Below are 72,089 nucleotides of genomic sequence, written 5' to 3' on the forward strand. Positions count from 1 at the left end.
GTGAAAATGTTCATGCCTGTCTGAGAAAAGCGTATAAAGTGTGTAGTGAGGGGTTTTACAGCCTTAAAACATTATAATTATTCAAAGTAATTGTAAAAAATAACGACTTTTAATGGCTTCTTCGTGGATTCATTGTTCACTCCAAAGATGTGGGAAGAAAACTGCAGATTTCAGTCCATCTTCTTGTAGTGTCCTTCCATGTAATGTCAAAGCCAGAAGAAGTCAAGTCAGTCAGTTAAACAAGTTAAAATCCTCCTCCATCAAGAATTAATAGTTTATTGTCACATACACTGGAAAACAGTGGTTACGCTCAGCAATGAAATTCTTACATGCTAGTTCACTTCAAATGGGAAAATATATATAACTAAATATAAATAACTGAACTAAATGAAAATAAAAATAATTCTACACATAGAAAAAGAAAAAAAAATAAGGAAGTACATGCAAGATGAGTGAGCTGGGTCTAGCCCACACTGCTGAGGCATTTGGCTGCATTTGGTTGTAGTTCTCATCTTTTCCCCCTCCAGTGTTCAGTTGCTGTCCCCACCTTCAGTCCAAATCTGTTCTGATTTGAGCCAAGACCCAGTTGGGTCCAAGTCTGCAAAAAATAGGCTTATTCAAACTAAAAGCATATTTTGGGGTGTCTGTGGAAGTAGGTCATCTCCTAATTGGAAGACTTATGGTTCGATCCCAGGCTGCTACATTTCATTACATGAACTATTTGCTTAACACAGAAAATAAGGACACATTAAACAGTAGGTTTACAATGCCTTCACACAGTAAAAAAATAAATAAATTGGCTAAACAGAATAAAACAAAACTGAATGAAGCAAAACAAAATAACACTTAAAACCTCTTTATTTACACAGGCCTACAATGATGAAGTCTTATTTTGAATTTACACACAGATGTAACTGATCAGGTGAGCAGGTAGCTTGTTCCAAAGAAGAGGACCCCAGTACCTAAAAGCACCTTAAGCATACTCAGATCTGATTCTGGAAACAGTTAAATGATCTGAACCTGGTGACCTAAGAGGTCTGACTGGGTTAGAGATATACTGGATGCCCAAACCACTGAGAGCTTGTGAAGTAATAGAATAATTAAGTAATCGCATTAACCTTATTCATGGCATTATCAAAATTGAGATCCCTATCCAAAATTATGCCAAGGTTCCACAACAAATTTGGATCCAGAAAAACCTGAATTTTCTGTTGTTTTTATGCAGCACATTCAGTGTAAAATAGCCTTCAGACTGTGGATGTGGTTCTTAGAGTATTTAAAAGTAGAATGAAAGGCAGAGCCTTCAGTTTTCAGGCCCCTCTTCTATGGAACCAGCTTCCAGTTTGGATTCAGGAGACAGATGCTATCTCTACTTTTAAGATTAGGCTTCAAACTTTCCTTTTTGTAAAGCATATAGTTAGGGCTGGATCTGAGGCCTCAGACTGCAATAGGTCTAGGTTGCTGGGGAATTCCCATTATGCACATAGTGTTTCCTCTTCAGTCACCTTTTTTATTTACTGTGTGTTAATACACAACTCTGCATTGAATTTTTAGTTATTAGTAATTTCTGACTCTCTTCATAGCATTTATCGCCTCCCTTCACCCCCAACCAGTTCAGGCAGATGGTCGCCCCTCCCTGAGCCTGGTTCGGCTGGAGGTTTCTGAATGTTAAAAGGTAGTTTTTCCTTCCCACTGTCACCAGAATGATTGCTTACCAGAGTGGAGAGAGCCGTTTATCATATTTAGAAAATGATTTAATTTCATCACACTCATTTACTGAAGGAAATTCAGTTAGCATGGTTTTGGAGGGATAAAATACTTCATCAGTGGATGAAAAAAAAAGCAGAATTTGACTGGTTATTGTTGATCACTTGGGAGACATAGGATTTTCTGGTTAATTTAATTATTCTAGCAGTATAGCGCATTTTTCATAGATTTCTAAATTAATTAATTTGTAGTTTATTTTCTCTCAACTCTCCTGCAGTGTTTTTTGCCATCTTTCACTATTTTTCCAGGGTGCTTTTGGTGGACCATATATATCAATAGTTTTTACAGGAGCAATAATCTCAATAACATGAGCAATTGTATTAGAGAAGTTGTCCATCATTTCATCACAGGATAACAGGAATGGTAATGTACACTTTGAAAATTCCCTGATGAATGTATCAGCTGTGCTGACATGCCGCTTATTGATGAATTAATTTGTGTTTTTGTTTTGACAGATGAACAATTGCAGGGAGTGACAGAAGTATTGGTGGGTTGACACAGGGTGGGTTTTTCCAGGGAGTCCAGCAGCAGTTCATTCTCCCATCTTTGGTGAAAGATGGAAATCCAACTTTCCAGCGTGGCTATTTTCTGGCTGAGCTGAAAAAGATCCAGAGCTAGTCGATTGTAGCGGGTCTCTTTAGTGTAATCCTTCTGAAACCATTTATGGGTAGGTAGCAACCAAAGGAGAAATCCATAGAGCAGAAGGACACCAACAGGTGTTCTGTTGGTGTTGGGCTGGTTGTCAGAATTCAATTGTTCAAACAAAAGTAGGTAGAAACAAATAGTTTTATAGTATAAACAAAGTTTCAAGCTCACAGCAGATGACCAGTTGGTAGTGTCGTGCAGCAATAACCTAAAGTAATGGGAGAAACGTGTCAAGCCAGCCAAAACTGAAATATGATGAACATGTATTTTAGTAATGATGACTGCAAATGATGTAGAGGTACATCAAAATTTATATTTGTCTGCACAGATCCACAAAAAAAAAGTAGAAGCTTACACACAGAAGCTTAGTTGACAGAAGAATATCCAACCGATTTACACAGACAACAGTAAGACATCATTTCTTTCCTGCAGCTTTCCTGTCACTCTTTCTCACTTAGGCACAGGAGGATGCTAATGCTACCAACACTTTTTCCAAACTCACAGTCTTAGAGAGCACAACAGTGAACGGATTTGATTTAAATCCCTATCGTGGACAATGATTCACAGACGTAGAGCTATCTAAACCAGAAGTTCCAATATGAGACACAACCAATCATGGCAGTCCGCCCCTCCATGAGCCTGGTTCTGCCGGAGATGCCTTCTTGTTAAAAGGGAGTTTTTCCTTCCCACTTTTGCAAAAGTGCTTACTCATGTGAATGTAATATTTTTACATGGAATATTAAATATCTATTTAATATTATATCAATTTATTTTAGTTAGTACTTAAACTGAATTGAATTTAATATATCACAAGGATGGACTGAGGTCTGATTCAGCAAATCCAGATTTATATAACTATTTTGTTTTGCTGAATCAGATCTAACCTCTGAAAGCAAACAAATATTCAAACGCTTCTGATCAGTTCAGTCTCTTTTTTTTGTAACTACTCAGCAGTCAGAAAATCATTTAAAACCAAGATCTAAACTACAAACATACCAACATAGCAATTCTAAAAATAATAGTTTCTTGAGAAAAGAATGTATTTCTATTGGCACACAACAGCAGCAGCATTATTTTAGAAAAAAAATTACTAAGGTCAGTATGATTAATCCTTCCAGATTAAAAAAAATGTTATTGAGCCATAGCACAAGCCACTGCTGTGATATATAAGATAAGATAAGATAGAACGTTATTAATCCCTCGGGTGGGTTCCTCTGGGAAATTTGATTTCCAAAAAAGCACAGCACCGACAGAAGTTACAGAGTTACAGAATATTATATATATATATACACACACACACACACACACACACACACATATATATAATACAGAGACAATAAAAATAAAATATACGAAGGGGATAAATAGAATAAATAGGAATAAAAAATAAAAATACAAGTGAATTGCACATTTCAAGTATTGAGGTCTATTGCACTGTTGACTATTTACAAAAGTATTGCACAAAAGGTATTGCACAGTGAGGTGAAGAGGCACTACAACTTAGTGTAGTGTATTGTTGTGCACTGTGTATTGTTGTGTGACCACGTTTTCTGCATCTAGAAGACCTAGATTAGTTATTTTTCAGTATGTATTGTAAATAATGTAACTTTATTTATTTATTTATTTTAAATGAGCCCCCAGTGCAACACGAAGAGGGCACCGCAGGCCACAACCCTAAAGGAAGCAGGCCAGCAACCATGCCCAGGTTGGACCCAGTAAGCACCATGTCCAGCAATAAAAACCTGCAACATTTGTCTCTCCAGACTCCCTTAAGGCAGTGTCAGAGAGGAGCATGTTCAGTGAGAGACTGAGATTACCCAAATCTACTGAGCGGCAACTCCATCTAATTCACAGTACACAGTGCAATAGTTACATGCGTTTTATTTACAGTGAAAATAAGAAAATAAAATGTCAATCTATATTAATTGACATATATATATCTTTGTAATTTTCTGGATATTTATAATTGAGCTATTTGTATACATTAGAGCTATTTCTCATAACTTTGTAATATATTGTATTATTTAATTTAATGCAGTCTAATTTTCTTGAAGACACTGTAACCACATAATGTCCTTAGGGATTAATTGTTTTTGAGGAAGCAGATATTTTCTCCAATGTGTTTCTCCAATCAGAACAGGCAATCAGCTTAATTTATTAATCCCTAAGGAAAGACAATAAGAACAGTAACAGACTGAATATTTGACTCTAAACTGTACTATTAAAGTAGTCTGTAAGTTCATTTGTAAAGTTTGTCTTTTTTTCCCAGTTCACAAGGACAGTTTTCTTAGCGATGCAAAAGACAGTAAGGACTATATATATGATGTATTTTATTCCATATCTAATTCACTTATGTTACCTATGACACACACCTTGGGAGGGTGGGATACAGCAACTAACCCGTGTGAATAGGTCTTCACATATAAACCTCTGAACATGTATACAAGACCACATAGCAAGCACATAGTTCTCAATAGAGTTGGCTGTGCAGTGGATCTGTAATCCTTTGTCCTTGATAATGTAAACAAAACTGCTAATCTTATTAAGGTGGAAGGAATCATTGGGAATTTTTATTTTATTAGTCCTTTATTTATCTAAGTAAAAAAATCTCATTGAGATTGAAAATCTCATTTTTCAAGAGAGAGGGATATGTTAAAATTTTGAAAGAAACCTAAAGCAGTCAGTAGCAAAACTGGGTCCTGGTCATTGGTTTTTTTCTAACACAACAACGACTGAAAACGTACGTCGCTCCTACTGAAGAACTACATCCAGAAGACCAAAGCGAATGTTTCTGTCTGCCTGCACAAAGCTGCTACTTGAATCCCATTAAAAGTCTGAACCAAGGTCCGCTATGTAAGAACATCAAATGTGGAGGAGCTTGAGAAATTCAAAGCAGAACAGCCTGGGATTGCTCAGGAGACATGTGTGAGACTTGGTGAAAACTGCAAATGACTGCACGGTGTTAGCAGTCAGAAAGGACGTAGCTATGAACATAAGGGAGGCTAATAATTTTGACCCTGGTAGTTTCTCGCTTTCATGAAAAGTAAAATATGCAAGCATCCAAAATAAAACTAGGGTGTTTGCAAAAGCATGTTTAAAATTTCTTGCTCAGTTTAGCTTGGGAAATTTTCAAAAGCTATTTGTCCATCATCCACCTCCTAAGATAAAATGATAGGGCAGATGGCCAAACTTAGAGAAACCTAAAGAAATGAGACATGGAATGGAATTGTACTAGGTTTTAATTTAACCATTTACCTTTAAAACTGACTGCACATGTGCTTTCCACAACCAAATGCTTACCTCTTCAGCTAGTGCCTTTTAAACACAGTCAATGGGCGTTAGTTTCTCGTTTTCATGAGATCTATTTATTTCCTCCTTGGTTTTCCAGGTTCCTTGTCTGTGGTGAAAATAGGAATATAAAATTATGATGCACCTACAGAATGACTTTGACCCTGCCCTGTGAGTCACTGCACTGTGGGCAATACCTTGATTTCTTACTGCAGAGCCAGCAGATGAGTCCCACTGTAATACCAACTAGGACGAGCCCTGCCACAACACCCCCTATGAGCTTTGCTTGGTCCCGATCTTCTCGAGATCCTGTAAACACAGCACCAAACAGCTTCAGCTTAAAATTATCATATGCCAACACATACGCTCACATGCACACACAAACAAGTTGAGCTGTGATAAAACTACATAATGTGTCTTCTTTAGCATATTCACAATGATTCTTGAACTACAGAGATCCTCTTTGCTCAAGCAATGCAATTTTATCAGATAGGTCTACTGTTTTATGCAATGCTTATAATTCTGAGATTTGTTCACATTTACTTTAGTGACATGAAACAATCTGTTTAGATTGCAAGACGGCAATAATGGCAGTCCACAGTGGAATGTTGCATTTCATAACACCAAAGCACTAAAGCCTAAAGATGCATTATATATTAAGGGAATAATGAATAGAAAAGAATAGGCATCTTATAATATAACCAGCAACACAGTGCAGTAGTTAGCACTGCAGCAGTTAGCACCGTTGCCTCATAGCATGTAGGCCCTGAATTCAAATCCTTCTGCCATAGCCAAAAGTGATGGGATAGTTAATTTGCTATTATAAACTGGCCATAGGCATGAATGGTTGTCTCTCTTTCTGTGATTGACTGGACACCTGTTTACCATTTGCCCTATAATACATGTGACAAGGACCCCCTTGACCCTAAATTGGATGATTAAGCCTGGGCATGGGAACCATGCCCAGGCTTAATCACAGAACCCACATTGAGCAGTTAAACTTGCAATTATGTATAATTTCTTATGTATTTCAAGAAAGTCAAATTAGGTAATAGCACAGAAAATCAAAATCACTTACCTCTTCCTTTATTTTCCTCCTTAAAAACTGAAATGAAAAATGAATATATCAGAACTAAATAAAGAAAAGAAATTAAATAAAACAGACCAACACCATTTGTCTAAACACTCTTCTTAAAGCCAAACAAAATTCTGCACTGATGTAAACGGAGACGGGGCTGGCCAAATGTAGTCTCAGAATAGGAAATCAAAGATTTTTCCACTAATTGTAAGTGCAAGTTTTATATAAACACATTCTGTAGTAGTTTAAATCAGCAAATAACTACTACGGTTGATAACAGATCTAAATAACTTGTAGAAATTTACATTTAAATAAAGGAATTGACCATACTCTCAAAGAAAGGAAAACATTAAAGTTTCACATTGAAGGACATGGGTGGTGCAAATAAAAATACAACTTTAAATATTTAATGCATAAGATAGATAACAAAACTGTAGAATGTTTTGCAGCTGTATTAATATTTTCCAATCAATCATATTTGCTTTTGATTGTTAATCGAATATTTTCTTGAATATATCTATTGACTTTTCAGGTCTTTTATTTCTTGTATATAGATATAGCTTCATAACAAACAATAAGAACATTAAATCTGATGTCTTGTATTCATTACAAAGGTATAGATTGAAATACACTACTTTTGATTAAGAAACACATCACACATCAGTAAGAGATCAGGACCAGCTTGAATTTTAGCTGGTATTGGATTATAAATGCTGCCTAATTAGGCTAGTACAGACTGATAGATTCTCTTCAAGCAGCATTACAGTACTGGAATTTAAAAGATATTGAGAAGATGTCTGTTCAAACCTGTTTGACTTTAGTTATCCACTGCACAGAATTATCACACCTCTCTCACTCCTCACGTCTGTATAAAATAAAGCCAACCAACTAAGTAGTTCACAGCATTAACTTACCAGAGGAAACACTGATTGTCTCGGCATGTTGTCCCAGGCGGTTACTGACGTTGCAAGTGATAGTCAAGTTCTCCTTGGGGACTATGGTGATTTTATGAATCACTTTGCCATTGATGTAGGAGCTCTCCTCCTGAAGGCACACACACAACACATTGTATTGGCTTAACTATTCTACAGGATATTTTCTATGTTCTTTGTCAGTTACATAATGGTGTCATGATGTTAGTTCTCTTCCTTTCAATATATAATATCTCAAAATGTCCTAGGATCCTCATGTCCTTATGCTACACACTGGAAGAAGCACCCAAGGAAACGGGAAAAGCTGGCTAGTACACTCGCCAGAATCAGGGCTCATCTCTGTGCTTCTTATGGAACTAGACCAGATGAGTACACTATTAGATGGATTCTGCCTGTTGCCCCTAGAGATCCCACGCCATTGGATCAGCTGGTCCACACTACGATTTAATAGTGTGTCACTTTTGTGTCGCGTTTTCCTAAGCAGCTTCGGTCCTCTGGACATAGCATGTATCCCACAAATCTTCGCACCCTTGCTCATACTTTAACGTCTGCACCCTTCCCGGCTCTATTAAATGCTAGCTCACCAGCAAACAAGATGTTTGTATTAAATGACTTAAAGTCACAGCAGCTGGATTTTCCATTTTTGACAGAAACGTGGCTTCTACGTGACAAGTCTGTTGCTTTTTCTTCCTCCAGCTCATTCTTCAGCCTCCCTCAGACCTAGTGGTGCTGGTTTAGCTATAGTGTTCAACACCCATTTCCGTTGCCATAAAGCAGTGCAGGATTATTCATTCTCAAGTTTCGAAATCCAGCTTTTTGAGCTACACCTGAATAGTCCTGCGCCTTTGCACAATTATAAGCACTTTATCCAAGAGTTTTCAGATTTTATGACCAGAACTTTTCTTAAGTTTGATCAGCACCTAAAAGACGAGCACCTAATGGTTTAATAGTGTGTCAATTTTGTGTCGCATTTCTTGATCCTGGGATAATTAACTTAAGCTGTGAAAGCATCAAGGATTTTCTGATATTTTAAATTAATTTTTAAGTGTACTAAAAATATTTTTGATATTACTGGTCTTTATATCCAGAGATTAATTAACACTGGCCTTGTTACAGGTTGTTCCCTATCATGTTTTAAAGACGCTATAGGTGAGCCCCTTTTTAAAAAAAACACAGTCTGGGCCCAACTGTTCTGGCTAACTACAGGCCAATTTCAAAGCACCCCTTTCTTTCAAATGTTTTAGAGAAATTGGTCTACTCACAGTTGCAGGCTTAATGGGATCTCTGAAATTTTTCAATCTGGTTTTAGATTACTACACGGCACTGAGACAGCACTTTTAGGGGTTTTTAATGATATTCTATTAACTGTGGGTTCTGGCAGACCTGCTGCCCTCTTGTGGTTGGACCTGGCAGCAGCCTTTGACACAGTTGACCATGATATCCTCCTTAAAGGATCTGTTCTTCAGTTGTTTCAGTCATACTTATTTGGAAGGACCTTTTATATGAACATGGCTCAAAAATAGCCCCTCTTAATTATGGGTGAATTAAGGGTCAATTTTGGGTCCAGCCTTGTTTGACCCGGTATGTTGTCACTGGGGTCTATTTTTTCATAGTATAACCTTTTATTTTACTGTTTTGCAGATGACTTGAAGAGACTAATTGCCTTAAAGACGCTAAACAGTGGATGTCCTTAAATCTTTTAAAACTAAATGAAAACCAAACAGAAATGGTTATTTTTGGCATCTCTGTTAGTAAATATCGACAGTACTCTGGGCCCTTTATCTGCTCATTGTAAGACAAATGTTAAAAACCTTGATGTGTACTTTCATGGTTCCTTTAAACTGTGTAGGCAGTTGAGTTCAGTAGTCACTAGTCAAGTAGCTTTACCCATCTCAGACAGCTAGCCAAGGTAAAGCCATACCTTCCAACTAATGTCTCTGAACGTGTTTCGACTACATGTTATCCACTTCAAGGTCTAAACTTAAATCTTGTAGCAACAGAGACTTCTCTGTGGCAGGTCCCAGACTCACAAACACTGGAAAATTTTAAATCTCTACTGAAGACACATTTTTTTGGACTGGCTTCTAGAACATGTTACTTGAACAATTTTTTGTTTGCTTTAATAGCCTCGAGTCATTGTTGTTCTTAGTTGTTTTTATTATCTTATTGTATTTTTCTTTCGATCTTATATTTTTATTGTATCATTGTCATGCATGTGCCTTATTTAGTTCCTTTTTAGTTTGTAAAGCACTTTGTGCAGCACAAGCTGTTGTAAATAAATCTGACAGTAAACCCATCGAGCAAAATCATTCTGGTAGGAGTTCATACAAGCTACTTTTCTATTCCTTTTATCTTACAGCTGCATAAACTGGAGCAGCCAGGGATCGACCCACCCTTTGATACTCTCTCCATTGTCTAACTGGACATGTGCTTAAGGTACTAAAACACGATGACAACACTTACCTTTATTGGGTTATTGACGCTCCACTGGAACTGGGGTTTTGGTACTCCTTCAGCTTCACAGGTTAGGACTGTGTCTTTGCCATCAGCAGCACGATATTTAGTAAGGTTGGTGATCCGAGGCTTTCCTGATACAAACACATTATTTTTCTTTTTTACATTATTATCTTTGGCATCAGACCATGCAACATAATTGAATTTACAAAATATTACAACATATAGTTTTTTTTTTTCAGACAACCAAACTAAACATTGTTGAGTTGTTATGCCCTTGTAAATCTTACAGTGAAGGTGCATCGGGTATAAAGTTCAAGAGAATTTATGAAAGAAGCCTCAAAGCTATAAGTTCAGTGACAATAACATCAACAGTAGACTGGGATCGAACCACCAACCCTCCATTTAGTAGGTGACCTGCTCTAATACCTGAGCTACAGCGACCCCAGTATTGTGTATTAAAATATGAAGCCAAGTGGTCCTGCCAAGTATCAATGTGTGTGAAGACTGCATTCTTCCTCACCTTCTATGACTAGTTGAAAGCTCTGACGTCGTGTCAGACCAGTCAGTGAAACTTCACAGATGTAGTCTCCAGCATCGGCAAAGGTCAAATTACTAAACTCTGGTCTCTTCACCATCTTTCCATTCTGCAAAGCAGCATCACATACAGTCAATGTTTTAATAATCTGGACCTTTAACTCTAATGTAAGTGAAACAGCAAAATATACATTTGCTTATCACCAAATTTGGTTAAGTTTTACTTATTCAGCTGCCTTTGCATGTGGCCCTACCAAGGACAGGTAATAGATATGTAAATCAGATGATATCAAATAGTTCTCTACTCTTTAGTCACTGCTCTTGTTCAAGGTCACAGGAATGTTAGCTTAAGTGGAAATTCAATATCATGAAGCTAACATGGAGTTTATACAGCCATATTACACAAAGACGCAGTTAGAAAATGTCTTCTTTTCTTGCAAACAATTTCATTTACTTTAATATTTTAAATGCCTCTTTTCTGAAAAACAATGTATTCACACAGTCCTTACCTTTTTCCATAACTCTTTAGCATCACCTGAGGTACTCTTCTCTATCTTCACAGACAGGGTTTCCCCAACGTTCTTCACAACCTCTCCAGTGGGACTCAGACTTAGGTCCAGGTCTGGCAACACATACAACAGAAAAAAAAGAGTCAAGTAAGTTCAATTCTGTTAATTTTTAAAAATGTATTTCTTTACTGTTTATTTATTATTTTATCACGGTATAGCACTTGTTGTTCTTTAGTGTGATAGCACAGTGTTTCATTCATTTTGGCCGTTTTAGGCCAAAGGAAAAAACTGCCATTGATTCAGTCTGTTGGCTCTCACTGCGGTAAAGTGTCATTTTCTGTTCCTGTTACCTGTTTTCTGAAAACTTATAGATGACGTCTATTTCACAGTGTAATCATCCTGTGCTATCCAAAGCACACTCTCTATTGATTCACCTTCTAATTATATTCATAGTATTCATTCACCGTGTCGCCATTTGCCAACTTTCTCTTAAGCATTCACATGATTGTTATCCTGCTGCACATTTTTGGCACTTAACTACTTCCACATACTTTGTGCTACAAAAAAAGTTCTGATACCAAAATGTTCAGCTTCCTCTGGTGAGGTGTGCTATTACTTTTTTTTGTAACTTTTAAACTTCTTATGATTTTTTTTAAAAAAATAAATCCTCTTCAAACCCACCCTACATTGAAACTTAACTACTTCAGCATACTTTGAGCTAGAGAAAAACGCAAAACTTTTAATGGGCCCCAAGACCTTTAACTTTTCAGGTATTACTCTGTGTTTTGATATCTTTTACGGTTTTCAAAAAGTAACAGTTTAAGTTTATGAAGAATTAGATTTTTCATTGAATGTTCCCACTACTGCATGTTGACATTACCAACTGTAAAGACTGAGGCTGGAGAGTAGTCTGAAAAATTGTTGTCCTCTTTCATCCAGTGTCATCCTCACTGAGATAAGATTTATGGTTCTCTCTAAGAAATGTCACCGAAGCGCAGCCTCCCCCATCCACCTTGCCCATAGAGGACAATGTTAAAACAGCACCTAAACTTCAGCTGTGGCTGTTTTTACACCTTGTCCAGCAGACAAGCTACTATAGCCCAAACTGCTGAAAAACTTAATTCTGGTTCTAAACCAGTTAGGGTTATGTCCACCGCCTAAAGCACCAACAACGGGCACGTGAGCATCAGAAATGGACAATGGAGCAAAGGAAGAAGGTGGCCAGATCTGATGATTCATATTTTCTTTTGCATCACATGGATGGCTGGGTGTGTGGGGTAATAATAGGATAATAATAATGATACAATAATAACACTAGAATAACATATTCATACTCATTCAGTGTAATTAATCAGTGATGATTAAGTATGTCTGTAGATTAAGCTAATTTGTACCTCTGAATATTTTAAATTTATGGATATTATTTTAGCTGGAAACATATTTAAAAAAAACACAACCCAAAAGCATCAGTAAACAAAGTGCCTTGTTATAAACAGGAATTAAAAAATGTTCACTCCAGGTGGGAAACATTATATTTTGTTTGTTCTGCCACAGTCATTTGTCCTTGGTCCTTTGTTATGTTATAGTATGCTTTAGCTCTGGTTATGTCATAAGTACTCACAACTAACAACAATGTTCTGGGAGGCCTCCACTTTCTCGTTGTCAACCAGTGAGCATTTGTATTCACCCGTATCCTTTCTGTTGATGGCAGTTACAGTGTAGTTGTCCGAATTTTCAACCAGCACTTTCGTGCCCTGGTGAAGAGCAGGAGTTAAGAGAAATACCATTAAAAAAAAACAGACAAAAAGACAATAATAACTAGAAGTACCACATTCACTCACGGGGCACTTCATTAGTTGGACCTTGACAGTATCAGGTTGGACCACAGAAAAGCCTTAATCATCATAAAGGAATGGCCATAGTGTGCAAAAATACTCAACTAGGCTGTGGCATTTGAAAGATGCTCAATTTGCTATTAAGGGGCCAAAAGTGTACCAAGACAATATCCCCCTATTATGCCAACACAACTAGCCTGAACAGTTGATACTGTTCTGTTTCAAGGTTTGTAGTGTTGCACTTTCAGAAATGCTCTTTTGCATTGCACATTGGTTACAATAAGTGGTTATTTGAGTTTCTGTTGCCTTCAATCAGCTTGAAGCATTCTGGCCATCCTCTAACCTGTGGTATCAACATAGAATCTTCACACAGACATTTGCTGCTATTTGTTGCTCACTGTATACTTTCTCTTTTTTAGACCATCCTCTGTAAATTCTAGAGATGGCTTTGTGGGAAAATTACAGTGCTGCTGAACTACTTAGACCAGCCTTTTTGGCACCATCAAACGGCACATTCAAGGACACTTTTTAACCATCTTTCTTCCCCATGTTGACGCTCAGTTTAAACATGAGCAAGTCGTCTTGATCATAACTACATGCTTAAATACATTAGGTTGCTGCTGTAAAATTAGCTGATTAGTTATTAGTCTTAATAAGTAGCTGAACAGATGTGATAAAGTGGTCAGTGACTGCATATTAAGCATGCATTAAGTACAATATATGTCAACCAGTCAAGCTGGAGTTTACATTTATGTCTGTCAAGATTTTTATAACACCAGTAAAAACTCAACTAAATTTGAATTTATCAGGTGGGTAAATAATGTGGCATCATCAGTTATTACATGTGGTCAAAAAATGATCTAACCAAAACTCCACCTGAGATCATCACATTTTGGGAGGTCCTCTGACCACCAAAACCTGAAAATCTTGTGTTCTACGTGAACATAAGTGCCAAGTCTCTTTTGACCGTTTGGTGGATCAAGAAACATTTTTACTCATCTGCAAGATAAACAATGGGATCTGGCTCACCTTAATGTGAAAAAAGAAGGATCTAGGTGGAGGGTTGCCATCAGCAGTACACTTTAGTGTCACATTATCTCCTTCTATAATGGACGGCTGTGACATAATCTGGAGAGTAACCTGCTCCGATGGATCTGTAAATATGAAATATTATTCAAAGACACCTCCAACTGACGAATAGATAACTCTCAAACTGGCTCAACTCATTTAATTGGTATAAAATAAAATTATCATTATTATTATTATTATTATTATTATTATTATATGACTGATCAGTACTTTATCTACTGAGCGATAGGTATGAACTGAAAGCAATTCACAAATATAAAATTCTCCCATGATGTAGTCCCAGCAAGGACTTAATTATCCAACAACCCCCTTCCATCTAATCTAACATTCCAGTAACAGAAAAGACAGGAGAGGTGAGAAATGCAGTAATTAGGATTAATCTGTGGCTAAACTGAAAGTAAATTGAACATGGCAGCTATACACTGGTCAAAAGTTTTAGAAAACCCCATTTTTTCAATTTTTTTTAATTTTTATTATGCAGTTTAATGTCTCATTGCACGCTGAAATGAAAGCATAGTAAAACTAAACAAATTCAGTGGAAAAAGAAATCATGGAATCAATTTATAGACCAAAATATATTCTAACTTTGGAGTCATAAAAGTAGCCACCTTTGGCACATATAACAGCTGAACAGACCAGTGGCATTCTTTCTACAATAGAATCAAATATTCTTCAGAAAGTTCTTTCCATATCTGTTGCAGACATTCCCATAAATGTGTGGCACTTGTAGGTTGCTGTGCTTTCACCCTTCTGTCCAGTTCATCCCAAACTAGCTTGATGGGGTTTAAGTCTGTAGACTGTGCTGGTCACTCCATGTTTTCAAGCTTACCATCTGGTTTGTTTTCCTGAGGTAGTTCTGGCATAGCTTGGACTTACGTTTTGGGTCATTATCTTGCTGTAGGATGAACCGCTGACCAACTAGGTGCATACCAGAGGGTATTTCATGGCACTGCATAATGCTGTGGTAGCTGTTTTAGTTCAGGGTGCCTCTCACTCTGTACAAGTCACTGAACCTGGATCCAGGAAAACAGCCCCAGACCATCACACTTCCTTCTCCATGTTTGACAGTTTGACAGTCCTTTCACCTATTCGAAGGCGTACAAAGATCCTGCATGATGAACCGAAGATTTTAAATTTTGATTCATCGGTCCATAATACCTTCTTCCAGTCTTCAGTAGTCCAATGGTGGTGTTTCATGGCCCAGGCAAGTCTCTTTGTCTTATTCTGATGTCTTAGCAATGGCTTTCTTGCTGTAACTCGTCCAGTCAAACCCACAGGTCGAAGTCTTCTCTTCACAGTTGAAACTGAGACTTGCTTACTACGACCACTATTACATTATATTATACTATTATATAACTATTATTTTAAATAATAAATAATGTATTTTTTTATCCTCTGGCAGTTCTCTACTTACCTTTTTTACCATTTTAAGCTATTCATTGGACTTAATCGCCTTGCATTGTGATAAATAACTGGAAAGAATTGGTGTTCTAAAACTTTTGTCTGGTAGTGTATATAATAAAAAAAAAATATTAAGACTGAAAACATCCCTGAAATGCAAAGAATTTTACATTTCCTCTTGTCAGATTTTAAAATTCACAGTTTGGTTTGCTGCAGTGAGAGAGCCCCTGTTCCACACCTTTGAAGGGAATCTCTTAAAAAACATGGTGCATGAGTTGAAGCATGCAGTTTTACACACTACGGAATTTCTTCCAAAATTTTCATTGGATCTTATCTAACAGCAATGAAAGCATTTTAGCCATTTATTTCCTAAAAACCTTAAGCATACAAGTATTAAAATTACTTTGTGGCAATGTAGCTCTATATGAGAAGATGGAAAAAACAGATTTCATATAGTTGTAGTACAGTGATACAGACAGATGTCAGCACTGCCTTCCACTCACAGTGAATGGGAAAAGGTTCCAGCTCAGTCTCCTGATTAATCAGTGTGTGTGTGGCTTCACAGGCAAAGATTGCATCAGCATCCTCTTTGGTGGCTGCATATTGGAGGGTGGAGAGCATGGTGGATAGGCCTGTGTCAGGATCCAGCTTCAAGTGGTTAGTGATCACAACAGCTGGAAAGGCAAGATGACAACCACACCAGACACATGTACATACCCACACAGACAGACAGACAGACAGACAGACAAACAGTCAAAGACACACAGATTTCGTCAGCTGTTACTATTCCAACATTGCTTTGATTTAGACAATGAAAGTCAAGGACTTTCCTATTAATCAGAATCAGAATATTTTATTAATCCCTATGGAAATTATGTAACATTTATGTAATAATTATAATGTATTACTGTGTTCCTTCTGACAAGTAAGCAATGAATTTTATCATATATCGTTTTAGCTATTCTCTTGAATAAATATGATGCCCTCTAGAGGGATATCTATGACAGCAACTTCCCCAGTGTAACTGGATAGTTTACAGGTGACCGTAAGGGAAGAAATGCATTACATTTTTGATCATCTTTCAAAAGTTGTCCATTTTTTCTCCACTTGATAGTGGCTGGAGGGTTTGCTTCTGCCACAACACATGTTCCAACCTAAAAATGAAAGAAAACAAAACATAAACAATTATACACCAACTTGCATTTTTGTCACACTTAAAGGTTTTAGATCATTAACATGCCACAGATATGTCATATGTCAAGTACAGCAATTTTAACAACTGCTGACATTTACTTGGACTCTCTGATTGACCTTTCTGACTTCTTAGGAGTGGATGTGATTCATCACACAGCCACTCCTGGGAAGATTCACCAGCGTTCTAGGTTTCCCCATTGTAAATAATAATCTCTGTGGTTTACTGGAGTCGCAAAGCCTTAGAAATGGCTTTGTAACCCTTTCCAAACTGATAAATGTTAATAACTTTGTTATCAGAGGTTTCTTTAGATTGAGATTGATCTTTTAATTTACTTAAATTTGTCAGAAAAGTTGTAAGTTGCTACTTAAGCGATTTCTTGATGCAACTGGTATGAAAAAAAAAAATCAGGCCTGGGTATGACCAGTACAACTGAACTCAGCTTTTAAAAAACAAAACAAAAAAACTGTGGTTAATCGTAGTTTATTCATGATTTAATGAGGGCTGAGTGGCAGTTAGGTTTGGGTAGTGTTTCTCCCTTAGTAAATCACCATTTAAATATTTACTTGGTTCTTTAGAACACTACTTAAAGCATAAAAGACATTATTCCAAAATATATTTCCTTCCTACTGCTGCAATCATGGTGGTCGGAGCTAAAAGTAGAACATGGTTAAGTTCAAGAAAACATCTAACTTTTAACTACATAATTTCTAGAAGTTAAACGTTATCTAGATAAACAAAAATATCTGAGCTGCAGTGCCCCTTCCTCTTCAAGGACAAGTGGACCAAAGCTATACCAGCAAAATGCAGCATACATATACAACAGAAAGTGTGATTGTAGGGGCCAAGTTTTCCATTTTTTATTATTTTTCCATCAGTTTATTTTCCTTTCATTAGTCACATCTTATGTAACATACACATTCAATACTGCTTGGAATTTCTTTTTTCCCCTACTTCAGTTGTTTATACTATCTGCTATGAAAGTTTCCTCATCTCGGCTTAAAAACAATTACTACTTAATGCCTGCAGAATGGGGTGTTCATTGCAGGGTAGGTGCAGATGGTAGCATGAAACTTTGCACACCGATTTTGGTGTCTCATGTGTCGCACAACACAATCTTTGTGGTGTGTTGGCTAATTGTGCACATCTCGATTTTTTTAACCTTGCATGTTGTGCTGCGGCTTCCGCAGCTGGGCTGAAGACAGGAGTATACAATTGTTTCGGTTTTTACTACCATTTTAATGATAATACAGCACAGGAGCTCAGGAATATACAGATATGCAGAGGATTATGTTAAAACAGTTAAAACTGTTAAAACTTGCAAAAAAACCCAACCAAACAAACAAACAAATAAAAAAAACCACTCTACAAAGTCTTCGCTTCTAGTTTTGACTATAGTCCTCTTATACTAGCCCTTATGTAGCTGTATTGTCTAAGTCACGACAGCTATTGTTCAGGAGAATACGGCAGCTGCTTTCTGTGCAGTAACAGCGTGTATAAATACAAGTTTCTGTGAAACATGGTTTTGCAGAGGTGAGCGGAGCAGGCACATTCTGGCCTAGAGATAACCAAAGAAGCAAGTCACTTCAAATTGAAAAAAGAAATCTTATGAAAGGTCTCTGTTGTAAAGACAGACAATGTAATTTTACACATACAATGTTACAATGATGCCACTGGTTACTGTATAATATGCTTTAGATGTTATAAAGCTTCGTTTCAGCCTAGTATAAACCACAAAGACTTGTCTAAGCTGATACTATTTCATGTATAATGCTGAAGCAAGCTCTTAGTACTTTCACAAGTAAAAACCACATTGTGACAAAATTAGACGTGGCCTTCAGAAGGAGCAGTCACTGGACTGTCAACAACAAAACCTGCCTTCATTACAGTCACCTTCATGGCAAAACAGACATTGACTGACTTTTGTGATCTAATGAAAATGCTATAAGAACAAAGTCATGCTTTCTGCATTCTCCACCACTAAATCTCTCTCTCTCTCTCTCTCTCTCTCACCTAATACTGCATAACTAGATTTTGCAAACATTTCTGTATACACAATTCACGCTGCATCATGGAACAACCTGACACATCTGATGGACAAACACTGAGACTTACCGCTGTTAATTTGTCTTTCTGTAATAATTCACTTTTGTCCATAATCCGCACTGGTGATGGCTTCTCTGCAAACACAAAAGGACAAAATCAAGGTTTCGAATTAAATTCAAATTTTAGATTGCATCAAATTACAACAAAAGTTGCCGTAATATTGTAAAGTAAAGACCCTAAAATAATACAAAGAAACCCCAACAATCAGACGACCACTAATGAGCAAACACTTTGGTGACAACGGGAGGTAGTTTTTCCTTTTTCCTCAGCTCTTTTTGAGAGAGTGGCACGGTTGCCCTTCCGTTGGTCTTTCTTGGTCTCTTGTGCTCTGAGGGTCTCTGGATGTCTGGAGCCCGGATCTCCTCCATACCTGCTTCAGGAGGACAGGGCTATGGCTCCCCACACCCTCTAGCAGATCATTACATGAAGGAACCTTTTGAATACAAACGCGCTCATGCTCACAGGTGTACACACGGTTGCTCAAAGACACAAACTACACCCTTTTTGGCTCCTACCTCAAAGCACACTGTGCGCTGTCAATCTTACGTGCTGCACAATAATATTCAATATTTAGTATTTATTTTTATATTCACATAGATTATTGCAATGATGTTGTTTATTATATTGCTCTCTTTTGTTTTTGCTTGTTTTCTTTTTTTTCTTTCTCAACAGGTGATCCAGGTGATTGATATATGTATTTTTTGTCTGTTTGTTTTGCTGTTTTTTGCCCTTTATCACTGTTCCTCTTCCCCACTGTTTTTCTTTCCCTACCTCTCTTTCTTTCTCCCTTTCCTTTCCCCCAGCCATGTCTGTCACATGTGTAGCAGTTGGAAATAAAATAAAATAAACAATAGAAACAAAGGTGAATCAAATAGACCAATACGGCAAGGCTGGGATGGTCCATTTGGTAAAGTAAATCCGTTGGGCATCTTTCTTGGCCTTTAGACAATTCTGATGGCAAAAAAAAAAAACAAATGGGACAGGCGGGAAAAGACAACGGGAGGTAAAAACTCCCTTTTAACAGGCAGAACCAGGCTCAGGGAGGGACGGCTATCTCCCATGATTGGTTGGGAGTGAGGGGAGGAGGACAGGACAAAAGACATGCTGTGGAAGAGGGCAAGAGAATAATGAAAACTCCTTAATTAAATGCAGAGTGGTGCATGATGCGTCCAAAGGGGTGAGAGGACAAAAAAGCCCAGTTTATCATGGTAAGCCCCGAGAAGCCAGGTCTATTGCAGCATTACTAAAGGAGGACCTGTTCCAGCCTAACTATGTGCTTTATCGCTGAATCAGGCCACTTATCCAGGAATTTTAAGCCTGATTTAAAAAGTAGAGAGGGTGTCTGTCTCATAAATCCAAGCTGGGAGCTGATTCCCCAAAGAGGAGCCTGAAAGCTGAAGGCTCTGTCTCCCATTTCAGAACCACAAGTCTGACATTAATGGCCTGTATTTGTATAGCGCTTTTACTAGTCCCTAAGGACCCCAAAGCGCTTTACACAACCAGTCATCCACCCATTCACACACACATTCACACACTGGTGATGGGGAAGCTACATTGTAGCCACAGCCACCATGAATTAAAGTTGCAAAAAGATTAGAAATATTATTATGTCACACTTTTACCAAAAGCTCGCTTTGGTTTTTTGTTTTTGTTGTTTTTACAAAAATAAAGTTTAGACAGCCTTGGTGAATAAATAAGGGGAGGAGCAAAATTCAAGATTGTAGTTAAGCTTACTGTAAACAACAACAGAGACGGGATACTCCATGAGGTTGGCGTCTGACACCACCATGCAGGTGAAAGTCCTCTGGTCTTTGAGTGAGGCCTGGGTAATGAGCAGGCTGAAGTGCCTATTGATGCTGACCCGTTGAGCATAACCATCTGTGGCCTGAACTGTGGCCTGGTCACTGTGAGCCTGTTTGATTAACAGATCACCAGGTGTGCCATCATCTTTTTCCTAAAGTGTAAGGCAACAGAAGAATAAGACAAAGAAGACAGGGTTTGTCAAATCTGTACAAATCTTCATTCTTCAAGCGTATTTAAATAGACATGCACAAAAATAGAACAATTTTAAACAATGCATTTAAGCTTTCATTCAAGCATTCTCCAAGTAGAACGTACAAATGTATCACATATGTGCTAATTAGAATAGGTGTACACTGCTAACTCATAATGCAAAATTCAACAGGTCATCTTTGCCAGGTAATCTCTTTAATTACAGTGTGGATTAAGTGGAGCCATATTTATCTGACTTCTTTAAATAAGTCTTGAAGACACTAGCTGTAGATTTATGATGGACATAAGCCTAAAGTTTTGCCCTAGACATGACACTCTCTCATAGTTTTATTTTATTCATTCCCTTAAGCTGGGCATACACTGTGCAATTTGTCACACAACAACCGTGAAAAGAGTTGGATGGACATTGCTGCTCCATTGCAGCTGGCTGGTCAATGTTTTTCATTAGCAATTTAGCAAAGTTGATGGTGGTGGTGTGTGTCTGTGTGAGTGAAAGACAGAGAGGGAGAGAGAGAGAGACAGATTTTGTGTTATAAGCTTCATGTTATGGACGCACAGTGTGAGCACTCAGGTCGTGTTATGAAGGAAGGAAGGCTCAGAGTTTAGTGAGTGGGTGTGCTGGGATGTGCTAAAAGGTGGGCCTTCACAACAGGTCGCATCAGAGCACCGGGCTGTATAGTGTGAGACCATGCATTGTGACCTACGAACTTCTAATCCCTGTGATTCAATCCTACTGTTTGAGCAGAAGCTGCATAATGCGACTGAAAAAAAATTGCACAGTGTATGCCCAGCTTTAGACTGGATGGTGATATTCACACAGCTGATTGCTTACTTCACAAGTAACTCAATGTCAGTGTGTACTTACATATTTCCACTTGATGAACATCAGATCTTTCGGTGGTGGAGCTCCACCATTGCATGGCATAACAATGGTTTCTCCATACAAAGTAGTCAAGTTTGCTGTTCCCTTTACTGCATAACAAAAGACCACAAATTGTTAGAATAAATAAACATATAAAGTGCTACCATCTATCATTTAACTGGAAAAAAAAACGTACACAGGTATTTTTGAAAACGGAGATTTTCCGTTTCCGTTTTAAAAAATAATCCCGTCCACACGTAAACGCAGAAATGGTGGCAATATATTTCTAATCATGTAGAAATGTTGGCCAATCAGAAGTCTAGAAGCCTCAGTGGGAAATAGTAAACAAGGATGGGGCATAGAAGCAGAACCGAGTCGTATGTGTGGAGGGACAGTAACTGTGTGTGTATATGTAAGCATTTAAACGCTGCAGAGAGTACAATTAACAGTAACAGTATTGTAGAAATTCATTTCACCGAAACAATAACGTGGCGCACAGTATTACGTCAAAAAAGGCGCACACCCTTGACGCTGCATTTTCTGCGTTTTCTCCGTTTTTCTTGTCCACACGGAAATGCAAAAACTGAGTTTTCAAAAATATCCACCCTGGCCGGAGGTTTTAAAAATCTCAGTTTTCAGTGACCGAAAACGCCGTTTACATGTGGACGAAAGGTGAAAACGCATAGAAAAATCTACGTTTTCAAAAATACCCGGGTACGTGTGGACGTAGCCTCAGTAACATGTGTACAGCAACAGCTGGCATTTTGAGTACTGCTTGTTTGCACCCTGATTAGCCAAACCTGGGTACATGAACATATCCATGTAGCTCTTCTCCCCTGACTCAATCAATCCTTGTGTACATCAAACCCACTTCCAACTGCTGAGATCTTAAGAAACCCAGCAACGAAAATAATCATTAATGTACCAGTGGGTCAGTGAGCAGCTCCTCCCAACTATAACTGTCTTAAAATGCCTGGGTGTTAATAAGTGAGTCAAACTATAGCACAATATCCTGTCACTCCAAATGTGATGTGTGATACCATACATCACAACGATCATGTGTAATGTCAAAGAAGTAAGAAAATTGGTGGAAAAAGATGGATGGACAGTTAAAACAATATTGCTTGTTTCCCTGTCCAGTTTCTTGTCACTGAATTCTGCATTTCTACAAAAAATATATATTAACTGTTAAAAACAAAGCATGTTGAAAAACTGTGAGTACAAACACTCGAATATTACTGAGTGAAATTAGCCAAAAATATAGAAAGTGAGAATGGTAAGAGACAGGCTAACAACATACAATGAAATTTTTTATTTTTTATTATGATGAAAATGTTAATGTAGCCTTGGCTATTTGTTAAGGTTTGAAGTGACTTTGTGGAGTTATTGTTCAGAATTTCACCCTGCTCAGTAGCGAGTAAAAAAAAAAAAAACCCCAACAACTTTGTTTAGTATAGTTTTTGTGTAACTGTATAAGTTTGTTCTATAGATGTTGAATGTAGCTTTGTTTAAAGTTATACTATATGTGTAAAATTTATTTTGGCTCTAAGCAAGTTGCTGTTTGAGTTCTTTATAAAGTGCAGATGTTGCCGATCCGTGGAACCAGCACCTCAATACAGAGATGTGAGATATAACGAAATATATCAGATGATGATATCAAAACATCTATTGTTTATTTTGTGCTGTCGCAAAAGACACGGTTTACTGTAATATGTTTTCATTGACTTAGATGACAGTTTGCAATAATCACCACGGTACAGCAGAAGAACCAGGCAAAACAAATTGAGGAGCTCGTTCCTAAACGAGGGCCTACCTCTGTGGCGTGGACGTGATTCAGTTATGAAAAGTGTGACATGGAGGAGAAAACTGCACAAATTATACAAGAAAATGGTCCCCACCACAGACACAAACACAACAAACCTTCTTTGCAAGAATCACATTAAAGAGTACAGAGAGAGTTTATGAATCAGAGGCAAATATGAGCCAGGTCCTCATAATAAACCTCAGACTCAAACATTAGAACAGGCTTTTCCCTGTGGTACGCCATGTAATAAAGACTCAGAAAAATAATAATGTCTATTACAAGTTACATCTATAAATATATGGTTTCATGCAATGGCAAAAAAAATTGCCATTGCATTTTTTGCCATTGTATCCAATCACTGGATGATTGTGTGAGTCATCCAGTGTGTGTCACTACTGGATAACACCATGTAAGGTCCATATTAGTTAATCTAATCTAAATGTAAAAAAAAGAAACTTTTGATGTGGTAATGATATAAACTATTCACTAAATTTGTAGGAATTGCACTATATAATTTTGGTCATATCGTGTAGTCCTACAAAACAGGAAGTGTAGATGGTCTCTCTGTTTAAAACACCCAGTCCAATCCAGTCCAGGGGACTTGCCTTGTTTGTTGCCTCGATCCTCTGGTTGTCTACATTGATTTAAAAAAAATAGGAGCCCCAAGTAGTCTTGCACTTCAGGTATTTACAGCTCCAGTCACTACTGACACGCTCCAGAGAATGTGTGCAATACACTGAATACCAGATAAAGTTGTCACTGACAATGGGCCCAAGTTCTCAAATTAGGTTTTCCGATTAGACTCCGGCACATCTGCAATAAACAAAGCATTTGCTAGAAACTCTGACTACATCTTACACAACCACAGCAGAGTTGGTGATAGGAAGACATTGAAGGCAATGAAAATTTCTCTGATGCAAACTTGATATATAAGTGACTATGTTCAATCTAACTCTTGCAACTTCCAAATCTCAATACTCTTTAAGGTCTTGGACTTAGGGGTGAGCGATATATCGAATATACTGTATCACAAGTTTTTCCATATATGATGGCTAAAATGGCTTTACCGTAACCATCTGCATGCAATTCACTGTGAGTGTCTTTTCTCCCAAACTCTGCGAATGCATCATTAATTTCCCCCTCCCAAATAGAACATTTTCTACCTGGTACACCGTGGTGAATTTTTGCTTCATGTCCTTTTATGTTGCTGTGATCGTTTGCTGGTAAAGGTCTAGTGTTGATAACAGGAAGAAACATACTGTTGACAGTACAGTCGTTTGTAAAAAACAAAACAAAACACTGAGGGATCGATTTGAATGACTGATTGGCTAAAAATAACATTTGTTTTTGGAGGTTATTTAAACATATTGTGATATATGTCATGTATCGTGATGTAGGCAAAAAATATTGTGATATTAGATTTTCCTCAACTTGGAATGTGAATACCACAGACTGCAGTGTTCAGAGCAGCGCGAATCCAAGCCCAAGCCTTTGATTTCAAAATTAAAAACAAACAAAACACATTTCTATTTATCTGGAAGAAAAAAAAATACCATCCGTTTTATAAAAGCACTAATTTCCTTGCTTTTAAAAACCTAAAATGTGACATATCCCTCTGTCTTTCGGAAGACCATATATAAAATCAAAGTTAAAATTATATAGATTTCTCGATCAACTTCATGCTGGCCCATGGTTAATCCTAGATGTGATGCCCTAGAAAAGCACAGAGGGATGGAAAGGCAAGTGCCCTTGGGAATTAAGGCTAATTTATTTGTTCTTGTTTCTAATGTCTCTGTAAAGCACTTTGAATCACCTTGTTGTTGAATTGTGCTATACAAATAAACTTGCCTTGCCTTGCCTAATTAATTCTATATGGGAAAATGGCCTTGTGTAGACTCAGCAGACTGTTGAGGCACCAGCATGTCTGGAGAGAAACAGAATATCCTCTTGTTCAAAATGCCTTTCATTATTTACAATTCATGTAATTAGACAAAAAATAATGCCCAGTACAAGAACTTGTTTTCTGAGGTCCGAAACATGTCCAACAGGCAAGTAAACCAATTAAAAACTAAGACAATGTGACCTGCAGATGTCCTTCCTCCTTATACATGTTAGTGTGCTTATCACAAGGCACCAGTGGTGGACCTGGCAATTCTAGTTTTCTAAGCAATGCTGAGCAATGCTGGGCAGTGAACACAGGGCCCACTAGAGGACTTTGGGTCTTCGTGCCACCATGATGAAGTCTGTGACTATTTGGTCATTGACATTCACAACTGCTGCCTTGTTCTTCCCATGTCGATACTGAACTTTTACTTTTGTGGTTCCTAAATTATGGAGGAGTTCCAGCACATAATCTGGTCCCTTTAAACCCCCCACCCCACCCACCGACCGACCAACATTAGTACCAGAGTTAGCTTCTAGTCAATGTTAATCGGTTTTCGGTGGGGTTTTTTTGAAATTGTCTTTTCTCCATGTTTTATTATTACATGGTCTGAAAGGTGCAGCCTGAGATGTGGTCTAAAGTCTTCCCTCCAATGTTTTACCAATCGTGTTAACATTCTGTTTTTACCACATGCAATAAAAGTGTTTCCTGCCTGGGCCCAGCAGCCTTTGCCTCTGAGCCAGAGGTCCACATAAAACAAGTGGAAATTCTAACAGTCTGATAATAAATTGTGAAAACTTATAATTTGAGCATATTTGCCTTTTCTTGTGAGAACAAAACAAAACAACAACAATAGCAACTTTTAAGGTAAACATCACATAGTACTTCACAACAAAATACACCAAAGTTAACCAAACACAAGGCCAAAAAGATTCATTTTTAGCCGTATTTTAAAAGAGACCACTGAGACCACATATTTCAGAGGTAGACCCTTCCAGAGTTGCACAAGCACTGTCTACTTTAGTTTTCAGCTTTGTATGATGCACAGCCAGCAGGCCTCAACTACATGGCCTCAGGGGCATGTTAGGGACATAAAGATTTCAAAGTTTATTGATATAAGTTTGTGCTTGTCCATGAAGAACTCTAAAAGCCAGAATGTTGAAATGGACTCTAAATTTAATGGGGATCCAATGCAGGTGGGTCAGTAACAGCGTGACCTCAGTACTTGGAAGACTTTGTCAGCACCCTTGCAGCATCATTCTAAACAACTTACAGATGTTCCAAGGAGTTTTTACTTAGACAAGCGACCAGTGATTTAAGGTAATCTAAACATAATGAAATAAATGCATGCAGGGGTAGGCAACCTTTCTGATGATGAGTGGCATCTAAAATTTCCTCAGAAGTGAATGTGCCATATAATTGCATTAGCAATAAATTGAATAATGCTCTATATTAACAGTTACACACTACATAGAACAACTTTACAGAATTATATTTGTTCACAGATGTTGGCAGCTACAGTGGGGCAAAAAAGTATTTAGTCAGCCACCGATTGTGCAAGTTCCCCCACTTAAAATGATGACAGAGGTCAGTAATTTCCACCAGAGGTACACTTCAACTGTGAGAGACAGAATGTGAAAAAAAAAAAGTATTTGGTCACCTCAAACAAGGAAAATCTCTGGCTCTCACAGACCTGTAACGTCTTCTGTAAGAAGCTTTTCTGTCCCCCACTCGTTACCTGTATGAATGGCACCTGTTTGAACTCATCATCTGTATAAAAGACACCTGTCCACAGCCTCAAACAGTCAGACTCCAAACTCCGCCATGGCCAAGACCAAAGAGCTTTCGAAGGACACCAGGAAAAGTATTGTAGACCTGCACCAGACTGGGAAGAGTGAATCTACAATAGGCAAGCAGCTTGGTGTGAAAAAATCAACTGTGGGAGCAATCATCAGAAAATGGAAGACATACAAGACCACTGGTAATCTCTCTCGATCTGGGGCTCCACGCAAGATCTCATCCCGTGGGGTCAAAATGATCATGAGAACGGTGAGCAAAGATCTCAGAACCACACGGGGGGACCTGGTGAATGACCTGCAGAGAGCTGGGACCAAAGTAACAAAGGTCACCATCAGAGAAGCCATGCAGAGAAGTACACACCCCCATCACCATCAGCGGCGCTGCTGTGGAGAGAGTGAGCAGCTTCCGGTTCCTTGGTGTACATCTGGCTGAGGATCTTACGTGGTCAGTACACACAAACAAAACAGTGAAGAAGGCGCAGCAGCGCCTCTTCTTTCTCAGGAGACTGAAAAGATTCGGCATAAGCCCCCGCATCCTCAGGACCTTCTATCACTGTGCCATTGAGAGCATCCTCACTGGATGCATCACCACCTGGTATGGCAACAGCACCGCCTACAACTGCAAAGTTCTCCAGCGAGTAGTGCGGTGCTCTGAACGGATAATTGGAGGTGAGCTTCCGTCCCTCCAAGACATCTACAGGAAGCGGTGCCTGAGGAAAGCGGGGAGGATCATCAAGGACTCCAGTCACCCCAGCCATAAACTGTTTAGACTACTTCCATCAGGAAGGAGGTTCTGCAGCATCCGGTCCCGTACCAGCAGACTGAGAGACAGCTTTTTCCATCAGGCCATCAGGCTGCTGAACACATCATAGACACCTCAGCTTCACTACTGGAACTTTAACATTATGCACTCCATACTGTACAGTAATGCCACTGTTTTGCACATGTCTCACTCTGTATATTTTATTTTATTTATTTTATATATTCTATTCATTGTTTACTCTATTTAATTTGTAAAATATGTGTACACACACACACACACACACACGTAGAAAAATATTTAGTATACACATCCAGAAATGCATATACTATTATATATTGTACATATATTTATTAGTTTCAGATGTAGCCATTCTTGTATTTTGCTTGTTTACATTATTGTATTTTGCACAACTCTGTTGCTTGTGAAGCTCGCACACAAGAATTTCACTCACATGTGCTGTACCAATGTACCTGCACATGTGATGTGACAATAAAAAGTGATTTGATTTGATTTGATCAGTAACACACTACAACGGCAGGGAATCAAATCCCGCAGTGCCACACGTGTTCCGCTGCTGAAGCCAGTGCATGTCCAGGCCCGTCTGAAGTTTGCCAGAGAGCACATGGATGATACAGCAGAGGATTGGGAGAATGTCATGTGGTCAGATGAAACCAAAGTAGACCTTTTTGGTATAAACTCAACTCGTCGTGTTTGGAGGAAGAAGAATACTGAGTTGCATCCCAAGAACACCATACCTACTGTGAAGCATGGGGGTGGAAACATCATGCTATGGGGCTGTTTTTCTGCCAAGGGGACAGGACGACTGATCCGTGTTAAGGACAGAATGAATGGGGCCATGTATCGTGAGATTTTGAGCCAAAACCTCCTTCCATCAGTGAGAACTTTGAAGATGAAACGAGGCTGGGTCTTCCAACATGACAATGATCCAAAACACACCGCCCAGGCAACAAAGGAGTGGCTCCGTAAGAAGCATTTGAAAGTCCTGGAGTGGCCTAGCCAGTCTCCAGATCTCAACCCCATAGAACAGGGGTGCCCAATCCCGGTCCTCAAGAGCTACCGTCCTGCAGCTTTTAGATGCATCCTTGTTCCCACACACCTGAATCAAATGAATGGCTTGTTATCAGGCCTTTGCCAAACATGATGGCATGCTGAAGAGATCAAACCATTTGATTCAGCTGTGTTGGAGTAGGGATGCATCTAAAAGCTGCAGGATAGTAGCTCTCGAGGACCGGGATTGGGCACCCCTGCCATAGAAAATCTGTGGCGGGAGTTGAAAGTCCGTGTTGCTCGGCGACAGCCCCAAAACATCACTGCTCTCGAGAAGATCTGCATGGAGGAATGGGCCACAATACCAGCTACTGTGTGTGCAAACCTGGTAAAGACCTATAGTAAACGTTTGACCTCTGTTATTGCCAACAAAGGTTATGTTACAAAGTATTGAGTTGTATTTTTGTTATTGACCAAATACTTATTTTCCACCCTGATTTACGAATAAATTCTTTACAAATCCTACCATGTGGATTCATGGATTTTTTTTTCACATTCTGTCTCTCACAGTTGAAGTGTACCTCTGGTGCAAATTACTGACCTCCGTCATCATTTTAGGTGGGGGAACTTGCACAATCGGTGGCTGACTAAATACTTTTTTTCGCCTGGTTGGTGGTCATTAGGTGTATAGATTGAAGTTCTCTGGTGACCTGTAATCGTTTTTCTTTGGCTCCAAAGACTATTACTTCAGTTTTGTTTTTGTTTAGCTGGAAAAAATTGTGACACAACCAGTCATTAATTTCCTCAATGTAATAACCAAGAGCCTGTAAAGGCCCTGGTCTCCTGGTGACATTGTGATATATGTCTTAAAGACATAAAGACCTGGATGGCCGCTAACTTTTTGCTTCTTAATTCAGATAAAACTGAGGTTATTGTACTCGGCCCTGAAAAGCTTAGAAATATGGTATCTAACCAGATTCTTACTCTGGATGGCATTACCTTGGCCTCCAGTAACGCTGTGAGGAACCTTGGAGTCATTTTTGACCAGGATATGTCCTTCAACGCACATATCAAACAAATATGTAAGACTGCGTTCTTCCATTTGCGCAACATCTCTAAAATTAGAAATATCCTGTCTCAGAGTGACGCTGAAAAACTATCCATCCATCCATCCATCCATCTTCATCCGCTTTGTCCGGGGCCGGGTCGCGGGGGCAGCAGCCTAAGCAAAGCTGAAAAACTAGTTCATGCATTTATTACTTCCAGGCTGGACTACTGTAATTCATTATTATCAGGATGTCCTAAAAACTCACTGAAAAGCCTTCAGTTAATCCAAAATGCTGCAGCATTTTGGATTAGCTGAAGGGACTAGGGACTAGAAAGAGAGAGCATATTTCTCCTGTTTTGGCTTCCCTTCATTGGCTTCCTGTTAAGTCCAGAATTGAATTCAAAATCCTGCTCCTCACATACAAGGTCTAAATAATCAGGCCCCATCTTATCTTAATGACCTTGTAGTACCATATCACCCTATTAGAGCACTTTGCTCTCGCTCTGCAGGCCTACTTGTTGTTCCTAGAGTATTTAAAAGTAGAATGGGAGGGAGAGCCTTCAGTTTTCAGGCCCCTCTTCTGTGGAACCAGCTTCCAGTTTGGATTCGGGAGACAGACACTATCTCTACTTTTAAGATTAGGCTTAAAACTTTCCTTTTTGCTAATGCATATAGTTAGGGCTGGACCAGGTGACCCTGAATCCTCCCTTAGTTATGCTGCAATAGACGTAGGCTGCCGGGGGATTCCCATGATGCGTTGAGTTTTTCCTTTCCAGTCACCTTTCTCACTCACTATGTGTTAATAGACCTCTCTGCATTGAATCATATCTGTTATTAATCTCTGTCTCTCTTCCACAGCATGTCTTTTATCCTGTCTTCCTTCTCTCACCCCAACCGGTGGCAGCAGATGGCTGCCCCTCCATGAGCCTGGTTCTGCCGGAGGTTTCTTCCTGTCAAAAGGGAGTTTTTCCTTCCCACTGTTGCCAAAGTGCTTGCTCATAGGGGGTCATATGATTGTTGGGTTTTTCTCTGTATCTATGAAGCGCCTTGAGGCGACTTTTGTTGTGATTTCGCGCTATATGAATAAAATTCAATTGAATTTAATTGAATATATTTGTGTGTCATCTGCATAGCTGTGATAGTTTATTTTGTTGTTCTTTATAATCTGTGCCAGTGGGAGCATGTAGATGTTAAACAGAAGAGGTCCCATGATGGAACCTTGGGGAACTCCACATGTGATACTTGTCTGCTCAGATGTGAAGTTACCTATTGATACAAAGTATTTCCTGTTTTCTAAGTATGTTATGAACCAGTTTAGTACAGTTCCTGAAAGACCTGTGTGTAAAGTAAAGTGTAAAGTGTGCGTGTTAGTCCCCATAGGGAAATAGTTCCTCTGCATTTAACCCATTCACCCAGTGAAGCAGTGGGCAGCCACCAGTGCAGCGCCCAGGGAGCAGTGTGTAGGGACGGTACCTTGCTCAGGGGTACCTCAGGTTAGCCGTTCAGTGGAGTCGAACCCCCGACCTTCCGATCATGGGGCCACCACTCTACCTACTGAGCTATCCCTGCCCAGTTCTCCAGTCGTTTGAGTAATATGTTGTGGTCAACTGTATCAAATGCTGCACTGAGATCCAGTAAAACTAAAACTGACATTTTTCCACTGTCTGTATTCAGACATATGTCATTAAACACTTTTGTCAGAGCAGTTTCAGTGCTGTGGTTGAATGAAAACAGACGCTGTTGTGACAGTGATGTACACTGTCTTGTTGGTATATGTATGATTTCTATACATTTTGCGTCAGATGAAAACTTTGGTTGTAAGATTCAGATAATTATTTGTTAAATGCTAGACATTTTAAATGAGAATAAGAAAGAAAGAGTATTTCTGTGTGCTCCCTTTCCCTGTTAACGCCCTACCTGGCCCCCTGGCAAAACTTTGCTAGACCCGCCCCTGCACAGTTACCAGCTGTCAGCTACTTAGAAAAGAATCCTGGTGTTATTTCTCAGAAACAGTTTATAACTTCCCTTCAACTCATTCATGTCACCTAAAAGGTAAACCTGTTTCTCCATCACCTGTTCAGCTCTGATGATTCTGTGAGGACATCTCCTGGTTTCATCTTCATGTTTCCCTCTCACCAGATAACCAAACCGATATAATGACCAGCAGCTTTTACTGCCGTGGCTCCAGCAAACATCAGCTGATACTAGAAATTAATATTAAATAAATTCTAACAAAAGCTGATCAAGCTTACATCCACTGGTTTCCTCTTTCTGGCGCAAAGTGGGAGATAAACAAACAAGAGAGACGGGACTTGCGACAGAAAAGCTGATCAGCTGATCATTGATCAGTTTCACGATTGAAGTAGCAACAGGAGAGGGAGGGGGAGAGAATAAGAGAAGAAAAGGCAGCTGACAGCGTAAAGACGCAGAATAACTCCAGCTTTGTGTCTTTTTCCATTCTAGATGAAGTACGGGACAAACTGCGTTCCTTCTCAGCTCAATACGAAATGCGTAATATTTTCTCTAAATGACGGATGTTTCTATCCCAAAGTTCCAAATGGAAGATTTAGCAAATGAGGCAAAGTAACCAAGTGTTTTGATTGTGTTAGGTGCAAATTTGCCAGAGGCACAAACAAGGGTTCAGTTTTTTTATACTTGTTGGTTTTGGAAAAAGATACCAGCCATCTAACTTTTAGAGTCTAATCACCTATTCAGGATAATTTCCTTTTTCAGCTTAGTAACATCCTAGGACTCAAAACAGATATAAACTGAAAGTCATCTGCATAGCAGTGATAAGAAATGTCCTTAAAGATGTTCAAAATTTGCTGAAGAGGGAACAGATAACAGAAACAGATACCCCAAACAGAACCTTGTGGCACATCATATATAAGAGAACTGGAAGAAGACCTGGACTTAGAAATAGCCTAAGCAGACCCAGATACACTCATCTAATATCTCAGCCTATTGAACAAAACACGATGGTCAACAGTATTAAAAGCAGAGGTAGCTTCTAAGCTCAGCAAAACAGAACATTCTCCATTATCAGTTCACATCAAATGTCACTTAAGAGCTGTTTCAGTGGAATAAGCTCTACAAAGGCCAGATTGAAACTAATCAAGAATACTGTACTTGTCCAAGACAGCTATTAGCTGGTTAGCCACAACTTTTTCGAAGATCTTCACAATAAATGGGAACATTTAACTCTTATTTACTCACCGAAAGGCACAAAGCCATCATTTAACAAAGAAAGAGGCCTTTTCCACACCGCATGCAAAATGTGACACCATGCTGGTTGAAAGCAAAACAAAATCTGCATAGCAGAAATGTAGTCACACATGTTTTTCAGGTTTGTCAGCCTGTGACCTAAGCATCAAATGACAGCCTCTGTAGAATTAGAAACATCCTGTCTCATTCTCAATGGTGGTGAAAAACTAGTTCACACATTTATTACTTGTAGGCTGGACTACTGCAATTCATTATTATCAGGATGTCCTAAAAATTCCATGAAAAGCCTTAAGTTGATCCAAAATGTGGTAGGAAGGCTCTTGGCAGGAGCTAGTTATCCAAAGCTTCCGGTTCAAAAAAAACACAGATGATTTTGGTAGCTCCACTGAGGCATCGGGGATTTGCAAATGGAGCCAGGATTCAGTTACAATTAGTAGACAATAACCCACAGAGCACCCAGTGGTTTCACAATCGCAGGTGGGATACTTTGGGTCCTATCCAATATAAAGTTCATGCTGAGGCCAATTTCTCTCAGTTCCTGCTGACTGAAAGTGATCAGTGTGTTGCACTAAAAAAGCATAAAAAATGCAAAAGCACAAAAGTGTGCATAGCAGCTGGGAGCGCTGTGCTGCAGATGCTGCTTATGTTTGGAGAAAAAAGGGAGAGGTGTGCAACTGAAAGAACACCATCCAGCAGTGAAACTTGGAGATACTTCAGTGCATCCAGAACTGGGAATTTCATCAAAGTGAAGGAATTATGAAGAAAAAAAGATACTTGTGCAAAACTGGGTCTGGGTTGTCACTTTGTCTTCCAACACAACAACGACCCAAAACATATTTTGCTCCTAGTAAATAACTCCAGAAGACCAAAGTGAACAAAGTACTGTGTGTTCTGCGCAAAGCTCTCACTTGAATCTGATTTAAAATCTGTGATCTGACCTGAACACCAAGGTCCGTGCAACAACACCATCAAATCTGGAGGAGATTGAGAGATTTGCCAATAAAAAAAGGGCTGGAACTGCCCAGGAGACGTGTGTGAGACTTGCTGAAAACAATAATCAATGATTACCTAGCAAAAATGAGACACAAATCCTTAATTATGTTAGAATTTGTAATAAACATCCATCCATCTTCATCCGCTTATTCGGGGCTGGGTTGCAGGGGCAGCGGCCTAAACAGCCACTTCTTCTAGCTTGTCCGAGGGAACACCAAGGCCAGCTGAGAGACATAATCCCTCCAGCTGATCCACGCCTTTGTAACGTCAAGGCTTGATTACTGCAATTCACTTTATTGTGGTCTTCACTCTTCCCTTTTACACAGATTACAGACAGTTCAGAATGCTGCAGCACGCATTCTAACTAAAACCAAGAAGTTTGCCCACATTACTCCTGTCCTTGCTGATCTGCACTGGCTGCCTGTCAAATATCGTATTTGTCATGGTCCCCGTGCCTGCTCGGCTGGCCCTGTGTGGCTACATGTTATGTTTTGTCTTTTTTCTCTCTCCTCTCTCTCTGCTCGCTGCCTGGGCGGAGCTCATTGTGAGCTCCCGGCCTCCACCACCTGTAGGCAATCACCTGTGGCTCCTCACCTTGTTTGCTCCCGCTACTTAAGGCAGTGACTGAGAGCACCTCGCCGCTGGACTATTGAGTAACGCTCGTCAGTGCTACTTTAGCCTCAGCCAGTTTTGAGCTCTGTCCGTGAAAGTTCCGTGCTAACTCTTGTTCTCTGTATGCAGATTTCTCGTGCTTGGTTTGGTGACTCTGGACGCTTTTCCCGACCCCTCTCCGCACCCCTGGGAACCCTGGCCCCCCTCTCCTTCACCTGTATATAGTGAACCTGGAGTGTGTAAATAAACCTGTTTTTCTGAGATTTCAGTCTGCGCCGAGTCCTCCCTGCTCCTCCGTGACAATATTCAATTTAAAATTTTGTTGTTTACTTTTAAAATTACCAATAACACTGCACCAAGCTATCTTAAGGAACTTTTAAACCCATATGCTCCTGCTAGGGCTTTAAGGTCATCCTCACAGTTACTGTTGGTTCAGCCCAGATCTCGACTGAAATCTAGAGGTGATCGATCGTTTGCTCTAGTTGCACCGGAGCTGTGGAACAATCTCCCGATTGGCATCCGGGCGTCTGATTCTATTCATTCTTTTAAATCACGGCTAAAAACATATCTTTTTAAACTTGCCTTTTCTACCAGTTAAATGCTGGCTTGCTTGCAGTGACCTATTGACCTATTGTATTGTATTGTATTAAATTCTCTGCTATCTTTCCATTATTGGTGTCTTTTATCATGGTGGTACAGTCTTACCTTGCTATAACCTATGTGCTGCAGTTTACTCTTATTGGTGGCTTTTATCTGTGAACATAATCTGTTACTTTTATGTATTTGATGTTAATGTGTGAACTGTTTTATTTTTTATTGTTTTATGTAAAGCACTTTGGTATGCCCAAGGCTTTTAAATGTGCTCTATAAATAAAGATTGTTGTCGTTGTTGTTGTAGCGTGTCCTGGGTCTGCCCCAGACCCTCCTCCTGGTGGGACATGCCCGGAACACCTCACCAAAAGAGGCACCCAGGAGGCATCCTTATGAGATGCCCAAACCACCTCAACTGGCTCCTGTAATAAACATGATTCTGATAAAGCAAATAAATATTAGCAAGCTCCACATAGAAGAATTATCTACTCTACTCTCTAAGGATCTGTGTGCCATCACAGATAGGACAAAGTCTCTTTCTCCAAATCATGTCTTTAGTTCTAAGGGCTAAAAGATCTTAATATTCTGTGACATGGGACTAAAATTCACTGGTAATATGCCTAAAATATATACATGTGAAACACTAGAAGTTTGTGTAATGCATGGAGCATTTCTGTTTCACAACACTGAAAATCTGAGCAGCTTGACAGCGTTAGAGTCATCATATATCACATGTGAAGCCTCATAGTGTACCACAGATGGTTTTACAAGCACAGAGGTGGCTTTTAGCTTTAAAAAGAAAGAGGTTCATGCTGCATGAGGCTTAGGATTACCGCCAGGAAGTAATGGTATATTACCATCGCTGGTATGGAGTATGGGCCAAGATGTTATAAAAAAACAAAACAACAAAACCCCCCACACACATAAGGGCCCCAAAGGGCAACATTGATCTCTCTGTTCAACTATAGTAAGTGTAGGTTGTCAGTCTGCTGTCAGTACAACTGCATTATCAATATCCTGGATGTCCAAGTCCATTCAGTTTGGATTTCTCCAGTTTCCTCTTTTCAGTGTGGGAGGAACTGTTTTTTTTTTTTTTGTATATTAAAAGCTGCTACTCCTCCACTGGGATTTGGCCAAAAACAGTGTTTTACTTCTTGTTTAGTCACACTCACTTGTAATTGTCAAATGACTTTAAGCTAACGTCATTTCAAGATGGAAACTACCTAACACACCACAGGGCAGAAGTGATACCAGTGTATTACAAGGCATCATATGAGTAGTGTTCATGTTTGTGTGTTTAGCAGTGATCTCATTTATTTTCAGTTTCAGTTTCACCGATTCTAATTTCAGCTACTGTTCATGCTCTAGTGGTGAGTCACCGAGTCAGGTGCTTTTTCATTCTGCCGTGAAAATACACAGCAGAAAGTCCGGGGACTTTCTGCTGTGTGTGTGTATATATATATATATATTCTTATATAGTACAAAAATTCAAGACCTCCCTGACTTACATGACAAAAGACATAAAAGTAAAAGTATTTCTGGCTTCTTCTTAACCTACTCGGGTATATCAAACAATACACAAACACACACAAAACAGGTTCCTTTGCTTTACCCATTTAACATAAAATAGTTCCCTTTTATTTATTTATTTAAAAAAAAAAAGGTAAAGTGGGAAGCCCAACACTGAAAATCAGTCACGAGCATGTCTCGGTTTCCTCAACCAGCTGGTGAGTTATTTTTATTTTACGCTAACTGGCATTTAGTTATAAGAAATATTAGTACTGCATTAGTCTGTATTGTATTTTTGTGCCAAATCAACATCAGCACTCTAACCATGCTAGGAGGTATTCCTACTACGTGTATGATGGTACAGTTCTTCTTTGCTACAGCTGTGTGCTATTGACTGTTCCTATTAGTGGTTTTTATCTGTGAACATAATCCCACACTTATATGATTCTGATGTTTTAGCGTAAATCATTTTATTGTTTTATTGTTTCATGTAAAGCACTTTGGCATGCCCCTGGCTTTTAATGTGCTCTATAAATAAAGATTGTTGTTGTTGTTGTTACGTTATTAGCGAAGCTTACCTTGAACCAGCGTTCCAGCGTTGACCACAAACAGCAAAAGTAAAGCGACAGTATCCATCGTTTTGAAAAAAGGGGAAAAGATTGTGGGGTTGGTGGATGACCAGCAAGACAAGTAATGACCAGTGGAAACCAAACCAAGGTTTACAAATATGGTCGGCAGATTTCTCACTGCTGTTCACAACAGTTTAAGAGTGAAAAGTCCAGCGAAATGCGTTTTGAACTGGGAGGCCGGGCAGGTGGAATACGGAAAAGCTGACGAAAGGACAGGGGGAGGGGGAGGAGGAGGAGACTCTTAGGGGATTTTGCTTCATTGTCCAAGGTTCAAGATTCTTTATTTGCCACATGCATAGTTATACAAGTATAACACACAGTGAAATGTAGCCTGACACGCTCCTCGACATGTGCAAAAAATTGTGGGGCGGGGGGGGGGTAGAGGAAGAACATTAAATATATATATAGTATATACATTGGGTGAATGTGCAGTAGTAGCAGCAAGCAGGTGAATTCTGTACATTAATATGAATAGACATCTGACTATTTTACAGGATAGACGATATAAACATATTTAAAATTAAAGGAATTTGAAATGTACATTGTGCATTGTATTGAATGCATTGTATTGAAATGTACATTGTTGACTGTAACACGATCTGATATCCTCATGTCGGTGTTGTTCCCACGTCATCATAATAAATGTTGTTCCAGGTTAAACATTGCAAGTGAACAATCACTTTGTTGTGACGTTATACTTTTTGCGACTTCGGAAAAAAACGCCTTAAAAAAATCTACTTAACTTGCAAGAAAGCGTCTCTGTCCGCCGATCCAGCAATTTGAATTTTTTGCATTTCAGGATAGTGTTCTTTATTAAACGGTAAGCATTATACATATTGTCCTTGCAACATTGGAATTTCATAAATGAATGAATGAATGAGCCGTCATTTGTGAGCCGCGGTCAAGCCAGCCGCTTCTCTCCGCGCTCTTACACCAGTCTTTACGGTAGCGCCTTTTCGCTTGAAAGCCTAGACCCGCGCGCACATGCATGCGCGCACACAAATTACAATGGAACAGCCTAAATTTCAGAAATTCATCAAAAATCATCCATAGTAGTTGAGGTCTAACTTTCAACAGATTCCTTCTCTGGGACACCTACTGTACCTGTGTGCCAGGTTTCATCCAGATTTACTGTAAAATTCCTCAGAAATTAAAGGATATTTTTATTCAAGTCAATACAGCCAATACACTACAATTATGTCAATTTCAAAGATTCATTAAAAATCATCCTTAGTAGTTGAGGTCCAACTTTCAACACATCCCTCCTCTGGGACACCTACTGTACCTGTGTGCCAGGTTTCATCCAGATTTACTGTAAAATTCCTCAGAAATTACAAGAAACTCATATTCAACGCAATAAAGCCAATACACTACAATTATGGAAATTTCAGAAATTCATTAAAAATCATCCTTAGTAGTTGAGGTCCAACTTTCAACACATCCCTCCTCTGGGACACCTACTGTACCTCTGTACCAAATATCATCCAGATTTACTGTAATAGTACTCAAAAATTAAAGGACATGTATATTGAATTCAATACACTTTCAACACAGTCTTACTCTGGGCGACCTACTGTACCTCTGGGCCAAGTTACATCTCAATTCACTGTAATCTTTATCAAAAATTGAAAGAACAATTATATGTCAATGCTGGCTGTGTGCCTTTCGAAGTGACACTAAGTAACAGAACCCAGGCACATCAGGGAATAATCCAAAAGGCAGATTTATTAAACAAAACCAACATACAAAACATCCCTAACCCATACTACATAACCTAAAAAGAAACAAAGGGACACTTAGAAGCACAAGAAAACAATACTGAAAGGGCAAGAGACACAGCCCAAACATAATCCACAACTAAAACACCAAAAGAACAAGTCATCCCACATAGCAGATGGGTCTTGCCTGGATCTGGTGTCAAGCCGGCACTGCTGGCTGACTTCTGGCATGGTAAGATGGCACTGTTTATGTGATGGCATGCCACATCTGGCCTGATTGGGTGAATGTGACATCGTTGTATAGAGCACTTTGAGTAATATGGGTGAGTAAAAGAGCGCTATATAAGAATCAGTCCATTCACTGTCTGAACAGAGTTTCGTCATGTTACTTTTGCACTATTATGTTCCAGCACATGTTGTTATTACATGGCTTACATGGCTAAGGTACACATTAGGCTGACATCAGGGGCGAGGGTTGAAACTGTTCTGGGCCAGCACAGGGCCAGCAGTGTGTCTGCAACTAGCCTTGTGCTGGCTCATGTGTGGCCCACACATGAACCAGATCTGGGCCACCATAGGGCCGTCATTCTTTGCGGTACGCAGGCCATGTGTGGGACAGATCCGGGCCATACAAATTTTGCTATGTGGGAGGAATTATGTAAAAATAGAAACATCATAAAAATGAAAATGAACATCAGTATGGCCATCATTATTTGCTTGGAAAGTCTAAAGTTCCATGGCTTTGAACAGCTAGAGAACGTAATGCCCAGCTTAGAGTGACTAAAAGTAACTTCTTTTTGTCACGGTTTGCCGGGGCAAGCTGTGTGGAATATGAAATAGGACCCAAAATGCGGCAGCTCTGGTGCAGATGAGTGTTTATTTACAGGGGTGTGAGTACAAACAGCGGTGGCGACAAAACATGAAACCGGAAACCTAAACTGGGTAAACTAATAAGACAAACCAGAATGAGGATGCAGGGAGGTCCGGAGAAATACATACGGGGAGACGCAGGGAGACCGAGGGGAAACAACACAGACGAACCAGCGATTACCAAGACAGAAAATACAACTTAAATACACTCAGAGAACACAGGGAGATTACACACAGGTGGGAGACACAGCTGGGAGTGATTAACATGACGAGACCAGGGAGGCAAACTGAAAACACTCACATAAGACGCAGACCTTCACAATAAAACAGGAACACACGGGGGGGAACAGGGTAAACACCAATTAGAGAACAGAACCAAAATCGCGAAGAGAAAACACAAAACTCTGGGTCAAAAGGACCCAGGATCATGACAGTACCCCCCCCCCCCCCTCAAAGGCTGGCCCCAGACAGCCCAACAAGAAACAAAACAGCCAGAAAAAACAGAAAACAACCCGACCAGGGCGGGCGGCGGGGGCCCAGGAAGGAGGGCTCGAAGCAAAACAAAACCGGAGCACCAGAAGGCCAAAAGACAAAAACAAAAAACTAGTCCAAAACCAAAAGAAACGAAGCACACCAGAACACAGGAAAAAACAGAGTCCAAAACAGAAGAGTTCAGGGGGCCGGCCAGGGGGCCGACAGCACAGGAGTCCAAAACAGTTCAGGGGGCCGGCCAGGGGGCCGACAGCACAGGAGTCCAAACAGTTCAGGGGGCCGACCGTGCGGACGGCAACGGCGGCGACGTGGACACAGTTCGGGGGGCCGGCCGTGCGGAAGGCAACGGCGGCCACTCAGGCGATGGCGGTCCGGGGGCCGGCCGTGCGGAAGGCAACGGCGGCCACTCAGGCGAATAGGGTCCGGGGGCCGGCCGTGCGGAAGGCAACGGCGGTGACTCAGGCGATGGCGATCCGGACCAGGCGAGGCTGCAGAGGCTGGACTAGGCGAAGCACAGGCTGAAGCCGGACCAGGCGAAGCACAGGCAGAGGCCGGACCAGGCGAAGCACAGGCAGAGGCCGGACCAGGCGAGGCTGAAGGCTCGGAGGCCGGGCCAGGCGAGGCTGAAGACACGGAGGCTGGGCCAGGCGAGGCTGAAGACACGGAGGCTGGGCCAGGCGAGGCTGAAGACACGGAGGCTGGACCAGGTGAGGCTGAAGGCCCTGGAGCTGCAGCAGGCGAGGATGATGATGGAGCTACAGCAGGCGGCTGGACGGGCTGAACGGGCCCCTCGGACCCTCCAGCGGAGGCAGGAGGCTGAACGGGCCCCTCGGACCCTCCAGCGGAGACAGGAGACGAAGGCCGGAGCGGTCCCTCGGACCCTCCAGCGGAGACAGGAGACGAAGGTCGGAGCGGTCCTACGGACCCTCCAGCGGAGACAGGAGACGAAGGCCGGAGCGGTCCCACGGACCCTCCAGCAGAAGTCACCACTAAGCCAGCAGTCATGGACTCCTCTGGCAAACACGAAGGCAACTGGCGATGCACTGAGCACTGGCTCTGCCCAGGCAACGCTGACATGGTGCAGTTCTCAGGTGGCTGCATAAACTTCAGGGGTCCAGAATCAGCCGGGGACTGAGACCTAGCCTCTGGGGAAGCCCTGGAGCGGCAAACTGTGCCAATGGCGGCTGAACCATGAAAAGCACCTTGAGGTGATATTAGACTTTCTCCCTGCATGGAGTGAATGAGTGAAACCGGTGATACTGGAGCCAGAGCTACGGGTAGCGGGGGCACTGGAGCTACTGGGGCCTGCGCTACAGGCGGCACTGGAGCTACTGGGGCCTGCGCTACAGGCGGCACTGGAGACTGAACTGAGGGTGGCACTGGAGACTGAACTGAGGGTGGCACTGGAGACTGAACTGAAGGGGACACTGGAGACTGAACTGAAGGAGGCACAGGAGAATGAACTGAAGGAGGCACAGGAGAATGAACTGAAGGAGGCACAGGAGAATGAACTGAAGGAGGCACAGGAGACTGAGCTGAGAGGAGCACTGGCTGCGGGGGAGCTAACCGAGCTGAGAGTGGCTGCGGGGGAGCTAACCGAGCTGAGAGTGGCTGCGGGGGAGCTAACCGAGCTGAGAGTGGCTGCGGGGGAGCTAACTTAGCTGCCGGTAGCTGCACAGGCGATAAGCAGCTCGCGTTGACATCCGCCACACAAAACGCAGCCCCTGAATGAACAGTCATGCAGTCCGAAAATGAAAAAGAGTCCTCACTCACCACAGCCGGCTATTTAGAAGCCCGAACGTCCGGCTGTGGGGTGGCGCGCTTGCGGCGCGATCGGCGTTTCCTCCCCGCAGACGGCTCCGACGGGCCGGGCAAGATCACATCCGGCGAGTCGGGCAGCGAGGCAGGAGTGGCTGAGAGAAGGCGCGGTGTGAGCCGGAGAAAAGCCTGCATGGTCGGAGGAAGCGACTGCAGAAGCCATGGCAGGCCAGAAAAGAGCCGTTGTAGCCGACTTTCCACGGCACGACGAAGCTCCTCTGGAGGGTTCTCCAGCCATAGCCCGAGGAGAATCTCCACATTGTACGCAATGTCGTCCTGGAGCTCCTCGGACGGATTCACTGCCGCTGGGTCCATGGTGGCTGGTTCGTACTGTCGCGGTTTGCCGGGGCAAGCCGTGTGGAATATGAAATAGGACCCAAAATGCGGCAGCTCTGGTGCAGATGAGTGTTTATTTACAGGGGTGTGAGTACAAACAGCGGTGGCGACAAAACATGAAACCGGAAACCTAAACTGGGTAAACTAATAAGACAAACCAGAATGAGGATGCAGGGAGGTCTGGAGAAATACATACGGGGAGACCGAGGGGAAACAACACAGACGAACCAGCGATTACCAAGACAGAAAATACAACTTAAATACACTCAGAGAACACAGGGAGATTACACACAGGTGGGAGACACAGCTGGGAGTGATTAACATGACGAGACCAGGGAGGCAAACTGAAAACACTCACATAAGACGCAGACCTTCACAATAAAACAGGAACACACGGGGGGGAACAGGGTAAACACCAATTAGAGAACAGAACCAAAATCGCGAAGAGAAAACACAAAATGCTGGGTCAAAAGGACCCAGGATCATGACACTTTTAACATTCTGTCATTCTGCTTCTATATCAAAAATCCACTAAAAATAGTCATTTGAAAAAAAAATATTCGCCACTTTTCATCAGTTTGGGTTCCTCTGTTTATAGCAATTTTTAGAAAAGAATCGAATACCTTTGTCACTATACAGTTGTACAGTGAGATACAGAGCATCTCCTACTCATTGCAAACATGCTGGGGGGGTGGCTCTATCCGCCTTAGTGCAGCTGCCATGCCATACTGTGATGCAGTAAGTTAGTAGACTCTCAATGGGCGAGTGGTGGAAGGTCAGCAGAGGATATTTGGGATGATTGCATTAAAGGCTGAGCTGTAGTCCATGAAGAGCATTCTGGCGTAGCTCTGCCGCTGTTCTAGGTGACTCAGCACCGAGTGGAGGGTGATGGCATCTTCTGTGAATCTGTTTGCAAACTGGTGGGGGTCGAATTCTGGGGGGAGGTAATCCTTGGTGTGCTGAAGGACTAGTCTCTCAAAGCATTTCATGATTACCGGTGTGAGGGCCACAGGGCAATAATAGTTCAGGCTGGTGATGGGAGACTTCTTTGGCACTGGGATGATTGTGGCTGATTTTAGACAGGATGGGATGGCTGCTTCATCCAGTGAGAGATTGAAGATTCTGGTGAAGATGAGGGTGAGTTGGTGGGGACATGGTCTTAGCAATTTACCACATATTCCGTCTGGACTGGCCGTCTTCCTGGGGTTCACTGCTAGGAACACACATCTGACATCGTGCTCCGTTACAGTGAATGGAGTGGTGCAGGAACCAGGTGAGGATGAGGATGGGAGCAGGGCTGAGGCAGATGAATGCTGCTGTTGTGGTGTTTCAAAGCGGGCGAAGAAGCTTTTTATTTCCTCTGCTAGCTGCACACTCAGGTTTTCTGTTTTCACAGTTCTGCCTCTGTGGTTTATGATGTCTATTATTCCCTGCCACACCTCTTGTGTGTTGTTGCTGGACAGGTGGGACCCCTTTTCAGGTCAGCTCGAGCAGACCTGTACAGAGCTCTGTCAACAGACCTAAAGTCGGCATTGTGGTCTTTGAGGAGTGTGCAGACCTCACTGGTCATCCAGGGTTTTTGGTTTGGGAAAACCCGAATGCTTTTGTCCACAGTCACATTTGCAATACAGAACTTGCTATAGTCCAGTACTGATCCTGTGAAAGTTTCTAATGCAATATATTATACTTTACCAATGTAACACTGCATGCCAAATCAATTTTGAAAATATCTGTGAATTTTGTATTGAAAAATGCAGGTATCTTTCAGATATATTTTTATGTTATCAAAAATGTATTAAATGTTACAAGAATGCAATAAAAAAATATAACCAAACAAGCTTAATTTACAGTTTGAAATACAGAACATAATGAAAATATATAAATAACTACCTATTAATCCCCATATCCAAGTATCAAGACGTGTAAAAACAAATTACATTGATAAGGTTTCCGAAAGAGACTCAGGCGTAGGCCAGGGTATTCCTTTAAGCGAAGAACAGTGCGTTTATTCACAGTGAACACAATCACCAAGTGGCTATATACAACGTGCAGGGGAAACGGGTCCGGGTCGCCAGGGTCCGTGGGAAACAGGGTTAGGGGGAAGGGTGCTCCACACTTTCTGTACAAAAGTTCCTCCTCAGTCACTCCTCTCAGAATCCGGTTCCAAAAAAACGATCTAAACACAAAATGTTGGGTTAGCGGGATAATTACAAAAGGCTCTGAAGATACAGGTTGGCAGATACACAAGTTTAACTGACGTTGATAGCTCAACGATCCAGCGAAGACTAGTGCAGACTCGCCATCTAAGTAGTGCAGTAATCAGCTGGGATCAGCGGCTGGTGCGGTGATGAGCAGGTGTGTGGGCCAGCAGCGGGAGCCCGCAATGAGCGTTGCTGCGGCGAGAGAGAGAGTGAGAGAGAGCAAGCAAACCACAAACATATTGCCCAATAGAGGATCGACCAGCGGGGCACAGGGACCATGACATACATTCTTTCCTCAGTTTCTATTAATAAGACTTAAATTTACATGAAATTATTCAAAATTATATACATTATTCATAAGGAGACAAAGAATTCAGAAACAACACGGAGAATGTCTTGATGCATGCTCAATCATCCAGGTTGATTCTGTTCATCTGGACGTAGCGTTTTCAATGGGAGAAAAGTTTCGTCACTCATCCAAGTGACTTCTTCAGTCTCAGCTGACTGCAGGTTTCCCTAATCTTATAATAATAATAATAATGGATTCCATTTATATAGCGCTTTTTGAGACCCTCAAAGCACTTTACAATTCCACTATTCATTCACACACGGGTGGAGGCAAACTACAGTTGTAGCCACAGCTGCCCCGGGGCAGACTGACAGAAGCAATGCTGCCATATCGCGCCATCGGCCCCTGAGGCCAACACCAGTAGGCAGTAGGTGAAGTGTCTTGCCCAAGGACACAACGACAGAGACTGTGGGAGCCGGGGCTCAAACCGGCAACCTTCCAATTACAAGACGAACTGCCAACTCTCATTATGCAATGTACTGTTTAAAAGAAAAAAATTTTTTTGCCTTGACAACATACATTCATCTTCATTTCAAATAAGTAGTTATTTTTCACACAGAGAGCAATACCATTCTCCAGCCTCTGCTGTCCAAAAGTACTCTGTATTCATCTGGAGGCACTGTGTGTGAAACCACTTTAAATAGCACTCATGCAGGAACAAAGCAATTGTATACAATGAAGTGAGGGAATGGAGCTATAAATAGATTAATATAGAGATATGAAAATAAACTTATATATAGACATAGGAACACAAGTTTTAACATTAATGTTTCTGGGATATAATAAACAATATAAGCATACAGGTGTCTAAGCAAACATTGTGGCATATAAAGTGAGAGAGTGCAGTGAGTCATGTTTATTCCTGTTCAATATGTGTCTAACACAAGTGGATGAATTAAAAAGTCTGACAGCAGCAGCAACAACAGGCAATGCCTTTTTGATGACTTTCTATCTGTTTAAACCTTTTTCTTTGATGCCTGTATCCCAGCTTGAAGAGTCCTGGACCCTTTTTATAGTCAGTGGGTGTGTAGGCAAACAACTCCGGCTTGTCACACAGTTGGATTTCCTGGTATTTGTAAAATGGCACTATCTACAAATCAGGACACATTAACTATGATATTAAAAAATGACATGATGACATAGTTCTTGGTCAGTTTACCAAGCATTTCTCAGTTTTGTTCTTTATAGTTCTGTTCATCATATCATTGTTTGTGAGTCCTGGATTATTTGATGATATGTTTACATTATGTATTCTTTTGTTTTCAGTTCCATATTGCTTTTAAGTGTAGTTCTTCTTCGGCGTTCCACAAGTGGATGGAACATTTGTGAAAACACTCTAGTGTTAAAGCCAGTCTTGTCTTCATGTCTGTTTATGGTTTTGTCTGTGTCAAGCTCGTGTGTCTTAGTCTGTGTTTTAGTTTGGTTGCCTCTTGTCTCTTTCTTGTGTTGAGTCTTACTTCCACTGTCTTCTTATTCCCAATGTATCCCTGCTGTGTTACACAGCTGTCTCCAATTCCCCTAATCGTCATCCTATTTATTCATTTTGCCAATCTCCCGGTCTGAAGTACATTATTCTATTCGATTCTATTCTATTCATACAGCACCAAATCGCAACAACAGTCACCTAAAGACACTTTATGTTGCTGGGTAAAAACACAACAATAATACAAAGGAAACCCCAACAATTTAAGTACCCCATATGAGCTAAAATTTAGTGTGAGTGGGAAGGAAAAACTCAATTTGAAGAGGTAGAAACATCTGGCAGAAAAAGGCTCAAGGAGAGACAGCCATCTACTGTGACTGGCTGAGGTTGATGAAAAGGAGACAGGACAACATATACACTGTGCAAGAGATACATACTAACAAATGATTAAATGCAGAGAGGTGTATAAACACAGAACGAGCAAAGAAGGAAAAAATTCATACATGATGGGAAGCCTGCAAGAGCCTAGGCTTATTGCAGCACAAATAAGGGAAGATTCAGGGTCACCTGATCCACTATAACTGTATTATTAGTCAAAACTGAGGGTTTTAATGCTAATCTCAAAAGCAGAGACGGGTGTTTGTCTTCTGAATTAATATAGAATAGAATTCAACTTTATTGTCATTTGCACATGTCACAGGTACAAGGCAACGAAATGCAGTTTGCATCCATCAAGAAGTGCTTTAGCCATGATATAGATATATTACAATATATATTAGCAATAATATAGGTATGTAAGTATATTACAGAAATTGGTCTATTATGGTATGTTACAATGTACACGGTATGAAGTATGTTATGAATATGCTATAATTATAAGTATGTACAGGCTGTAGTGAGTAAAAGCTATGTACAGGTGATGAAAAGGATATAAATATGAAAAACTATACAGAAATATGAGATATACAGCTATACAGAAATGTGAACTATGCAGGTTATAAACAGTTGTAGAATTAAAAATTATCGTATTGTACAGAATGATGTGAGCTGCATCCACAGAAGAGAGGCCTGAGAGATGAAGACTCTGATTCCCGTTGAACCTTAAAATTCTATAGGAACCACAAGTACACCTAATATTCCAAAATTAAAATCTGGATTTCAAAGCGAGTCAGTGAAGACAAGCAAATATGCTATCTCTTTATAGTCCCTGTCATGAATCTCTCCGCAGCACTTTTGATCCATCAATATTAAACAATTATTGATGCAGCGGATTGAGATGAAACCTGGCCCACAGGTACAGTAGGTGTCCCAGAGGAGGAATGTGTTGAAAGTTGAACCTCAACTATTCAGGACGATTTTTAATGATTTTTTAAATAGACATAATTCTATTGTATTGGCTGTATTGAACTGAACACAAGTTTCCTTGAATTTCTGAAGAATATTACAGTAAATCTGGCTGAAACCTGGCCCACAGGTACAGCAGGTTTCCCAGAGGAAGAATGTCTTGAAAGTTGGACCTCAACTATTAAGGAAGATTTTTAATGCATTTTGGAAATTGACATAATTGTATTGGCTGTATTGCATTGAATACCAATGACCTTTAATCTTTGAGGAATTTTACAGTAAATCTGGATGAAACCTGGCACACAGGTACAGTAGGTGTCCCAGAGGAGGGATGTGTTGAAATTTGGACCTCAACTACTAAGGACGATTTTTAATGAATTTTTGAAATTGACATAATTGTATTGACTGTATTGAATTGAATACAAGTTTCTTGTAATTTCTGAGTAATATTACAGTAGATCTGGATGAAACTTGGTACAGAGGTACAGTAGGTGTCCCAGAAGAGAAATGTGTTGAAAGTTGGACCTCAGCCCTCCTAGCTGTGGTTTCGAGTGGAGAAGGGGTCCAGCGGCAGGGAGACACTGCTTTTACCCCTCTGTTGCGAACCATTGCCATAAGTTACCGGTTGCAGTTCCGGGTCAAGCCACCTCGTTTCCAGAGAGTCGTAAACACGACTGTCGGCCCCGAGGCAGCCATGATAATCAGAGAGGAAATAAAGGCGCTATTGCAGAAAAGAGCAATAGTGGAGTGGTCCCTGCTTCGGATTCAGACAAAGGTTGGTACAACCGTTATTTTGTTGTTCCGAAAAAAGGGGGAGGGCTTCGTCCTATCCTAGACCTGCGAGTCTTGAACACGTATCTAAGAACGTACAAGTTCAAGATGCTAACCCTCGACAGCTCTTGAATGCAGTTGGCCCGGGAGATTGGTTTGCAACAACCTGAAACACAGGCAGTTTCTGAGGTTTGCATTCGAGGGCGTAGCCTACAAATACCGGTTGCTGCCGTTTGGGTTATCGCTCGCTCCTCGCACCTTTGCGAAATGTGCCGAAGCAGCGCTAGCGCCCCTCAGAGAGAGACGCATCCGCATCTTAGCCTACCTAGACGACTGGGCTCTCATAGCTTGCTCCAGAGAGCAGGCAGAGACACAGCTGTCACTGGTTCTGTCACACATTCAGACACTGGGGTTCTCTGTGAACTTTCGAAAGAGCTCGCTAATCCCGAGTCGGCAGATTTCTTTCCTCGCTTTGGAAATATGCTCGCTTTCCAGCCGCGCATATTTGTCGGAGCACAGAGTGGCCGCATTTCATCACTACCTCGCTCAGTTTCAGCTGGGATGCAGACTACGTTTCCAGACGATATTATGGTTGTTGGGCATGATTGCATCTATGACAGTCGTATTGCCACTTGGACTGTTAAAAATGAGACCGTTTCAACGCTGGACTCTCTCTCACCATCTGTGTGCATCGCGTCACCTCCAGAGGAGGCTGAGGGTAACCGCGTCTTGCGTGCTAGCCTTGGAGGGAGGCTGCTGCATCAGGGCTCTCGGATTTGGAGGGCGTTTTTTCCTAAGGTGGTGTCCACAGATGCTTCCCTAAGAAGGTGGGGAGCGCTGTGCATCAGTGAGAGGGATCTGGTCCACAGCCCAGCACGAGCTGCACATCAACCACTTAGAGCTGTTAGCAGTGTTCTTAGCTCTAAAACATTTCCACCCAGTCCTGGAGGGCTAGCATGTCTTAGTCAGGACGGACAATTCAACAGTGGTGTCTTAGATAAACAGGCAGGGAGGAACACGCTCTCTTCCTCTGTTGAAGCTGTCTCGCTCTCTGCTGTTATGGTGCAGTGTTCTTTTTCTGTCTCTATGAGCCAACCATGTCCAGGGCCACCTGAACCTGGGGCTGGACCTTCTTTCCTGGGGGGGTCCTCTGGTGAGAGAATGGAGGTTACACCCTTTAATAGTGGCTCAGATTTTCAGGGTAATCAGGGTAAGCTTCCAGGGTAAATACTCACTGCCCCCTGTTCTTCTCCATAATCGACCACGATGCATATCTCCAGTTCTAGAGAGAGTGCGTCGGCAGTCTCTCTCTCTGATTCTAGTGGCCCCTTGGTGGCCCACAAGATTGTGGTATGCCGAGATAATCAGCCTGCTAGCAGCCAGTCCTTGGCAGCTTCCTCTCCACAGGGACCTCCTCTCTCAGGCAGGAGGAGAAGTGGTTCATCCGCACCCAGATCTGTGGCGCCTTCATGCTTACCTGCTGAGAGGTTAAACTTGATTGCTACAGGTTTGCCACCTAGTGTGATAGCGACAATTCAGAGCACTAGGGCCTCATCTACTAGAGGCTTGTACGCTTGCAAATGGCGAGCCTTCGAGCAATGGTGCCAGGACTACCACACTCTCCCATTTCAGTGCTCTATTGTGGATGTTTTGACATTCCTGCAGGAGCTGCTGGATAAGGGCCTTTCATTTTCGACAATTAAGGTTTCTTTAGCAGCTAGATCTGCTTGTCATATTGGCTTTGACGGGGTGACACCAGGTGCACATCCCCTTGCCATACGTTTTCTGAAAGGTGTTCGCCGGCAGAGACCCGTGCTTAAGTCGATTGTCCCTGCTTGGTGCTTGTCTTTGGTGCTGGAGGCCCTTTGTAGCCACCCGTTTGAACCCACTGAGTCTGTGGATATGAAATTTATTTCATATAAGACTGCATTACATCTTGCTTTGGCTTCGGCAAAGTGAGTGGGTGACCTTCATGTGCTGTCTGTGCATCCCTCCTGCACGCAGTTCTCTCATCATGGCCACAAGGTCGTATTGCGTCCAAATGCTGCCTATTTTCATGCCTGCATCTTATAGCTCAATGGAGTTTGACTTGCTGAGCTTTTGCTCCCCTCCTTTTGCATCTGAGGAGCAGAGGAGGATGCATTCTCTTTGTCCAGTGCGTGTACTACGCACCTACATTGAGTGCACTCAGAGTGTGTATTTATGGGACCATCTGTTTGTCTGCTTCACTAATCCAAATAGAGGTAGAGCTCTGTCTAAACAGAGGCTGTCCCACTCGATTATGGAAGCTATCTCACTGGCATACGGCACCAGAGGTCATGTGTTGTACCTCATTCCTCTCCTTCAGGGAACAGAAGTTATAAAAATAACTGTTCGTTTGACCAGGTACCAAAATTCTGGCTCTTTTTAGAGAACCGGTTCTTTCGGCTCGACTCACTAAAAAGAGCCGGCTCTTTCAGCTCCCAAGTGGCTCTTCAGGTTGTTTTATTGCTTTAATTAATTTATTATCAACAACAATAGAAAATTATGCACAAAATGAACTACTGATGTAAAAAATTTATTTTTATTTATATATGTTTATTATATAACTATTCTTTTATTTATTCAAACCACACAAAATGTAAAAAGACACAGCTGAGACACCCACATCTACATTATTCTGCATTATTCAGAAATCAGATACGAGATTTAGCCGAGCCATTAGGCTTGAACCATGAAAAGGACTGAACAAGTGGGTTAGCTAATCTCCAAGGATCTATTAGGCTTAACTCTAAACAGAAGTTGTGTAAAAATGAACTTATATGATGGGATTGGAATTTAGAGTGTGATCTATCAAGCCATTTGTCATAAACCATATTGAAATCTCCTCCTAATATAAGATTGTTTGTGGAGTATTTGTGAGATAGTTCTTTTAGGTGATTGGCTATTTCAGTTAATAAAAGTTTGTTCTGAGCAACATTGTTGTAACCATAAGCATTACATAAAATCAGAAAGCTATTATCCACTTTGAGTACAAAAATTAGCCAATGTCCAGATTGCCTTTCCTATGAGTATCAATTTTATTATGAACGTTTTTAAATAGTAAGGCTACACCAGCTGATTTGTTAGTACTGTGACAAATATAAATAGTAGTACTCTATAAAACTGGGAACACTGAATCCCTTAAAATTGAATTCACAAAGTGCAAATGACCTCTAATAAAAATTATTATAGTAAAGTACCAAATAGGTAATATAAACAGTAAGTATTGAGCCTGCCTTTTTAAAACTTTTGGCATTCTTAAAGTTTGGTTGAAGAAAGTAACTTATTTAGTATTGTTAGCAAAACACATTGTACTCATAGAGTAATGTGTGAATAGCTGGACAGTCACCCAGGGAATACCCGAACTCCGCTGATGTAACCGGCGTGCCCTCGGTAGTAGACGTTCTTCCCTTCAGCTCTGGCTTGCTCCATTTTGGGCCAAAATGCAGCTCTTTCCTCCCAGTCTAGTTTGGAGAAATCTTCCTGGGTGTGCAAGGAGCTAGATGCCTCCTCCTCCAGGAATTCTTGGTCAGATTTCCAGAAAGTGTCTCTGTAGTGGTGAACTGAACTATTATTTGTTGAGGATTGCCCGCTTCTTTTTTCACAAGGCGATGGTGGGTGTCCACAGCGTTGCCGAGTGAAGAAGTGAAGAAGCCCAATGTGGCACGATCTTAGCTAAGATGTCGATAACTTCTTTGCTTCTTCGTCGTTTTTTTCTTTTCAGTGTTGAATTTTCAAGTTCCAGCGACGCATGTATTGTTCTAGCCCTTGTGATGTCCACGGGTCATTTTTGTCCTCTAAAGAAATCTTTTGCTATCAAAAATGTGTTTTTTATTCATCAAATGGTCTGAAAATAACAGAAGTTATTCATTACTATACTATGAATGATTGGAATAAGTTTTAAGTAATTTGATTTATTTATGTGGTTTTTATTGAATTTTATAACATTGGTGGTCCTTGTAGGACAAAAATGACCCCAAAGTACAAAGTGTTGCAAAGAGCCGTATTTTCACACCATACTGCTTTCAAACATCTTTGATCTTGGATCACTGATGTGTGGGGTCAAGCACTGGTCATAACAACCACAACAGGCAGCACAATGAGGAGGCAGGTGCTCTATATTCAATGAAATTTTATTTATACAGCACCAAATCACAACAACAGTCGCATCAAAGTGTTTCGTATTGTAAGGTAGACTCTACAATAATACATACACAGAAAGTATGCTCAAAAGCCTCCATTGCACTGGAGATTTGCATACTTTGATGAGCATACTTTTTTTTACCATGTTGTGCAAAGCAATGACCAGTAGGACAAAGCACATATTGTCCTCTAGTATAATGAGGAGGGAGAATCAATGTTCAGGAAGATCCAGGGTTAGAAGATATAGAAAATATTGTCAATATTTAGAGCACATGCTACCCTTTCTCTGAAAAAGCACATCAGCCACCTGCAGAAGTGGAAGAAGGCTATGAAGTGAAGGAAAGTGATGAAGAATCTGAACTATGTTCAAGTAGGTTCTCAGGCATCCAGGACATGGTAGTCTGAGGAGCTTGGAGAGAAAGTGACTGGGCTTCTTGAAGTTTCTTGAATTTTCAGAATGTGAAACTGAAATAGAAGATGTGTCAGAGGACTACACATCATCCATTTCAATTATGATGAAGACAAAGAATCAAGCAGGAAAGAGGAATCAGCTGAGACAGAGGAATATTTGCAGTAACGTGAGGAAACACTGATCTGGTCTTCTAACCTTCCCAGTGACAGACAATGCATGACTCTCTCATGTGCCTCAGAGAAAGATGATCTACCACAGTCCAAGCACATGTGCCAGGTCCCATACTCCTTCAGTGGCTTTTCTACTCGAGTACTGAAAGCATTATACACAGTGTATTCTGCTTGTATTCTGCTTTTTAACGTTCACGTGCCAATGGATGCATCAGAGACCAAGTTGGGGTTCAGTAACTTGCCCAATGACACCTTGGTAAGAACTCCAGACTAGAGCACACAGAGATTGAACCAACAACCATCCAATTAGCAGATGACCTGCTCTACAGCCAACTCGATGACGAACAAGGAGGGACAACGAGAGAGGAAGAAAAATGGACCGAATGCAGCTGTAGGTAGAGCTGGGCGATATGAGATTTTTCCATATCACGATATGTTTTTTTCATTTCAGGCGATAACGATATCTATCACGATATAAGCCAAATAACTAAATTTGTAAGATTTAAATGTGCCGTTGCTCACAAGTAAAATGTGAAATAATCAGCCGCTTGTTTTGATTTAAATATTTATTTCCCATAATAAGTTAAACAGGGCAGATGTACTTAAGGAAAATGAGACTTCAGTTTCAAATAAATAAAGGCAAATATTGCAAACTAAACAAAAAGCAGCCACTAAAGCGTTTAAGTTTGAAAATAGAACAAACAAAACAGACTACTAAATTGTCACTTCCACTTAGAAACAAAATATTAATTCTAAAAATAAATCTTAGTTTTTTTTACAGAAGAACAGACAAAATTGACTAACTTTTGTCAATATCAAATGAACTGAGAACTAAAAGGAAATTCTCACTCTCCTTGTTGTATAGCTGAGCTTTTCCAACAGTTTTAAAATAAAGATGCTAACAGAACATTCTTTAAATCCTAGGTACACATCCAAGGTGCAACACACACACACACACACACACACACACACACACATATATATATATATATATATAAACTTTAGTCTGAAAAAAGCCTACAGGTTGTGGGACAGGAAGACAAGTCTATCCACTGCTTCAGGCTTTAAAGCGGCCCTGTGGCAAGTCACAATATTACCCCCTGTACTAAATACCCTCTCAGAGGGGCTGCTGGTTGCGGGGATGCACAGGTAGCGCTTTGCCAGGCAGCTAACTCTTGGGAAGCTTCTGTCGTTGATTTTCCACCACTCAAGTGGGTCCATTTCACTGTCTGCATCAGGTGCCAGCAAGTACTTTTCAAGCTCCTTTTCAACTGTCTCTTTCTCAGTGAGCCCTGTGCTGGTGGGGTGGGATTTCTTAAAGAAACTGCCCAGTGACTTTCTCTGTTTCTTCTGGGTTGGTAGTACTGCAGCAGCTCCACCATCTTCTGTTTCCTCCGTTCCAGCTGAAGTGGATGGGTGCTCAATTTGCCCCAACATCTCATACACTGCTCTCATTTTGATGGCATCAATGTGTTCTGCATTAATGTATTGTACTTTGAAGCGCGGATCTAGCAGGGTTGCAACATCAAGCAGTTCATTTGTAATCTGGTCATTGTACTTTTCATCAAGGTATGTCATGACTGTCATCTTAAGGTCTTTTGTAAGTTGTGTTTCATCCTCAGATGGTTTCAGAATCTGTGTTCTGAAAAGGTGAAGCATCGGCTTGAGGTAGGACACACTCACGTAACACTCTCCAGAAAGTGAATCTGTGAATTCCAGTAGTGGGTTCAGGGCCACATGCACAGACTCCAGAACATCTAGATCTTGCCAGGAAGGAACCAAGTGCCTGGTCTTCTTATCTGCACTGAGGACCTGAGAGATAGCTTTATGTTGCTCCAGAACCCTCCCAACCATTTTTTGGCGTGAGCCCCACCTGGTGGGCGACTCTGTCACTAACTTGTGCTGGGGTAGGTGAAGCTCCTCCTGAGCAGCAGCCAATTCCCTTTTCTTCTTCCAAGAGAAACTGAAGGTGGCCACCACTCTCTTACACACGGCCACAGCTCGCTCCATCCTCTTGTCTTTGCCGGCTTTTTCTGTGGATAAAAAGGTAAATAATAGCACATATTAACCTCAGAATTTAATTTAAGATTTTTGATTTTTTTTTTCCAGTCACAAATAAATTTCACTGCCCTGAAAACACATTTACTTGCTATGATTGTACTTTTACTTTTTTAAATTTTGCTGACAGACTGACCAAATTTTTTTTTCTTATATTTAAAAAGGTGACAGAGGCTGGTGTTATCAACATCATTGTTTGACGTTTTCATCACTTGTTCTTTTTGTCTTGAATTGCCCCATTTGGTGGAATCGTAATTTAATGTTCTTTATAGGAAAAAGAGCTGAGGTTCTGTATTAGCCAATTGGGATCCTGATAGAACCCCAAAATTCTAAATTTTATTTGGCACATTTTGTCAACTTGATTTACACTGAAGAGTGACTGAATATTTGCCTATTATGCATGCCAACAGCAACTATTACCTCAAATAAATAGGCTGACATGAAGAATATTCTTTCTGATGTTTATTTTTTAACAATAACCATTGAAGTGATTTAGATCTCTAGCTTTTAATATGTTTACATGGGCTCAAAAACACAATTAAAAGAGGCATTTTTAATTTTATTCTGCTTCCCAACTTACCGATAGCTGAGTGAAGTCGATGTCTGAAGCACTGCAGCCGGGTCCAGTTATTCAGGGATGTGGCCTTCACTATATTTGTCCCACTATCGGTTGTGATGCAGACTTGTTTGTCTTCACTCAGTCCCCAGGATGCAAGCGCTTCTGACAGTCCTAATGCAATTACTTCACCCGTGTGGTCGTCGGGAAGGTAGGCAGCTTGAAGACATTTGCTTTTCAGATTCCAGTCTTGGTCGATATAGTGGGCAGTAAGGCTAAGGTAAGGTTCTGACGTGCGACTTGACCACATGTCGGATGTAGTAGCGAAGAACGATACAGTTTGTAGCTCCTTCTCAACAGCCTCACGGTACTCTCTATATAGCGTTGGAAGCGCTATCTGAGAGAAATGTTTACGTCCAGGGAGTTGGTAACGAGGATCCAGTACCTTAATTAGCTGCTTGAATCCTTCATTTTCGACCGTGTTTATTGGTAGCATGTCTTTAGCAAGACAGTAGGCTATGGCATTCGTTATGTCGCTATGTCTCTTAGCTTTTTTGTCATATGGTAAGACGCTGGAGAAAGCCGACTCAATTGACTGTTGCTGCTTCGCAGGGATTCCCCCGGTTGTTTTTGATGACAAATTAGCACTTTCAGTCAGAGATTGAGCGTGCTCTTGTGGGTGGCACTGCTTCAGGTGATGAAACAGGTTAGTTGTATTTCCAGTCTTGGTGGGAACATGCTGTCGGCACAACTTACAGTGCGTGCTACTCTGTTTTTTGTCAGACTTCAAATAGCCGAAATATCTCCACACTACGGAACTTTTCCGGCCCTTCCTTTCGACAATCTCTTCGGCATTCGAGCCGTCATCTGTGTTCTCTCGGTTGATTTTTCTCTACTTGGTGCACTCGTTTTCTCCATCACCCAGTCGACACGGCGGTTAGCTGCTAGCTGCTTCGCAAACAAATACGCACGTGCGCCTTGGCACTTGTGCTGTACGTAACAAGTCACGTGACGTGACGCTGCGGCTGTGATTGGTTCGGCTCTGCGCTACTTAATTTGGATTGGCTGACTTTTTTTTTTTCTTTTAAGAGGACAAGAGCGGCGAGGTCTATCGCGATAGTTTAATTTCTCTATCGAGTAAAAGTTATATCGCGATACATATCGTTATCGTTATATCGCCCAGCTCTAGCTGTAGGCATATGTGGGTGTGTTGATTCTTACTGCCGTGCATCCAGTAGAGTCGCTACGGCCAGTTTATGACATCCTGAGTCTGGTAGAGAAGTTTTAAAGGTGACACAAGATTAATGATAGAAGCACAAAAAGGACATAATTTCTTGATAAAGACACAATAGATGATCATCGTTCATGACACAAACGTGCTCCCATTTGAGGTGTATGGTGTGTGTTGGTGTTGACTTGACTTGAAACACAAGTGGGTGTTTCTCCTGCTGTGATGTAAGATCCTGGTATTGATGTGACTGTATGAGCACCAAGTCCCCTTCAAAGGACTCTGTCCCCTCCAACAGAACATCCAAGTAAACCAAGGAACTTTGAGACAAAAACATGGGCAGCATGTGATGCAGGTCCAGCTGTACATGGAACATGCTAGTGTGCGATGGCAAACCGTCTGTCCTGCAGTCAGGAAACGTGAGTTGTCCCTAACATTGCAGGTTTCCAAAAGAAAACAATCACCTGTAACAGCTTGTTTACTGTATATGCCTCTTGGCCTGCAACTGCAGAAAGAAAGCTGTCCATGATGGGACCAGTGCAGAGGAATAAACCTGAGCTTCCTCCTGCACTTGGGTCAAATATGGACACGCCTTTGTCCTCATGAAAGTTTGCCTTCACTCAGACTCATGCCCTGCTGTTCCTACCATGCCAAAATATAGAAAACTGTCAGGCAATGAGTTGGAATAAAGTTGAATAAAACCTTGAAACACAGAGATGGATGATATTTTATACTTGTTGCTTTATAAACAGTGAAAGCAAACGGGGTCATTTTTGAGCCCTGAGGACCACAGGTGTGATTATGTGCTGCCATTTAAAATTTATAAATGGTTCAAAAAAAGAATTCTCACTAAAGTTCAACATACAGCACTCTGTATGTTGAACTTTAGTGAGAATTTTTTTTAAATATTTAATTTAATTAAATATTTAATTTTCTTGTTTTATTTTCGCTAAAAAACAGGGTGTATTTTTTGTAAACAAGGTCTGGTGGCCCTTAAATGTAAAATGTTGGGTAAATTATGTGTTAATGTGTTGGTCTTAAGTAAAACTAAGGTGTAACACTGAATTGATTGACAATTTATACTTTTTACTTTAAAAAACAGTCAAATGAAGTGGGGACATTTTTGACCCCTGATGAACTGCATTGTATGCAAATCGGGAGGACATCACAAGGGCTAGTTCCAACATTCTCTCCTGCAGCTCCGTATTTTCTTTGTTGAAAGCAGACATGCCTTTTTCCAAACCAGATAGTTTAGCTTTAGCTTCGTGGTCAGTGGCTGCGGAGCTCTTGGAGGCTACCGCTGACTTAGCTGAAGCTTCTGCTTTTTCCCATGTCATCTTCTTCTCTTTTAAATGGCAGATTTGGTCCATTCAAAAAAGTCTCAGTCCTTGTGTCCTTGGGCAAGACACTTCACCCGTTGCCTACTGGTGGTGGTCAGAAGTCCCGGTGGCACTAGTGTCTGGCAGCCTTGCCTCTGTCAGTGCGCCCAAGGGCGGCTGTGGCTACAAAGTAGCTTGCTATCACCAGTGTGTGAATGGGTGGATGACTGAACGCGCTTTGGAGTCCTTAGGGACTAAGTAAAGCGCTATACAAATACAGGCCATTTACCATTAATTGGATCAATAATTTCTTCTGAGTAGCTGGAGATTCAAAATGTTATTCCCCAAGGAAGTAGTATTAGTCCTGCTTTGTTCAACATTCGTGTGCATGGCATGGTTAGTAGGGTGGGAAAAGAGTTTTGATGTTACTCTGTTTGGAGATGATGGGGCCATTTAGAAACGAGGAAGAAACTTTCTGTCTATTTTCTCTCAAATTCAGAAAGCTTTTGGAATAAGTGTTTGTGTTTAGATACCTGGCAGTATCAGAATGTTGATGATATATAGAGCCAGCATAAGATCTGTCATTAATGGAAATATTTGAAATGCCTTTAAAAATGATGAGATATAAACTTGGGCTTAAGTATTTGTTACCGGCACCAGACCTAGGGGAATCTGGACCGGCAGCAAGCGGCACACAGGCTAGGGAGCACTGCGTAGCTAAATATGAGCAAACTGTGGATTAACAGAGAGGACACCGAAGTTAGCGTCTTGCTCAGGCCGGAGCTCATTTATTTCTACATATACAAAATACAAATCACACTAGACCATACATTCTTCCCATAAAATAACAGAGTTCATAAACATAAATAAAGTTACAAAAAGCATTCTCTCAAAAGCAAAATAAATACAAACTAATTCAAAATGACTTTACATACTCACAACTTAAACAAAACACTCGCGGCTAAAGCATAACAACATACCAAAATAACCCATCTCACATTCACACAACCTTTCCCCACATTCGCGCCATATACGCTATTACTTTTGAACATGGCGTCCCCTGAACGCAACACAACATGGCGGCAGACGACTGCAAACATTGTTTCACCAATAAAAAGCTTTGCCCTTAATACATGTACTCAGTACTGCTTGGCTAACACTAAAACAAACAATACAACACATTTTCGGAAGTCACAGGTTGCCACTGTCATAGCATATACTTATAGTGCTACGTAGCATTATGCCGATGATACACTAATACTCATTACAACAAAATACCACAAAACAACATCATCACTATCATCTCAAAATATAGCCGAACAGTTGTTACTCAACTTGCATGACATTTAGAACCAGTTTGGTAACATAAAAGTTTGTTTGTCAGTACCTGTGGATTAATAGAGAGGACACCGAAGTTAGCGTCTTGCTCAGGCCGGAGCTCATTTATTTCTGAGCTGCGCATGCGCAGAGCCTATAGCTAGAGTCTCTCTGATAGTTCCACAGCAGTGCAAGAGCACCATCTACTGGCATAATGAAATATAACCATGGTCTGGCAACACATAACAATGTCAAAATAAGTCACAATAATAAACAAAAAATAAGGGGGTAATTGGTTTTCTTACAAAAATAAACACGTAGCTTTTCAACCTGCTACATATTTGATGAAAATGAAAGGACAAAATGAAGTTGTTCCAAACAAAACACCAACTAAAGCCAAAGTTGGCTCTGGTGCAAAGTTATAATTAATAGTGTTAATTAAAACTCTTCCTGAGCTAAAGTAGCTCATGTTTCAAGTAGTTGTCAGCAACTTTGCAGTTTGAGACAAGCATGGCATTTTCACTGGTAGTTCCTGTCACTGATGTCCAGAATGAAAATGTTAAAGAGCTTTGGCCTGCTGTGGTCGTGGCTATTAAAACGGCATCCTTTGTTGCACTGAACATGGTAAGTACAAGTTCTTCATGTTGAAATAATTTGGTTTCTACGAGGTTTCAAATAAAATCAAATCACTTTTATCGTCACTGTTACTGTTTCTCATCACTTTAGATGCACAGTTTGTAATGTGGAGGTTTGCAGAAAATTTGGGAACAGGAAGTCTTTGCTGGCTGAGTAAGTAAAAGTCTTTGTGAGCTGAAGTAGTGTATTAGTAGGTTGTGCAAGAAGCCTTGGGAAATAGATGCTTGTCGTTTTCTCTGACTCTTGTAATATTTCAGATCCACTGAGGACAGATACAAAGCTATATATCATGCAACCCGGTCCCGCTCCATCCTCTTGTTGGGAATCGGATGCTACAAGAAACTGGATCAAAATGTGCAAAAATGATACTTAGAGTAGCTTAAATGTTGTCACGTACTGCACATTAAACCAGTTATTACACAGTACTCATAAGTGTAACATGCTGGTACAGCAGTGCCAGTTAGACTGTTGATACACAGAGTTAAATAACGCTATTAGATCTTTGTGTATTACATTACAGAAACTGCCACTGCAGACTTCACAAATGTAACAGGTGATCAAACGCATCCTCATTCTCTTCCCCCAGCCTGCAGACTCGTACCTAGTCCAGGTGTATAACCTCACCATTCTGTGTTCAGAGGAGTACATCATAGAGCACCAGTCAGTGCATTTCCTGGTGCAGCACGGATTTGACATCAGCAAGCAGTATGGCCACAGAAGCCATACTGCTTGTTCACAATTACCACTGGCCATAAGCCAGTGGTAATTGTGAACCAGAGGGCAGGGATCGCACTAAGGTGAAACACAGACAACCAGTTCACAAATGATAATGAAATAGAAAGGCGTGACATGCAAAAAAAGCCCATTTTTTTCTCTGTCAAACCTGTAAGAGAAGCACTTTGCGCTCCAATCACAAAATGGCATATAAAATGGGAACGGAAAGCGATATTGATGTGCTTGAAAAACTGAGCATTCCAACGAGTTGCTCTACATACCTGTGGGTTTTTGTGTTTGTAGATCCTAAGTTGAGGTCAATAGAGTTAAAAACAGTTATTTTTCTTTCTCTCCAAACTGACTGAAGAAATTAAATAGGGAGTGAATGGGAGCTCAGGATGGCATTCCTCTGAAACAAATGGCACCAGTTCATAAAGCATCAGACGTGTAGAAAAAAACAACCCCCCCCCCCAAAAAAAAACCAAAAAAAAGATACAGTATATATATATATATATATATATATATATATATATATATATATATATATATCTTTCAGGTCAGTTCCGGATCGTTGAGTGTGAGAAGAACTGACCTGAAAGATAGGATCATGGCCAAGCTTGGAACCTGGACCCCCCGTAGCTGGTTACCAAGATTGCGTGAAGTACCCTCAGAAGGTCTGCTAGATGATGCTAATGCAGCACTACGGACGATACCTACAGCCACGATTACCGACACTAACAAGTTGATCTACAATACGGCAGCCATGATCAGTGAGATGCTTGGCTACAAGTTGAACAGCCACAAGGGGCAGTACCCTCCATGGAGAAGGAGGCTAGAGGCTAAGATCAAGGTAGCACGGAGGGAGGTTAGCTAACTATCGGAGTTGCAGAAAGGCGCGATGTGGAAGGTGCCTAAGAAGTACAGGAAACTGTCCATACCTGAATCCTTGGAAACTGCCAAGCAAAGACTCACAGCCTTGGCTGGCCGCTTGAGGAGGTACACCAGAGAGATAGAAGGCAGGAGAATAAACCAGCTGTTCTCCACAGAACCAGCCAAGGTATACTCTCAGTGGCAGGGGAACAATATGAGAACAGCACCACCAAGGCTGGAGGCAGAACAATACTAGAAGAGCATATGGGAGAAGGACGCAACCCATAACGGCAATGCTCAGTGGCTAGTGGATCTGAGTGCAGACCACAGTGACCTCCCCGAACAGGGTCCAGTAACCATCACAGTGGCAGATATACAAGAAAGGGTCTCCAGTATGAAGAGTTGGACAGCACCAGGCCCTGACATGGTTCACGCCTACTGGCTGAAGAAGCTGACTGCACTCCACGAGCACCTGGCAGCACAAATGAATCAGATGCTAGTTGACGAGAGACACCCAGAATGGCTAACCGAATGCCAAACAGTCCGGATCCCCAAGGATCCCCAGAAGGGACCGGTCCCCTCCAACTACCAACCAATAACCTGCCTCAGCACCACGTAGAAGCTCCTGTCAGGCATCATAGCGGCTAAGATGAACAGGCACATGGGTCAATACATGAGCGGGGCACAGAAAGGGATGGGCAAGAATACCAGAGGCGCAAAACACCAGCTACTGGCAGACCAAGCAGTCAGCCGAGACTGCAGGACCAGACTGACCAACCTGTGCACTGCCTGGATTGATTACAAGAAGGCCTATGACTCAATGCCCCACACCTGGATCTTGGAATGCCTAGAACTATATAAGATCAACAGGACCCTGAGAGCCTTCATCAGGAACTCAATGGGGATGTGGCGGACCACACTAGAGGCCAACCTCAAGCCCATAGCACAAGTCACCATCAAGTGTGGGATCTACCAAGGAGATGCTCTGTCCCCACTGCTGTTCTGCATAGGCCTTAACCCCCTCAGTGAGATAATTGACAAGACTGGCTACGGATACCGACTATGGAATGGAACAGTTGTCAGCCTGGATGACATCAAGCTGTATGCCAAGCGTGAACGAGACATCAATTCACTGATCCACACCACCAGGATATACAGCAAGGACATCGGAATGTCGTTCAGGCTGGAGAAGTGTAGTCGGATGGTAACAAAGAGAGGGAAGGTAGTCAGAACGGAGGGGATCAAACTACCAGAAGGCAACATTGCAGACATAGAGGACAGTTACAAGTACCTGGGGATCCTGCAGGTGAATGGGAATCATGAAGAGGCCGCTAGAAAAGCTGCAACCACCAAGTACCTGCAGAGGGTCAGGCAAGTCCTGAGGAGTCAGCTGAATGGTAAGAACAAGATCCGGGCTATCAACACCTAGGCCCTGCCCGTGATCAGGTACCCTGCTGGGGTAATAGGCTAGCCAAAGGAGGAGATAGAAGCCACTGACAAGAAAAGACAAGACAAGAAAGCTCCTTACCATGCATGGAGGGTCACCCCAAGTCCAGCACCCTGACGCTGTACGCTAAGCGGAAAGAAGGGGGCCGGTATAAATGACCTCATTAATATTTGGTAAAGTGTTTTGTAAACTTATGAGTGACTATTATATTGTTGGAGTGAATGCTTTTATTTTGAAAGTCACAGAGCGACAAGGTGCCGTAAATCAAGTGGCGTAAACCATATGGCAGAAGCGCGAGTTTTAATGCACAGAGAGAAGGTGTGCTCTATGGTTAATGGACGGGAATGGGAAAAAGAACAGCTATTAAGGTGCAACACTGAGTCGAAAGCAGTTTCTTAGCACCTGGTTGATGAGGGAACAAGGTTTGTAACAAAGTTTGTCCTGTAGATATGTATTTTGTTGTTTTACGGAGCATATAGCTGCTGACCGCTACTAAGCATAAAGGCTAAGTTTTCACCCACTAGAGGGCGCTAACGTACCTCGTCATGTTTAGGCAGCGATGCAACGATCTCCCTGTTATATGCAATAATTTACAAGTTTTAGTGTTATTTGTTATGTAAGGTAAGGAGAATTAATTTGTGATTAATGAATAAGTCAAAAGGTTAAAGGTAACACACTGTTTGATTTACTAATAGTCTTTTATTCTGTATGTTGTAACTCTTACGGTGTGTTCACATACACGGCTGTTTAATAAAAGGATTGTGAACCATCAGTTTGAGAGACCATCTTTTCAACCGGGGATGCTACAGTAAGAGCTTGACCCCAGCTGAGAAGCGCTCCATCCCACGCTCAGCATCGAGGTCCCAGTTCCACAGCTCCACACAAGGTCTTCTGGGATCTGATGGTCAACTAAATTGCCCCGTCCTCAGCATGGAAGCATCTGCGCGAGATATGTGAAGACTTATCGAAGTGTCTGAAATGTAACATTCCAACTTCCCCCTTAGTGTGTTTGTTGGGCAGCTTAGATAATGTCACTTCAGAAAAGAATATCGCCCATATGGTTTTCACTGCCCTATGCATAGCCAAGAAAACAGTCCTCATGAACTGGAAAAATAAAAATAATCTTAATTCTAACCAATATAGAAATTATCTATTAGATTACATTAGTCTTGATACAGCCTCTGCCACCACATCAGATCAATTGCTCTGGGCTCCTTTGATCAGCTCCATCACCTAGTGGGGGTGGGGGGTCATAGTTTGGTCCCGCCTTCACTGTTGTGATTGGTGTGGGGTAGAGATGGACCGATCCGATATTACGTATCGGTATCGGTCCGATACTGACCTAAATTACTGGATCGGATATCGGAGAAAAATAAAAAATGTAATCCGATCTATTAATTATCACGAAAGCACCTCACAAAACTTGCAACACGCTGTAACTCACCTTAGAACGTTAGCACGTCGGAGCAGTATGCATCACGTGATAGAGCGGCTGTGGCATGCGGGACCTGTGGTCTGGATAGCATTTGGAGCTTCGCTAGCAACATTGCATCTCCGACAAAGTTATTCCCGAGAGAAGTAAAGCAAGTGTGTAAGTCCATCTCTGAATGTTTGTAAAGCATTCCTGCCTTAAGCTTAACAAGCGACTGCCTCTTCTCGCTGCTACTTCAATCATGAAACTGCTTAATGATCAGCTGATCGGCTTTTCTGTCGGGAGTCCGTCTCTCTTGTTTGTTTTTGGCCCACTTTGCACCAGAAAGAGGAAACCAGCGGCTGAACAACAGCAGCACGTTTAAGCTTGATAAGCTGTTCTTAGAATTTATTTAATATTACTTTCTACTCGAGGATCTTTTTCTACGTAGCTGACGGCTGGTAACTGTGCAGGGGCGGATCTAGCAAAGTTTAGCCAGGGGGGCCGATAGGGCATTAACAGGGAAAAGGGGGCACAAAGACATACTTTTCTTTCTTATTCTCATTTAAAATGTCTAGCTTTTAATAAATAATTATCTGACACCCAAAGTTTTAATTTGATGTAAAATGAATAGAAGTCAATTACTGTATATAGTGACTATTAAGTCTAATATAAATACCCTAGTAAGCTATAGTACTTTTTCCTTTGTGCAGTCTGCAATTTTGTTGAAGAAAGATGTTGAATCTATTTAATATTTCTTGAAAAATAATTGATTTCTGTGCATTTTTTTTCACACTGCATCAAATTAAGGTTGATTACGTCGATTAAGCATCATGAGGTGGAGCGTGAGGGGTGGTTCCCTATTTTTTATTTATTTATTTTTGTTGTTGCTGGGAGTTGGAACCCTATTAGTTAGGTTGCTTAATATTTACGCTAAGTACTCTTTAAAATACCAGAATAGGGAGGATGGTGTAGGTTTAAGTTTATTAGATTGATCAGTATTGCTGAACTATGAAATTTTTTTTTTGCATACAGGTATAACAGAATAGCTTTAGTGTAGTTGTTGTTTTAAACTTGAGTATGAACTTATACAAAATGCAGCAAGATATTTTAAAAAACAGTTTTGTCGATTAAAAAACACTATATCGGATTCATATCGGTATCGGCAGATATCGATAAATAATTTCCCCCAGGGATCAATAAAGTATTCTGATTCTGATTCTGATATCCAAATTTATGATATCGGTATCGGACATAAAAAAGTGGTATCGTGCCATCTCTAGTGTGGGGGTAGGGACAGGCTTAGGGCGTCGGGGGGTTCCCCGGAGGCATCTTCCTTGGGGGGCTCAACCCGGGGTAGCGGTCATGTCCGGTTAGGGGCTCTGTTGGCTCTCAGGTGACTGTTTCCTCGCGGCTGCGTGCAGCGGGGCTAGGGGAGGGTCTGTGCTGACGGACGTGGGTTACTGACCTGGTAGCCTGGCTGCCCCTGGATGGGCGCTCCGCCTCTGGGCTGGGACCCGGACCGGGCCTCGGGGGCTTGGGTCCTGGTTGGTGTGTTGCCGGGGTTGTGGGCGGGTGGGTGCATGGGGGCCCAGCCCTGGAGCAGGTTGCCGCCGGTGCATCGAGCCACCTGGGGGGCTCTTCAACTGGTGGGGGAGATTGTCACATCTTGCAGGAGCTTACCTCTCCTCAGGAGCTCCCTCTGCAGGAGGGGGAGATACAGGAGAGGTGGAGGAAGATCTCAGCCTGGGTGTTTATTGTCTTATGTAGTCTGGAAGATGAGTGGATGGTGGGGTGGGTGCAGTTTTCTCTGTGGTGGGGTTGGGTGGACTGTCCCGGGCTCTGTGAGGCCGGGCGGCGCTGCTGCACTGGGCCCCGGTCTGGATGGGCCTGGGCCCCCTTTCCCTGGCGGGTCGCGGAGTATGGGGGTGCCTACTGGGGTCAGCGGGGGAGCTGGCCCCAGGGAGGGGTCACTTGCCCCTCCCTTCCTTCCCTCCCCATCTCCAGCTGCCTCCCTCTTCCCGCTCCACCACAACCACCCACACATGCAGGGCCTTGGAGTAGGGGTATGTCACCAGGGTGCAGAGGAGGCTACCCCCCCCTCTGTCCCCTTCTGGCTGCCTCTGCCTCAATTTTATCCCACAACTTAGACATTCACATTACTCACACTCTCATTACACATACATATAGGATCTTGGGGGTGGGCACAATACACGGAGTCCAAAGTACCATCAGGGTGTACACCCCACCCCTGGCATCGTTGCCCACCTCTCAATTTTAAATACACGTAGACATTGAGGGCTAGCAGGAGGGACCATGCGCTTACCTGCTGCTCTCTGGCAGGTAGCTCCAAGCCCTCCTGGGTTTTAAATGCACCTTAGAACACACATGCATCAACACTACAATGAGCGGGTGGAGGGAGGTTTGGAGTCTTCTCTCACCCCCATTCTCTGCGACCTGCTGGAGCAGGGGGGCTAGGAGGAGGAGTTGGCCGTCCGACTGCGGTCTGGAGTGTGGAGCCTTCCTGCTGCTGCGGAGTCGGGGCGGTCTGCCTCCCCCCACCGCAGGGAAAAGGGAAACACCACCTGGGTCTGGGTGCAGTTCCCCCCTCCAGGGGCGGGGGCACCTAGACCCAGTTTGTAGAGTACGCTTGGGGAGTGTGATCGTGTGTACAACGTCTCTTTATGTCTGTCTCCACGTTGGTTGAGTGTGGAGTAAGTGCATATGAGAGCATGAGGGTGGGAATGGATGTTTGTATCTGTGTGTGCCTGTATGTCTGTATCTATATGTCAGGTTGGGTGTCAGGCGCCACCTCTCTGGGGACATCTCAGGCCCTCCAAGGTTTGGAGGCCTATCTCCCCCTACCACCACTTCCCCTGCAAGTGGCGGACCCCCTCAGACATCGGTGCGTTGGTGGTTCTTTGTGTCCGGGGATGGGCGTCCGGGTACACACCGGCTCACTCCTTGGCGGCCGCTTATCGGGGCCTGGAGCCTGGGGCTCGCTCGGGCCACTACAGAGGTGGGGTGCCCCCGGCCTCTCGGCCTGGGGCTCGGTCACTCAGGCGCAGCTGGCTGCCGGCGGAGCTCACGGGCGCGTCACTGCAACTCCCCCTGGCTTCTGCTCCGCGGCTGCTGAGTGAGCCCTCATCTGGGACTCTCCTCAGCTCTTTCCGGGACAGTGGCGCAGCTGCCCCTCTGTTGGTCTTCCTTGGTCTCTTGTGTTCTGGGGGCCTCTGGATGTCTGGAGTTTTGATCTCCTCCACACCTGCTTCATGCCCTGGAGGACGGGGCTGTGGCCCCCCCACACCCTCTAGCAGATTATTACATGAAGGAACCTTTTAAAAAACAAAAAACAAGCGCGTCCATGCTCACAGGTGTACACACGGGTGATCACACCCACAAACTACACCCCTTTTGGCTCCTACCTCAAAGCACACTGTGTTCTGTTGATCTTATGTGCTGCACAATAATGTTTAACATTTAGTATTTACTGTCATATTCCCATATATCATTGTGATGTTGTTTATTTTATTACTCTTGTTCTCTTCTGCTTGCTTTCTTTTTTCTTTCTCAGCAGGTGACCCAGGTGATTGATATATGCATTTTTTTTCTCTGCCCGTTCTGTTGGTTTTTGTCTTTTGCCCTTCTCCCCCGTCCCTCTTCTCAGCTGTTTCTCTTTCCCTCTTTCTTTCTCCCCTTCTTTCCCCCAGTCAAGTCTGTCCCGTATTCAGTAAGTGAAAATAAAATAAACAATAAAAGGTGAATCAAATGGACCATTACGGCAAGGCTGGGATGGTCAGTTTGGTAAAGTAAATCCGTTGGGCATCTTTCTTTGCCTTTAGACAACAATTCTGAGGGCAAAAGAGCCAAACGGGACAGGCCCAAAAAAAAAAAAAAAAAAAAAGCAAAAAAAAAAAAAAAGCATGGAAGCATCTGAAGAAGAGACAGAGTTTGCGGAGGATCCCAAGGCCAATGAGGAAGAGGAGCCTCCACACTCTGTTCGTCAAAGGAGGCCTTCTGAAAAAATGCAAGCATATCAGGAGGAGGAGGCCCACAAGAAAGAAAAACGGCTTCTCAAAGTTTATGATGAGTGGAAAAAGCAAGTACGTAAAACACGAGAGCAATTAAAAGGAGACTTAACAAACAATCAAATTGCTTCACTCATGGACATGTTAGAGAATGAAAAGGAGAATGTCATAAAGTTGTATATGGAAATTAGAGAAAATATTACTCCCTCGAGTGGCACAAGGCGACTCGTAGACGCATGTGAAGCAGTCACCAGAGACATTATCAAGATTGCTCATGAAAGACTCTCAGGCATAGATGACTATGATAGGGACAAGGTAAAGATACGTCTCCGTGAGCTTCTTGAGCCAGACTATGCTCAGTCCATTTACAGTTCCTCAGTCACGCACTCAAGTAAAAACTCTTCTGCCAGTAAGTCATACTCTGCAATGTCAATAGTAGCTGTTAGGAGAGCAGAAGCTGCAGCAGAGTTGGCAGCCAAAGAAGCAGAGTATGAGGTGTTATTAGAGGAGGAAAAACAAAAGGTTTTAGAAGAAAGGCAAAGAAAGGAGCTTGAATCTCAAAGGCGTGAGCTAGAGAAACTGAAGGCTGAAAAGGATTTAAAGGCTGCACGAGCTAGATTAAGGACCTATGACACTGAGATAAAGAGTGAAATCAGTGCCTCTGATGTTGACTATAGAAACACTGCTCAGAAAGCCTCAGTAAAGTCCCTGACAACAATGTAGTGTCTACCTCACTTCCACAAACAGATGTCCTCTACTTAGCACAAGCAGTACTGGATAGTGTTGCATTGAACAGACTGCCAGTGCCAGAGCCCTCCACGTTCACAGGTGACCCAATACAATTCATAGAGTGGAAAGCTTCCTTTACTGCTCTCATTGATAAAAGGAACATCTCACCTGCTGACAAACTGCACTACTTAAAGAAATACATAGGAGGTCCAGTTCGACAAACGCTTGATGGCATCTTCTATAGAAACGACAGTGAAGCATACAGAGATGCATGGGAGCGTCTCAACCACAGGTATGGACATCCATTTGTGGTACAGAGGGCTTTCAGAGAAAGACTGGCAAAATGGCCAAAGATCCAAACAAATGACTCCACAGGATTCAGGGCATTTGCTGATTTCATTCAAACATGTCACGAGGCCATGCCCCACATTGAAGGCTTAAGCATTCTCAACGATTGTGAGGAGAACCAAAAACTCGTTCAAAAGTTACCAAACTGGGTAGCTGCAAGGTGGAATCATCAGGCCACTCAGTTTATGAAAGAAAGTGGGAAGTTTCCAGGTTTAAAGGACTTTGCCAAGTTGATGTCTTCTGAAGCAGAGATCATGTGCAACCCGATTACATCATTTCAGGCTCTCCACTCTGGTAAGGGCTGCCAAAAGGACAAAAGGCCCACCTCTAGTGTTCTCCATATCCAGGCGATAACTGAGACTGAAAATAAAGGTCCAAATGTTAAGGCCCCATGCATGTTCTGTCAAAACAACGGACATAAACTTCACAGTTATCCACAGTTCAATGGAATATTGCTTGAGGAACGAAGGAAATATATAAAGGAGAAAAAACTCTGTTATGGTTGTCTCAAACCCGGACACAGCGCAAAGAACTGTAATTACAGACTTGTATGTGAAGTGTGTAAGAAAAAACATCCTACCTGTCTGCACGACTTCAACTATAACAATGATAAATCAGCCTCAAACCAGCCACAAACTCAGATCAGCACAGAACAGGCTGCAACCACCCTGTCTCTGAATGCAGAAGCCAGTGAACAGTGCGTGAGCACCTCCATGATTGTACCAGTATGGGTTTCTTCAGAGCAACATCCAGGTACAGTGGGGCAAAAAAGTATTTAGTCAGCCACCAATTGCGCAAGTTCCCCCACTTAAAATGATGACAGAGGTCAGTAATTTGCACCAGAGGTACACTTCAACTGTGAGAGACAAAATGTGAAAAAAAAAATCCATGAATCCACATGGTAGGATTTGTAAAGAATTTATTCGTAAATTAGGGTGGAAAATAAGTATTTGGTCACCTCAAACAAGGAAAATCTCTGGCTCTCACAGACCTGTAACGTCTTCTGTAAGAAGCTTTTCTGTCCCCCACTCGTTACCTGTATGAATGGCACCTGTTTGAACTCATCATCTGTATAAAAGACACCTGTCCACAGCCTCAAACAGTCAGACTCCAAACTCTGCCATGGCCAAGACCAAAGAGCTTTCGAAGGACACCAGGAAAAGTATTGTAGACCTGCACCAGACTGGGAAGAGTGAATCTACAATAGGCAAGCAGCTTGGTGTGAAAAAATCAACTGTGGGAGCAATCATCAGAAAATGGAAGACACTGATAAATTCCCTCGATCTGGGGCTCCACGCAAGATCTCATCCCGTGGGGTCAAAATGATCATGAGAACGGTGAGCAAAGATCCCAGAACCACACGGGGGGACCTGGTGAATGACCTGCAGAGAGCTGGGACCAAAGTAACAAAGGTCACCATCAGTAACACACTACAACGGCAGGGAATCAAATCCCGCAGTGCCAGACGTATTCCGCTGCTGAAGCCAGTGCATGTCCAGGCCCGTCTGAAGTTTGCCAGAGAGCACATGGATGATACAGCAGAGGATTGGGAGAATGTCATGTGGTCAGATGAAACCAAAGTAGAACTTTTTGGTATAAACTCAACTCGTCGTGTTTGGAGGAAGAAGAATACTGAGTTGCATCCCAAGAACACCATACCTACTGTGAAGCATGGGGTGGAAACATCATCATGAGAGCGGTTAACTGGTATACATTCTTTAGTGTAAGCAGGAGGGAGTTCAATCATTTCTGAGGAGTTATAGCCTCTTACCTTGAGACCTGAGATGCG

The 72,089-nt window shown here is 41.8% G+C and overlaps 2 protein-coding genes across 3 annotated transcripts; both read right to left on the bottom strand.

Moving 5' to 3' along the window:
* Positions 1-255: 255 nt before the first annotated feature.
* alcama (activated leukocyte cell adhesion molecule a) lies at positions 256-37,766 on the bottom strand. 2 transcript variants are annotated; one of them, XR_014922461.1, is made up of 17 exons: positions 37,521-37,766; positions 21,712-21,818; positions 20,568-20,787; positions 18,843-18,907; positions 16,602-16,689; positions 16,039-16,209; positions 14,075-14,199; positions 12,832-12,964; positions 11,211-11,323; positions 10,688-10,811; positions 10,174-10,298; positions 7,693-7,822; positions 6,779-6,805; positions 5,898-6,009; positions 5,713-5,809; positions 1,302-2,620; positions 256-1,245 (listed from the first exon to the last, which is right to left on the bottom strand). XR_014922461.1 is itself a non-coding variant. In XM_085469616.1 (16 exons), exons 1-15 carry the CDS (start codon positions 37,576-37,578, stop codon positions 5,731-5,733), a joined length of 1,677 nt encoding a protein of 558 aa, XP_085325742.1. In that variant the 5' UTR covers positions 37,579-37,766; the 3' UTR covers positions 256-2,620; positions 5,713-5,730. The 2 variants fall into 2 exon arrangements, 1 of the variants encoding a protein (XP_085325742.1); XM_085469616.1 differs by having other exon boundaries at positions 256-2,620.
* Positions 37,767-54,616: 16,850 nt separating this feature from the next.
* LOC146699763 (E3 SUMO-protein ligase ZBED1-like) lies at positions 54,617-57,070 on the bottom strand. The gene is made up of 3 exons (XM_085471353.1): positions 56,278-57,070; positions 55,328-55,672; positions 54,617-55,084 (listed from the first exon to the last, which is right to left on the bottom strand). The coding sequence occupies exons 1-3, from the start codon at positions 56,747-56,749 to the stop codon at positions 54,657-54,659; spliced, it is 1,245 nt and encodes a 414-aa protein (XP_085327479.1). The 5' UTR covers positions 56,750-57,070; the 3' UTR covers positions 54,617-54,656.
* Positions 57,071-72,089: the final 15,019 nt, after the last annotated feature.

Source organism: Copadichromis virginalis, linkage group LG10, assembly GCF_057382275.1.
Source record: "Copadichromis virginalis isolate Kocher_CV1m ecotype Utaka linkage group LG10, C_Virginalis_male_GT1.1, whole genome shotgun sequence".
NCBI classification, from domain to species: domain Eukaryota; kingdom Metazoa; phylum Chordata; class Actinopteri; order Cichliformes; family Cichlidae; genus Copadichromis; species Copadichromis virginalis.

What these genes read in the sequence shown, in the direction of transcription:
- alcama (XM_085469616.1), bottom strand. Translation starts at nt 37,578, where the DNA reads ATGGATACTGTCGCTTTACTTTTGCTGTTTGTGGTCAACGCTGGAACG. An exon ending in CGTCTCTGTTGTTGTTTACA is followed by an intron (nt 18,908 to 20,567) that starts GTAAGCTTAACT and finishes TTGTGTTTGCAG; the next exon opens with AGAAGCCATCACCAGTGCGG. An exon ending in TTTGAAAGATGATCAAAAAT is followed by an intron (nt 16,210 to 16,601) that starts GTAATGCATTTC and finishes TTGCCTTTCCAG; the next exon opens with CTGTTGTGATCACTAACCAC.
- LOC146699763 (XM_085471353.1), bottom strand. Translation starts at nt 56,749, where the DNA reads ATGCTACCAATAAACACGGTCGAAAATGAAGGATTCAAGCAGCTAATT. An exon ending in TCGACTTCACTCAGCTATCG is followed by an intron (nt 55,673 to 56,277) that starts GTAAGTTGGGAA and finishes TTTTATCCACAG; the next exon opens with AAAAAGCCGGCAAAGACAAG. An exon ending in AGATTCACTTTCTGGAGAGT is followed by an intron (nt 55,085 to 55,327) that starts GTTACGTGAGTG and finishes AAATGAGAGCAG; the next exon opens with TGTATGAGATGTTGGGGCAA.